Genomic DNA, 72,089 nt, shown 5'->3' with positions numbered 1-72,089 from the left:
TAAATAATAAAAACATAGTGAAACAATGCTGGAAATGTCTGATATAAACTTTTGTTCAGATTCAGTTATGTTCTCAGATCCAGCTGGCACAAAAAGGGTAAAGATTGTGCTTACTAAATGTAAAAAATCTCAATTTGGGTGGCAAAATTGTTACAAAATGCTTGAATGTATCCGTTTTATTTCAATTGACTAAAAGTGCAAGGGAAACGTATGAGAAATGTTTCGCAGGGTAAGTTTGATTTCGCCCTTTCCCCTTGACACAGCGTGAAAACGAGCATTTCTGCGCAAACAGATTTCTACAAGCTTTACAAAAAAGGACAGTGCTCACTCAAGTGTAACATTTAGTCAAAAAAATTTACTTTCATTGGATAGATGAGACCCAAACCCAAGATTATAAGTGAAAAAATACCCACATGTTGTATATTTTTTAATTCCCAGGGCTTTTTCAAAGTGTTAACTTTTTTTTGATACGCACTGTATATAAAGATATGCGATAGAAAATGAAATTAGCATGCAATGGGGAAGGTATGCAAGAAAATATAAGCATATGCAGTACATGAATAGGGTATAAAATATCATTAGACAAAATAGCAAGCGGATATAAAAGCGTATACCGAATGAAACAAGCAATAAATAAATAAATAAATAAATGAATAAATGAAAAAAATTAAAATAAAGAACGTAGGTTTGGGAAAAACATGCAAATTATTTAATGAATCAAGCATTAAAAGAAATCACGTGGGAATAACAGTGAAGGTTGAGGTTAATCGGTAGTGAGATAATTAACTGAGCAGGCATGCATAATGTAGAATACAGCAAATGGAAAAAATAAGCATGCATGAATAAACAAGACTCTTATTCACTGTTAAACAACTAACACAACACCTTACCTCGAGGTCTTGTTAAGGAATCCCTGTCAAGAAGTACAAAATAATCTATTCATTCCCATATATAAGTTATAAGCTATAAATTACAACAACTTTCCGCTTTTTAATTTATTCAAAATTCTTGCGAATATAAGATATTCTAAATAATAAATAACCTAAAAAGCTTGACCAGGGGCATTGTACAATAACCAATGCTTGATTTTTTTTTTACTTTTTTCTCTCTTGTTTTCTTTTCTTTTTCCATTGAAAATGAGAATCAGGCCAAAGAATGGTTTGCCACTGCAGATGAACAGTAAAGAAATGAAAGTGCTTATACTTAATGCATCAACAAAGCAGTATTTTAAACCAAGTCAACATACAAATAATGTGCGTAATTACTATGGAAGCAAAGCAGAATGTTGCATGTATCAAAGATCTATAATAGTTTTGCGTGGAGCAGATGTCATTGATCTCTTATAATAATCACGCCACAAGCTTGTCATTATGACAGATGATCAGTTACTGTATAAAACAAGGCATATGATTAAATATAAATACAATTGATAGGCTTAAATATAAATACATTCAGTTTGGCCTGTAAAGTTTAATTAAGAGATCAATGACACCATTACACAACAAGTAAATCAGGAAACTTGTCCTATGAATAGAAAATATATACAATAGTGACTATAGTGACTAAGAACATTTAAAGCAATTTGGTAAACAAATAAACGTATAAAATCATTTACCTTTAGTAAGAGAATGTCGACCAGAAAGCTAAATTTTCGCTGTCTTTATCTTCTACCTTTTCCTTCAGCTTCGCTTTCTTTATTATTCATTTTCTTCTTATTTAAATTACATTTAATTTTCGTTATGACTTCAATTCTTGTTTGTTTGTTTGTTTGTATTTATTTCCATAAAAAGATAAAATATATACATGCTCAATTTAACATAACATACAGATCATATGGAGGATGGCCCATTTCAGCGGTATTAATAAAATACCGCTATTCTTCCATGGGGTCCTTTAAAACATAAATACATGCATATAAAGCAAATATACAAAAATATACACAAAACTTCAAAACTTAATTTAATGCATGAAAAGAAAGAAACTTCACTACAAAGAAAGCAACAACAGGCAAAATGATTATGGAAAACTGAGATACAATTGAAGATTTGATTTAAAGGACTGAATCGTTGAACTAGACGATAAATTAATTGGTAATTTGTTAGAAAGTGTAGCCCCCCTATACAAAAATGTCCGTTTACAGCTGTATGAATTTGGTTTTGGGAGACTGAGATGATTTTCAGTACGCAGAGAGTAAGGGTATGTTTTACGAGAAAATTGTGTTTTCATATAATCAGGTGCAAAATTATTCAAAACTTTAAACATCATTACGTACATATGTTCCTTTTGCCGGGTATTTAAAGTCTTCCATTTCAAGATATCATGGATGTATGAGGATGAAGTATGCAAATATGGATCGATTTTTAGAATAATTCTTCCTGCACGATTTTGTAGCTTTTGCAATAAATCCAAATACTTTTTCGATGCAGATTGCCAAACAATATCAGCATAATCAAAGTGTGGAAGGATAACCGAAGAATATATTAAATTTAAACTAGATTCATTAACAAATCGCCTAAGTCTGCCAAGGAAACCAATAATTTTACCGATTTTTGAACACATGTGATCAAAATGAACATTCCATTTAAGTTCCCTATCTATAAAAACTCCAAGATATTTAACACTTTCTACCATTTGAATATCTGTTTCGCGAATGCGTAAGTGAAGATTTTTATGTTTTGCCAACATATGCCGAGTACCTAAAAACATACTTACGGTTTTATTACAGTTAAGTTTTAATCGATTTTGCTCATCCAATTTGCAACATTTTTCAGTTCATTATTAAGTGTTCTTTCAACTACAAGTGGATTTTTATCCGAGAAATATAAAACAGAGTCATCGGCATATAAATGAAAAGAACATTTATGAAGAGAGCATGACAAATCATTTATGAATATGACAAAAAGAAGTGGACCCAATATAGACCCCTGGGGTACACCATTTGCAATTACATATTCATAAGAAAAGACATTATTCAAACAAGTTTTAATTTTGCGATCGGAAAGATAGCTTAAGAACCAATCGAGTGATTTACCAGTAACTCCAAGAAGAGAGAGTTTAGATAAAAGAATTTGGTGATTGACTAGGTCAAAGGCTTTTTGTAAGTCTAAAAAGACGGCTCCCGTATAATCCCCATTATCCATGGCAAGAAGCCATTCATCAGTAACCTTTGATAGAGCTGTCGTGGTTGAGTGTTTAGGTCTAAATCCTGATTGTTCAGAAATGAGGATTTGGTTTTTTATTCAGATAATGCAATAGCTGTTTTTGAATGACCCTTTCAAGTAACTTAGAAACACATGGGAGTAATGAAATTGGTCTAAAATTATCAGGATTCGATTTGTCCCCCTTTTTGTGTAAAGGTATTATCTTGGCAACTTTCCATTTACCTGGTACTTTTCCTTCTACAATAGATTTATTTATTAAATAGGTTATTGAGGGGACTAATTCATTTGCACAAGTCTTTAGAATAAATGTAGATATACCATCAACTCCAACAGACTTTTTGTTTTTAAGTGTATTGATTTCTTTCAAAATATAACTTTCTTGTATCTTGTTTAAAGTAAATATATCATCAATATCAAGTACTTGAGGAAAATCTGTTAAACCTTGCGTTTCATCAATAGATACGTTGTTAGCAACACTTGCAAAATGTAGATTAAATTTGTTAGCAGTATCGAAAGCGTCACCAGTGCATGAATGGTTAGCAGATGATACATTACGATTTGATATAAATGATTTTAATACTTTCCAAGACTCATTTCAAGTTTGATTTTGACATAATTTTTCATAATAATATTTCTTTTTTTCTTTTTTAATTTCATAGGTGACTTTATTTCTTAAGCGCCTATACTCTACCCATAACCTTTCCTCTTGTTTAGATTTAGCTTTACGTTTAATTCGATCTCTCTGTTTCATTAAGTTGAAGAGATGTTCATTAAGCCAGGGAGAGTGTTTATTCTTTACACGTTTAGTTTTAAATGGCATATGTTTATCCACAACCTCTAGCAAAAGTTCTTCCCACCTTTTTACTCATTCCAATTTTGGTTTTTAACATCAGACTTAAAACGATTGATATCAATATTTCTACACTTCCTGAAAGTAATATCTTTTTCATGGGTACCTATTGAATGGGATTTCCAAATGAGAAAACTCATAGCATGATCACTAAGCCCATTATCGATTACACCAAAAGACCTCACTTTATTTATAGAATTTGTAAGCATATGATCAATTAGTGTTGCGGAACCGCCCACTATTCGTGTATATTTAGAAGTATTAATTTGTTCTAGCGAATAAATACTATTGATTTGATTGTATTTCAAAGTCTGTGAATTACTCGGGCGTTTTAGATCAAAATTTGCATCTCCCATTATTATTATTGAATAGTTAAATCCACTAACAAAAGATAACATTTGTTCATAGTAATCGAGAACCGCACTATGGGAATTAGGAGGTCTGTACCAATTAACAAATATAATAGGTTGAGTGTTTTTTTAAATGAGTAACAATCGCTATTGCTTCTATCGAGGACAAAGAATCATGCTCTAATAGCGTAAATTTCAAAGTTTCGTGGATGTAAATTGCAACTCCACCTCCTACTCTATTTCTATCTTTACGGATTATTTCATAATTTGGTATAAGTACCTCACCATCATTGATGCTATCATCTAATCTCGTTTCATTAAGTGCAAATATGTGAATTTGATTGTCAATGAGAATTGAACGTATTTCATCAATATTCCTCAATAAGCTTACAACATTTAACTGCGCAAAACGTAATCCCTTTAATGATAACTCCTGATATTTACAATTTCTTTCGTCATGTCCAACAAATGGTTCACTATAAATCGGTAGGTTTAAAGTATCAGAAGTATCATTATAAAAAGGTAATTCTTTCATTATACATTTTGGACATTTCCAATCTCAGAAAAGTTCTGAATCATCATTATAAATCCTCAAAGCAATGTTGACACAAGAAATATGAACCCATAAATTGCAAGATGTACAAAGTAGCCCCTTTTGGTTATTTTTCACGCTGCTGTTACATATAGCACAAGGAAAACGCCTATTCATTTACAATGATATAGAAGAAAACAAAGAAAAGAAAAAAAAAAGAAAAAAAAAACACTAAAAGAAACCTCAAGAAACCCCAGACTACAATTACATAAAATACAATAGTAATAATAATAAATGGATTGAATGAAAGTTAAAATAAAAGTATCTTGGTAAGCGAAATGTCGTTTTTTCCCCCAACCCTTGCCAAGTGTAGTATAAAAATATTTCTTATTAAAAGTTGTTATCATTGTCCAATGAGAGTAAAAGACAAAAGTCCTCCATAAGACTGTATCTCAATAGATACTCTTTGCCATTACAGAATAAGACTGAATAGAACAAAGATATCGTCATGCATGTTGAACATCATGAGATAATAGGATGACCTATAAGCATGTTCAAAACGTTTACGAAGAGGTAATGAACTCTATCTAAGTAGGTCAAGTAACAAATACCCATTATGAACATCATATAGATGGTTAAACAATCTGATTTGGAAACTAGATGGACGGTATTATCATTGTCCAATGAGAGTAAAAGACAAAAGTCCTCCATACGACTGTACCTCAATAGATTATAACTACGTGGAACATAATAATAAATACCGCCATGCATGTTAAAATAATCAATATGCATACCACATCATGACTGATGTGTGTACAATAAATAAATAAGTTTTACACATGGCGACATAGAGGTTGAATTGTAAGTCATTTTGTACTGTTTAAATGTTATAACTAATATCAAGATAAATTTTGTTTCATCTAAAATCAAATTCATGACGAGATTATGAGGATTTATACAGACTTGCCTCTTTAGTGTCTATGCGCTACGCTGTCCAGGTGGTCCAGGCAGTACTCGGATATCCGTCTCGACCGCGTTTCCGCGTTTGCAGGGTAATTTTGGATCCGATCAGCTTTATCCTCGTTGAAACATTTTCCTCGCGGCGAAACTTGTATGCAATAGTAGCGAGTCGTCCCCTTTCCCGCTTCAGTTTCTGCGGTAGATCGGTACGAATAGATACGCGTGCGTACTCCGGATTCCAGGTCGTTCTGGCTGCTGGATCTGTCTGCCGCTGACGCGGCTGAAACTCATACGCACGTAGAAGGCGGCCCCGGTCTAGTCTGCTGGGCAAACCCTTCACTCGAGTTAAGGGTCTGAATGTGCAGCCTACTCATGCCTTGTGTACTGAAGGCTCTGGAACAGCAAGTTTTGTATGTGCTAGTCTTTGCGTGGAGGCACACTTATTGATCAAATTTCCAATCAGGGTCTGTGCCTGCAGACTAGTCCCGGTCCGCGCGTTTCCGTTTTACACCCTGGCGAAGGCATTTTCCGCAAAAATAGCCACAAAGCGACTAGTGAAGAGTCTACACACGTCGCTGGTTGCAGCGTGCGACACAGCCGAGTCCCACACCACCGCATGCAATCTACACAGTTACTGATTAGAGCATGGAGCTATTAATAGCTCTATGATTAGAGCATAGAGTTCCTCGGCACTTCATGTACAGAGAGCAGATGAGTGGAATCCGAACATGCTTTTGCAGTTGCGTTTTTTTCTAAAAATAAATTATTAACTAAATGAATAGGATGACAGACAAAATAAAAATAAACAGATACATATAATAGAAAGAAAATTACGTAATAGCATTTTACACACATTAAAAAAGAAATGATAACCTCAATTTGATAAGATGTATTATGTGAACATACACCGGTAAAGTACTTTATACAAAAGATTGGTAACAATCTTATAACCCTTTTTCTTTTTGATTGATTGATTGATTGCATTTATTCTTTTTCGTTCCAAAATTTAATAAAAGTTACAATGTATAGCAAAACACAAAAATATAATATACAGAAATGAAAAAAGGGAACCCACTGGAAAGCAAAGCTTGTTAGTATGGGTTCCCTGCAATAAATAGTTAATTAAAGTATATCTTTGATCAATGAAATTCAAATCGTAAATTAAAAAGGTTTGTACAATGAAAAAGGTTACTAGTGGGGTCAAAATTTTTATGCCTACTATGTTACAATTAACAAAAAAATATTATATCATACCCCTGCTGTATTAAAAAAACAAGAGTTTGAGTGAAATCCGAACATGCTTTTGCAGTTGCGTTTTTTTAATGAAAAGTTATGAAAAAGTTTTTTTTCTTAAAATAAATTATTAACTAAATGAATAGAATGACAGACAAAATAAAAATAAACAGATACATATAATAGAAAGAAAATTGAATTTTGATGGATTGATACACTTAGATGCTGAACGATAGATATAGAAGACTGATAAATAGATAGAGACATAGATAGATAGATATAAATAGAGAGAAAGACAGAGAGATGGATAGATAGATAGATATATGGGGGGAGAGAACATGAGAGATAGAGAGATGTTATAGATAGATAAATAGATAGATATATGGACGGATAAAGATAAATAGAGAAAGAGAGAAAAAAGACAGACAGATGGATAGATAGAGAGAGAGAGAGAGAGAATCTGAGAGATAGATAGATGTTAGATAGATAGATAAAGAATTATAGAGACAGAGAAGATAGACAAATTAACAGATAGATAGATACTGTAGTTACATATAGATAGATAAATAGATAGAAGATAGATAGATAGATAGATAGATAGATAGATAGATAGATAGATAGATAGATGGGGGGAGAGAACCTGAGAGATGGAGAGATGTTATAGATAGATAGATATATATATATGGACGGAAAAAGAGAAAGAGAGAAAAACAGACAGACAAAAGGATAGATAGATAGAGGGAAAGAGAGATAGAGAATTTGAAAGATAGATAGATGTTAGATAGATATATAGATACACTGTAAAAACTGTGGTGTTAAAACTGACACCAATTGGTGTTAATAGAGGACCACACCCTGAGGTGTTAAAATAACACCCTAGAGATTGAACATTACACCAAAGATGGTTGTAATAACACCTATAGGTGTAAAACTAACACCACCAATTTAACACCGGTGTAAAATAACTTGTGTGGTCCTCTATGTACACCGGTTAACACCACAGTTTTTGCTGTGTAGATAGTTAGATAAAGAATGAGAGAGACAGAGAAGAGCGACAAATTAACAGATAGATAGATACTGTAGTTACATAGATAGATAAATAGATAGATAGATAGATAGATAGATAGATAGATAGATAGATAGATAGATAGATAGATAGATAGATAGATAGATATAGAGAGAGAAAGACAGACAGATGGATAGATAGATATAGATAAAGAATGAGAGAGACAGAGAAGAGCGACAAATTAACAGATAGATACTGCAGTTACATATAGGCTGCGTTTATGCGACCTCAAGCCAGAATCATGATTTGAATCATGATTTGAATCATGATTCAAAACACAAACATGAATCACGATATCACAGAATCAGCGTTTAGACGACCGTCATTCCAATGCTGTTTCTCCTCAGATTCGGGCCAATCCAGTGCGCATCACTAGTGCGCAGTTTGACAGAGGAAGTTTTTCGCACGTGTTTCGGCTCTCGAAAAATCTTTTGCTTCCAGAATTCAACCTAATTTTGTTTACTTCTATCATATAAGGTCCATATGCTTCTATTCATCTTGTTAGTTAATCCAAAATGGTGTTCGGAAGTGAATTTCAGCGTAGATCCAATTTAATATTGACACTCTATACTCATCATTGTCTCCAGTTAATTCATTTACTAGAACTTGAAGTTGAAGACATGACCAAAACGATGCGAAGACCAACACAGAACTTGAACATGACAAGAAATGCATGCAGAGTAATCATGTACATACAATGAGCATAAGCTTGGCAAGAGTCAAACCGAAAGCCGTAGCCCGACGACACAGTGAGGTCATATAATCATGATTCAAATCACGATATCGTTTATTCGAACATTTTCGTACGTGATTCTGCAGAAACGTCTTTCCAAACGCCCCTTTTTTCGTGTTTCATGTTTGTGATTCTAATCATGATTATAAACGCAATCGTGATTCTGCAGAATCATGATTTGAATCATGATTCAGATCATGATTCTAGGGTGAAAAAGTGGCGGATAAACGCACCCATAGATATATAGATAGATAGATAGATAGATTCATAGAGAGAGAGAGAGAACTAGAGAAAGACAGATGGGTAGATAGATAGAGAGATAGATAATTTGAGAGATAGATAGATGTTAGATATAGATAAAGAATGAGACAGAGAAGATTAACAGATAGATAGTAGATAGATAGATAGATATATAGTTAGATAGAGAGAGATAGAATTTGAGAGATAGATATATAGACGGATAGACAGAAAAAGACAGACATATGGATAGATAGATAGAGAGAGAGAGAGAATTTGAGAGACAGACAGACAGATGGATAGAGAGAATTCGAGAGATAGATAGACGGATAGAGAGAAATAGGGAGAGAGAAAAAGACAGACAGATGGATAGAGAGAATTTAAGACATATATATATATATATATATATATTGGATTTATTGCAATAAAAACTATCAAAATACAATCACAAGCAGTCAAAGACTGAAATAAGTGAATGTTTACATACAAATAAAATCATAACAAAATATAAAGTAAACATTATAAATAAATATCAAATACAATACAAAAGAAATGTATCATAAATAAATACAAAAGGCCAAAAGTACTACAGAGTGTCACCTAAGAAGAAAAATGCGGAATGAAAGATTAAGAAGAAAGAGGAGAGAGAAGAGGAAAGAGGTGAGAGAAGGGAAAGAAATTGGGATAAGACAAAGAGAAGGGAAAGCAAGAGGTGGACTTTGAAAGAGAATAGGATGCACCGAGGAGGCAACCTTCAGAAAAAAAAACTCATTATGCAATACAAGACATTTAACAATGGTAACAAGTAAATAAAGTAGTAATTGAATCGAATCGAGCACAAAAAAGGGAAAAGTAGAGCTGAGGAAATAGGGGGAAATAGACTCCCGAAGGAAGTCGAAGCAGTGTTGATATTGCACATGAATAGATTAATAGATGGATAGAGAGAAATAAAAGAGAGACAGATGGATAGATAGAGAATTTGAGAGATAGATGTTAGATGGATAGATAGATAGATAGATAGATAGATAGATAGATAGGTAGATAGAGAATGAGAGAGACAGAGTAGATAGACAAATTGACAGATAGATATATCATGTAGTTCCATAGATTGATTTATAAGATAGATAGTGGATAGACAGATATGATAGATATAAGGATAGATATAATATGAAGAAAAAGAGGTAATTATGTGTTTTATTTTTCAATATTTTAGCTATTATTCGTTTTCATTCATATAAACGATCATGTGCGAAAAAGTAAAAAAAAATAATAATAATGGAGCCAACGAAGTTCAGCGGAACAACCAAAATACAGAGACTGCAAAGCGTTTGGTCTATAAGCTCAGCTGCATTTGCACGTATGTTTCTGCGGATATCTTCGGTGCGGACTTTTGGATCGAGCGCCCAGCTGATTATGTAAACAAACGTAGACGTAGACTCTTCACTAGTCGCTTTGTGGCTATTTTTCCGGAAAATGCCTTCGCCAGGGTGTAAAACGGAAACGCGCTCCCGGTCCAGCATCGAAGCGAAGCGAATTATTATGGGGCACGGTTCGCTATTTCGTTGACCCTCGGGATGCTTGCTGCGCTGAGTCGATCATAGCGGCAGCATCGGGGGTGATTTTCAAGAAGTTAGCCAACAAGTCACGGGTGGTAGCAATAATATCCTCATTTTGTTTGTCTGGCACTCCGTATACTAATAAGTTCTGCTTCCTTTGATGAATTTCCATTTGAATCAGCTTCTCCTCAATTTCGTCTTCGTGATTTTTAATTTCTTTTTTTAGTGATGGAATCTCATTCATCTCAATCGCGGCGATTCTGTTGTTTGTAAAATTAATACTCACTTCCAAATCTGAAACGTCCTTTTTTTGTCTGCGTGAAATCGGTTTTAATTCCGTTCAAATCACCGATGACACAATCTAGTTTTCCATTGATGAGTTGCAAATTGCTGGCAAACATATCCTTTATCTCTGTCCTCAATTCAGCTATGCAGGTAAGGACTCTGTCAGAGCCCCCGTCGACTAGTATGGATTCGCTGGCGCCACTGGCGCCACTCAGGTCGATGGTAGAGGTGGAGTCATTTGCCGCGGCACGCTGTTTCGGGGCCGTATCGCTAGTGGTCGTACTCGCGATCGGTACGTGCTCAGTACATGGTGCGGCGGCCATGTTTTCCGGTTTATGGCTCAGTTTAGATTTCTTTTTTGTGTCCAATTTCTTACTTTCCTGTATACGGCGAAGATTGTATGCAGAATCCCTTGTTGACTTATTCATTGCTCATTAAGATGAAGGTTACATGAGCGTATATGGGCGTAATTCTCACAATAGTTTGATGAAATTCGGGAGCTCGCAATTGAAACGTCCGTTCGCTACGATGTCATGGCGTTTTTATTACCATGGTATGCAGCTATCCATTTTGCCTTAAAATCCAAGTTGGCTTTAAAAAATGGGTTCTAAAGTGACTGCTGTAATATCTGCAATATCTACCTGTTAAAAATAATATTGGTGCCTACACTTTAAATGCATGGGGACAAGTTATCATATTGTTTCATGAGTTGGTAACAGCACCCATTTTGATGAAATTTTAGAATCCATCATGGATTCTTTGACAAAAATGGAATACTAACCATCCTTGTTCCTTGTCCAAATTTATTATTTGACCCTTCATACCACAATTTGGACACCAACATTATATCTTACAGATGAATATTGTAGAACTCTTACCACTATTGACTGATATGAGTCGTTTTAAATGCCTTTTTAAAAAACCCTCTTGTGTTTTAGGCAAACTGGACAACTGCATATCAATGTAACCAGTCCAAACGTATTATTTTCACCATGAAACCATAGTGTGGACACCGAAATCATATCTCCTTGGTAGATTTTAAATGAACTATGTCCATTTTTATAGTAACAGCAGTCATTTTAGACTCCGATTTTTGGAAGCTTTCTTAGATTTTCGACATACTGGACCACCGACTGTCCTAATTGTAACTAATTTTCTGCCTTTTGAAGCCATGTTATAGGCACCAAAATCATATGCCCTTGACGAATATAACATGAACTATGTCCATTTGTAAATACGATTGCGGCTAATTTATACTATTTTGTAAGAATTTGATTTTAACTATGGAAACACCTTAAAAACTTGATGATAATTTTACATTTTTTTCCTTTGTTTAATATTCAGAAAAACGTTGGAGAAGTGTCGTGAGCCATGAAGTCTTTCTTAGTTCCCGTTCTTTTGGTCTCCTTGGTGGCAGGTAAGAAGAGATCTCTTGCCATTTCTGCTTAAGTACCAGTCACTCCTATTCGGAATCAGCAGCAATTAAGTATAATTAGCTGGTATACATATATATACATTGTATATATTGGCGAAGAAGCTCAAAAAGCATTGAAGCTAGAGACGTAGCCTGGATTTCTTCAACTTTTATTAGCACAAGCTTTCGGCCATTTAGTTCGGCCTTCTTCAGGTATCTGAAGATGTAAAAGACATTATGGCTTTACATGTAACATGCATATATTTGGATTAATTTACTAAATATAGAAGATGTTTTATATCGGTAATGTTTAATTAGGATTATCCAATAGCTATTAAAATCAATCAAATTTACGCAGATTTGTATTACAAACAGTTTTTGAAAGTATGTAGACATATTGGGTTATGTATGTTGTATAATACATATATCTCAAAATGTATAATAATACATGTATCTCAAAATAATACATATATCTCAAAATAATACAAATATCTCAAAATAATACATATATCTCAAAACAATACATAAACTGAACCGTCTACCAGACGGTTCTCAAAATCAGGCTAATAAATTGCTTCTTGTATGTATAAAATTAGAGTTTTTCATCCTATATTGTGGTCTGTTTCAGGGTTTTTGAGGACAAAATACACGCACTCATACACATGTTTCATCTGTTTGGGATTTTTTTTTAATCAGCTGCTCAACAAAGTGAAACGATCCCTTTAAAACCATTGAATAGAAACCAAATTAAAGTCACATAAGTAAGTAATAGATGAATTGTGGATTTTTAGCTTACGGCAGCCTTTTGGGCGCCATCTTTGATTTTCCAGGTACCCTGGAGTGCTTATATTCGCTCTAGCCTGTATCAACAAATCATTCTACCCACTAGACCATGGAAAATGAACCGAAATAGGATTCTAGGGTGGATAATAAGTGAATTGTATCCATTTTCAGTGAATGGCAGCCATCTTGGACGCCCTCTTGAAAATAATCACTTTCCCGGATGCGGAATTTGGTAGAAAAAGGGAGCAAAAATATTGAAAGCAAAAAGCAAAATCCCACAAGCGCACATGACCTTGGGCAGCATAGCGCATTTAGCCAGCAGGCTTATACGCGTATTGCACCTTAATTTTTACTGAGCGCAATGAATGAAATCGTATTGTGACGTCATCTCCTAAAGCCGTACATTTTGGATGGTACGTCATGTGTACAACGGTACGAATGATTGACATTCAGCCTCCCATTTGCTCGCGTACAACAAACTAAGGCGTTGTACAATTTTTGAAATTCTTCGTTTTGTGTAAAAATAAGGATACCATTGTCAAGCAATTGTCTTGCTCTTTCCAACCATGTATTTTTCTAGCAATGAATATGTTGTAAGGCTGGAGAACTAAGTGTGACAATTATAGTAAACTTTGAAGTCGATTTTCTCTTAAATGGGTTTTCACCGTCGTATGTGGATACGACGGTTTGGATGACCGCCGACGATTTACCCGTCTAGTAAATAACAATTGTTATATTGTGTTACAACACACAGGAAGTTCGGCCCTTGACTGCTACATATGTTCTGGACAGGAATGTCGTGATCCTCTGGATACAAGTGCAGTAGGGGTAGCAAATACATGTCCAGCTCCAGCAGGCATTGAAATAACTTACACACACTGTATCGTAAGTAATAACGCCTATTTTATTAAAGATAATAACGATATGAAACGTTTTAAGCCCCGCGCACACTATGCGATCTGATGAGCCGCTATTTTTTAATAAATCGCATTTTGCATTCAAATATGAAGGTACCAAGAAGTAATCTTATTCTATTTGAAGTGCGGCATAATCGTAGAAATTATGAAAATATAATTTTGCTTCGCGGTAATATCTGTGGTCGGATTAAAGTCCAAAGCGGCTTCAAGTCGAGCCGACGATGACGTCATAGTGATTTGAAAGGAATTTGCTTTTATCCCCACACGGAGGCTCGAACTAGACGGAATTTCGATATCATTAGTCCTTATCATATTCTGAAATATGATCACTAAGGTTATATCGGTTGGAATGTTTATCTCAAATGTTATTAAAATTTCTCTAAAATTCGGATAGCAACGAATCGTCATAGTATGCACCGGGCTTTGTTTCTTATCGATTTCCTCGACTTTAACACTGCTATTCTTAGAGCACCCTTATGACTTTGTGTAATTATTTGCCCCTTTCCATTGTTAGAGCACCCTTATGTGTACTAATTCGCACATTTCCATTATTAGAGCACCCTTATGTGTACTCATTCGCACCTTTCCATTGTTAGAGCACACTTAAGTGTACTTATTTGCACCTTTCCATTGTTGGAACACCCTTATGTGTACTAATTCGCACCTTTCCATTATAAGAGCACCCTTATGTGTACTCATTCGCACCTTTCCATTGTTAGAGCACCCTTAAGTGTACTTATTTGCACCTTTCCATTGTTAGAGTACCCTTATGTGTACGTATTCGCACCTTTACATTGTTAGAGCACCCTTATGTGTACTTATTCGCACATTTCCATTGTTAGAGCATCCTTAAGTGTACTTATTTGCACCTTTCCATTGTTAGAGCACCCTTATGTGTACGTATTCGCACCTTTCCGTTGTTAGAGCACCACTAAGTGTACTTATTTGCACCTTTCCATTGTTAGGGCACCCTTATGTGTACTTATTTGCACCTTTCCATTGTTAGAGCACCCTTAAGTGTACTTATTTGCACCTTTCCATTGTTGGAACACCCTTATGTGTACTAATTCGCACCTTTCCATTATAAGAGCACCCTTATGTGTACTAATTCGCACCTTTCCATTGTTAGAGCACCCTTAAGTGTACTTATTTGCACCTTTCCATTGTTAGAGTACCCTTATGTGTACGTATTCGCACCTTTACATTGTTAGAGCACCCTTATGTGTACTTATTCGCACCTTTCCATTGTTAGAGCATCCTTAAGTGTACTTATTTGCTCCTTTCCATTGTTAGAGCACCCTTATGCGTACGTATTCGCACCTTTCCATTGTTAGAGCACCCTTATGTGTACTTATTTGCACCTTTCCATTGTTAGAGCACCCTTAAGTGTACTTATTTGCACCTTTCCATTGTTGGAACACCCTTATGTGTACTAATTCGCACCTTTCCATTGTTAGAGCACCACTAAGTGTACTTATTCGCACCTTTCCATTGTTAGAGCACCCTTAAGTGTACTTATTTGCACCTTTCCATTGTTGGAACACCCTTATGTGTACTAATTCGCACCTTTCCATTATAAGAGCACCCTTATGTGTACTAATTCGCACCTTTCCATTGTTAGAGCACCCTTAAGTGTACTTATTTGCACCTTTCCATTGTTAGAGTACCCTTATGTGTACGTATTCGCACCTTTACATTGTTAGAGCACCCTTATGTGTACTTATTCGCACATTTCCATTGTTAGAGCATCCTTAAGTGTACTTATTTGCACCTTTCCATTGTTAGAGCACCCTTATGTGTACGTATTCGCACCTTTCCGTTGTTAGAGCACCACTAAGTGTACTTATTTGCACCTTTCCATTGTTAGGGCACCCTTATGTGTACTTATTTGCACCTTTCCATTGTTAGAGCACCCTTAAGTGTACTTATTTGCACCTTTCCATTGTTGGAACACCCTTATGTGTACTAATTCGCACCTTTCCATTATAAGAGCACCCTTATGTGTACTAATTCGCACCTTTCCATTGTTAGAGCACCCTTAAGTGTACTTATTTGCACCTTTCCATTGTTAGAGTACCCTTATGTGTACGTATTCGCACCTTTACATTATAAGAGCACCCTTATGTGTACTAATTCGCACCTTTCCATTGTTAGAGCACCCTTAAGTGTACTTATTTGCACCTTTCCATTGTTAGAGTACCCTTATGTGTACGTATTCGCACCTTTACATTGTTAGAGCACCCTTATGTGTACTTATTCGCACCTTTCCATTGTTAGAGCATCCTTAAGTGTACTTATTTGCTCCTTTCCATTGTTAGAGCACCCTTATGCGTACGAATTCGCACCTTTCCATTGTTAGAGCACCCTTATGTGTACTTATTTGCACCTTTCCATTGTTGGAACACCCTTATGTGTACTAATTCGCACCTTTCCATTATAAGAGCACCCTTATGTGTACTAATTCGCACCTTTCCATTGTTAGAGCACCCTTAAGTGTACTTATTTGCACCTTTCCATTGTTAGAGTACCCTTATGTGTACGTATTCGCACCTTTACATTGTTAGAGCACCCTTATGTGTACTTATTCGCACATTTCCATTGTTAGAGCATCCTTAAGTGTACTTATTTGCACCTTTCCATTGTTAGAGCACCCTTATGTGTACGTATTCGCACCTTTCCGTTGTTAGAGCACCACTAAGTGTACTTATTTGCACCTTTCCATTGTTAGGGCACCCTTATGTGTACTTATTTGCACCTTTCCATTGTTAGAGCACCCTTAAGTGTACTTATTTGCACCTTTCCATTGTTGGAACACCCTTATGTGTACTAATTCGCACCTTTCCATTATAAGAGCACCCTTATGTGTACTAATTCGCACCTTTCCATTGTTAGAGCACCCTTAAGTGTACTTATTTGCACCTTTCCATTGTTAGAGTACCCTTATGTGTACGTATTCGCACCTTTACATTATAAGAGCACCCTTATGTGTACTAATTCGCACCTTTCCATTGTTAGAGCACCCTTAAGTGTACTTATTTGCACCTTTCCATTGTTAGAGTACCCTTATGTGTACGTATTCGCACCTTTACATTGTTAGAGCACCCTTATGTGTACTTATTCGCACCTTTCCATTGTTAGAGCATCCTTAAGTGTACTTATTTGCTCCTTTCCATTGTTAGAGCACCCTTATGCGTACGAATTCGCACCTTTCCATTGTTAGAGCACCCTTATGTGTACTTATTTGCACCTTTCCATTGTTAGAGCACCCTTAAGTGTACTTATTTGCACCTTTCCATTGTTGGAACACCCTTATGTGTACTAATTCGCACCTTTCCATTGTTAGAGCACCACTAAGTGTACTTATTCGCACCTTTCAATTGTTAGAGCACCCTTATGTGTACTTATTTGCACCTTTCCATTGTTAGAGCACCCTTATGTGTACTTATTCGCACATTTCCATTGTTAGAGCATCCTTAAGTGTACTTATTTGCACCTTTCCATTGTTAGAGCACCCTTATGTGTACGTATTCGCACCTTTCCGTTGTTAGAGCACCACTAAGTGTACTTATTTGCACCTTTCCATTGTTAGGGCACCCTTATGTGTACTTATTTGCACCTTTCCATTGTTAGAGCACCCTTAAGTGTACTTATTTGCACCTTTCCATTGTTGGAACACCCTTATGTGTACTAATTCGCACCTTTCCATTATAAGAGCACCCTTATGTGTACTAATTCGCACCTTTCCATTGTTAGAGCACCCTTAAGTGTACTTATTTGCACCTTTCCATTGTTAGAGTACCCTTATGTGTACGTATTCGCACCTTTACATTGTTAGAGCACCCTTATGTGTACTTATTCGCACCTTTCCATTGTTAGAGCATCCTTAAGTGTACTTATTTGCTCCTTTCCATTGTTAGAGCACCCTTATGCGTACGTATTCGCACCTTTCCATTGTTAGAGCACCCTTATGTGTACTTATTTGCACCTTTCCATTGTTAGAGCACCCTTAAGTGTACTTATTTGCACCTTTCCATTGTTGGAACACCCTTATGTGTACTAATTCGCACCTTTCCATTGTTAGAGCACCACTAAGTGTACTTATTCGCACCTTTCAATTGTTAGAGCACCCTTATGTGTAGTTATTCGCACCTTTCCATTGTTTGAGCACCTTTATGTGATTTTGTTTGCACCTTTCTTTTCTTTAAACACCTTTATGTTTACTTATTCACGCCTTTCTAAACTCTTTACGCATCTTTTACGTAGTAATTTATGCCTTCCAAATCTTTGAGCACCGTATACTTGTTTCAGCCATTCCACTTTTTGAGCACCTCTATGTGTATTTATTTATGCCTTTTCCAGCCTGTGTGCACCTTTCTGTGAACTTATTTGCACTTATCTTTTCTTTAAGCACCTTGATGTTTAGGCCTACTTGTTCACGCATTTTCCCACTCTTTGTGGCGCAGTCATATTTCGGCGGGTCGAAAACAGCCGTTTTTACTTTTTTTGTACCAGCTATACATATAGGTGGTTTGAATAAAAATGTAAAAACGGCTGTTTTCGACTCGCCGTACGACCGCCGTAGTGGAAATGTGACTGCAGCATTGAGCACCTTTAGGTATTCTCTTTTCCACTCTTTGAGCACCTTTGTGCGCACATATTTACACTTTTTTCTTTGTGCACTTTTTGGTTTGCTTGTTCACACCATTCTAAACTCTTTAAGCACATTTACGCGTACTCATTTACGCCTTCCTAGTCTTTTAGCACCATTATGTGTACCTTTTTACACCTTTCCACTCTTTGAGCACCTTAATGTGTACATGATTAACGCCTTTCCAGTCTTTATGTTCACGCCTTTCCAGTTTTGGGGCACGTTTATTTGCTCTTAATTGAGCCTTTCGCAACCTCGAGTACGGCAACATTAGATCTGCGGTTCGTGTGCAAACTTTTTGTAATTACTACATGTATGTTATACAGTGCGTCCCAGAAAAAACGAAACCGAGATTTAGCGATGATTTATCATAACTTAATCATAAATAAAATAGACAAATGACCTACCAATGTAAAGCTTAGAATCTCCTCTTTCATCTGATATTACTTAGATTATTCCTTATTCACGCATGATTGAGCAAAAACAATTCGAAGAAAAGATGCCAAAAACTCATTTGGCGGGGGTATCTGAATTTCAAAAAGAAAATTACATGACTAAAAAGTTCAATATCTTCTCTTTTCTTTGATACCTAAATCACAGAAAATGGTCAAGTAGTAAAAAAGTTATGATCCCTCGAAACAATGCTTGTATTTCCATAATTTCATTAAATAAACGTGTTTTCACCGGTTTCCCACAGAAACTATCGCACGATAACAAAAGACTTAATGCATGGCTGATCGTCAACAAAACGGAGTGTCAAGTGAGTTTGAACGCTAGCCTGTAAAACCTCTTCATTGCATGAAATTATTGAAATTCAAGCCTTATTTCAAATAACCAGAACTTTGTTATTTCTTGACCATTTTCTGTAATAGAGGTATCAAATTAAAGAGCAGATATTGAACTTTTTAAAAATGTGGTTTTCTTTTTAAAACCCAGATACGGCCCGCCAAGTGACTTTTTGGTATCCCCCTTTCAAATTGTTTTTGCTCACTCATGCATGAATGATAAATAATCTAAGTAATTTCAGATGAAAGAGGAGATTCTAAGCTTTAAAATGGTAGGTCATTTGTCTATTTTATTTGCGATTAAGTTATGATAAATCATCGATAAATCTCGGTTTCGTTTTTTGTGGGACGCACTGTATAGCGACATGTCGAGATCAACGCAAGCGACACCAGTCCAGTCAATATAGGATTTGACCCACCACTAATTGCAACACTGGATATTCCACTGAAATGCTTTCCAGGAAGGTCCCCTTAATTACATACTAAAAGTCCCCAAAAATCCAAGTAGTGGAAATTTATGAAATTTGCATATTATGCAAATTAGCCACAAAAAGTTAGAAAAATAAGGAAACTTGTCCGAAGATTACAAATTGAGTGACCAAAACAATTTTATTTGAGCGAAAATTCATGATAAACAACTGAATTGAATGTTTTTAATCAAAAGTGCAATAAATCTACCTCATTTGCATAATATGCAAATAAGCATCGTTATATGGAAAAAATGTCAAGATGTTGTGATTTTTTCACATTGACTGCTTGAAAATTTTATTAATGTTGAAATTTTACAGGCTGCTATCACTAAGGACGTTAAATATATTTATTTTAAGCTTAGTGTGTGTAGTGTAATTTACATATTATGCAAATAAGTATCTAACATTTTATAAATATGCAAGAAAACACACTGGTGATACATTCCTAAAAAATTGCAAGTAGATTATCTCTCGAAATTGGAATATGGCAATGTGTTACAGGAAGTTTTCCTTAACACCATATTAAGAGTCCGAAAATAGACAAGCATAGGAAAATCACAAAATTTGCATTTTATGCAAATTAGCCATAATAAGTTGCAAATGAGGAAAATAATCCAAATATTGGAAATCAAGTGCAGAAAACAATATAAATTGAATGGAAGCTCAGGATAAGTTTTACAAATTTATTTATTCTTTGAATAAAAAAAAATCGTATTAAATCTACCTCATTTGCATATAATTATATGAGCATCCTTATATGGAAAAAAATCCAGATTTTTCTCACACAAACAGTTATAAAAAACATTTCAGTCTAGATCAATATGATGTGATCACTAAGAATGCCTAATGCATTGATAATCAGCTTAATATCTGAAGTGTAATTTACATATTATGCAAATAAGCATCCGGCATGTTATAAATATTCAAGGAAACTGCTTAGTTAGAATTTTTTGCACTTTTGATTAAAAATAAAAAAATCAGTTATTTATCATAAACTTTCATTCAAATTAAATTGTTTTAGACACTTAATTTGTAATCTTTGGACTAGTTCCCTTATTTTTATGGCTTTTTATGGCTAATTTGCATAATATGCAAATTTCATAAATTTCCACTGCTTGGATTTTTGGGGACTTTTAGTATGTTATTTAGGGGACCTTCCTGGAAAGAATTTCAGTGGAATATCTCGTGTTGCAATTAGTGGTGGGTTACCCCCTATTCTGGCTAGATTGACTGGACTAATTCGCAAGATGTGAGATGAGACAATTCCGTACGTACGACTCCTCATCACAACATGTCCGTCTGATCCCGGGACCCCGGCCGCTGGGCTGGAGATAACATGAGAAACGCTAGGCCTACATGGTGCACTATGACATGGATAATAAAGTGGTTCTTCAAACAAATCAAATACATATCAAGTGAGAAAAAACTTACTGAATCAAGACTTTATCAATGAATACAGTCCGTCGAATCGATATTCCATCTTACGTGGATTATTGGTGAATCGCTGGCAATCAAATCCGTTGGTCATAATGCACCTCTCCAGCTAAACCATTTTACCCAGCAAAGTCTATCTGAAAACGAACCGGATTTTTTTCCCCTTTGCTGGATCCTCCTACACAAACGGCAAGCAATCTCGCACACAATGTGAAGGACATATGCCCCGTGAGCATTATGTTTTACTTTCTCCCGAAATGGGGGATTAGATTTCTAATTCCCAGGGGGGGGGGCTCTTCCATTGATGAGTGGATATCAGGCGCGACCATGGGGTTCGTACCCTAAACAAGTATTTTCCATATTCTGAAAATGCACCCCTTAACAGGTATCGGCGTGTGAAACCCTACCCTTAACAAGTATTGGAAACGAAACGGTACCCTTGACAATTATTCCTTGAATTGACCCCCTAAACAAAAGCGATATTGATCATGGACGCGGGCTTTACCTTTATTTACATTGGGTTTGGTACCGCCCCACCTCCCATACCTCGTTCAAATTGGACCTTAAACACGTAGTGTTGGGGCAAAAAGTACATTCCTTTATAAACCATTTTAGTCATTTTTATACCCTCGCAAAAAATGACCGTTAACACATAGCTTCATAGCGAAATACGTTTTTTCAGTATTTTATCATTAATTTTTTACACCCTTATTACGTTACCTACGTAACGTTCCTAATCTTAAGAAATAGATACTTTTACGCGTTTCTTTGGTCGCGCCTAATATACACTCGTCAATGGAAGTGCCCCCCCCCCCCCCCCCCCCCCGGTGGCTACCTCGAGAGCAAGGGGGAACCAAATGTGGCTCTGGAAACTCGTCAAAAATCGGATATGTCGCTGTTACTATAGCATGCACACGAACCGCAGATTGAATGTTTTTGTTGTGGATGCGAAAGGTATAAACAAATTCTCTTGTCACACAAGACACAACTTGCATTGCAGGACAGCTTTTACGACAGGCCCAAAAATATCTTCCAAAATCAACTACCGTCGTCCGTTCCCGCCGTCCTGCGAAAAGTCTATAGTTAACGCCTTTCTAGTCCTTTAAGTACATGTGTATTTATTTTAACCTTTATAATCTTTGAGCAACGCTATGTGTGCTTAATATTTGCGTCTGTCCATTCTTTGCACTTTTCATACCACAATCAAATTGCGATTCTGCGTGGCATTTCTGAAATGTATATCCACTTTTTTAAGTTTAATATGTTGGCTTAGTAGGCTTACTCACTTGATATTCGAGCAAGTCCGACTTCCCTTTTACTTTTCCATGATTATGTTGATCCCTTTATTTTCGGGCAAAGTCCTCCCGTTATCCCCAATTTTTTTTATTCCCTTTCCCATCCCTCCCTTTTCTATATCACAACGACTAGTTTTGTTTTCATTTTTTTTTTTTTTTTAATAGAAAACAACATCAGGAAACAGTGTGACGCGTTTGTGCGCCGCAGCCTGCATTGAAGGCTGTGTGGGTGATTTTTGTTCTTACTGCTGCACAGGCAACTTATGTAATGGAGGTACCGCCGTGTCAGCTAGCTTCGTTGCTATGGGCGTGGCTTTGCTGGGGGCCCTCATCTTTTCTAGACAATAGAATGGATCAGATCGAGGCATCACGTGATCAAGGTCATCGGTTCATCAGTTGAATTTCATCAAAATAATGTAAAAGGAGTGCAGTTGCAGTGTATCAAAATATTGTTATTTGTGAATGAATGTCTTTTAGAATATTTTAGCGAGTTGCCCCCCCCCCCGGGGGGCACTCATGGCAGTATGGGTAACCTATTTGCGACCCTTAACCCCCCTCTCCTTTCATGCCTTATACCAACAGTCCCCAGGCATATCGTTTTTACCCTTTTTAACATTGACCAACCTGCTCACCCTCGTTCTTAGCCCATTATTTTAGGCATATCAAACCTCTGAACATTGATAACCTGGTGAGAGCCTTTTTAAATAAAAATTATAATAAGGAAATTTCAATGACTAAATTTTCATAGATGTCGCATTTTGAATTTCAGTCGGTATATAACGCTTCACTCCATTGGTCAAATCATGCATGTGCACGGAACGCACACTACAGAGTATCCACCAATCAGATAACGCGTAAAATGGGCGTTGCCGTTAGACATGTTCAAGCATGAAGTCCTCCAAATCACGCTTAACTCTTTTTGGGATACCTCATGGAATCGAGTCATCTTCAAATCAATTTTCCTACCTTCTACAAAGTTATATGCTTAGTGTAGACTTGCACTTTGTATCAGTTACTAGTATAGTAATTGAGAGGTTTTTTTGTTTAGACCACCTTTAGCATTATTTCCTTTTTCTTCCGTGCGTGTCGACAGACTTGCTAGATCATGTTGAGAAACACGTGTGATAAAACCTTTGATATAAGCAATAAGTATTTTGTGTATACTTTAGTTAAGTCGATAATGTTACTTGGTATTTAATATCGTATAGTTTGCCATTTTTTGTACATTTAATGCAATACCCTCATTTTCTTATATTTTTCCCATTTTCACGAATCATTTAATTTCGGTACATTGTCTTTTTTGGTCATATGGTTGTGGCGTAATGTTAAGAATCATTTAACTCTGGTCGTAATTTCGGTACGTTGAATGCCACCTGATTTTTCAATTTACGTACCATAAAATCAATAAAAACTCGGCTCTTTACACGTCATAAAAATGATTTCCTTCTACGATTCCCTTTCCCGGGTTAGAGAAATCGGTCTGGTTTGAGTGCTTAAAAATCGGTTAGGTCGCGTGATTTTGATTCCATTCATCTTTCATTCTAAATATTAGAGAAATGGATACACCTTGATGGACTTGTTGATGTTTAAAACTATCGCATGAGTACCAGAGATGTTTATTCAGTTTTCTTAATATTTTTCTGTCTAACTACATGATGCCTTCAATACGTATGGCGGCCGGATGGGAAATGTGACTGAGGTATAAATCATTTTGCTGAGAGATCAAGTACAATTATATGTTTAAAAAAATGCCCCCTGCACTCGATGCCTTTGTTTTAGTCGAATGTTATTATTTTTTGTTCGTTTACCATGTTTAATGTATACATGTATTTACTCAGAGATTGTTCATTTTCTATGAATCCATGTAGCTGTCTTTCAACTCTTTTCTATTAAACTTTTCTAAACTACTAGTATGTTGTTTGATCACTTCTTTATTTACTGTAATTGCATCACTGTGTGGATAGAAAAAAAAAACATGAGATTGTATACAGAAAAGAAAATGGAATGAAATTTCAAAGTATATTGGCAAGTTGCTGCACTACCTCAAGCAAAATGTCTATGAGTTTGATAAATAGATGAATCAAAATTAAATACAATTATGATTCGAACATAATTGCTATACTCTTGTTGCCCTAGTGGCCTTTTCCTAGAGGCGTGGGTCCCGTGTGTGTTTATCGTAAACAGCCGTTTTCTCTATTATTCTTCAAACTGTACCATAGGTTAATGGTAAAAACGACTGGTCTAAGAGAATGTGTGAGATTGGACAGAAAACAAATCAGTGAGCGGTGAGGTCAAACGATTTTGTGCGACGGAGTGGTTGTGGAAAAATGATAGGGAGATTCATCGACATTTTTTTAAGTACGGTCGATCACACACGACTTAAGTCGTAAAGTTCGCCATTTTCGCTGCAAAGTTTGCAGACATCAATAATGCAACAAACATCGTAAAATTCGCAACTTAAAATTGCGAATTTTACGATTAAAATCGCAAAGTTTGCAATGAACAAATTGCGAACATCACGACTGAAGTTGCATGTCATTAATAATGTGATCGACCATACTTCAGTGCCACCATGGCATAGTCTCGGGATTTTTGAAGGGGGGAGGGGGGGGGGGTTCAAGCTGAATGAAATGTTGACAACCAAAAAAAAAGGTCTTTACAAATTTTAGGTCGTAAAACAAGATGAACAGCAATAAAAAAAGGTCTTCAACTAAAATGTTAGGGGGAGGGGCTCAATTCTTACGGGGGAGGGGGAGGTTAGGTATAAGAAAAATTGAAGGGGGAGGGTTGAACATCTGTAACCACCCCCTGCGTACGCTACTGCTGCCGCATGACAATCGTTACTCGTGACAGTGGAGCGGTGTCCTGGAACCCGTTGCGAAAAAAGATACATTCATACGCAAACTCGTCTCTAAAAAACAGTAAAAATGCCGTTTAAAATTTCAATACAACGCTTTTTACCCGTTATACGATTAAAATTGCAAAGTTTGCAACCCAATAAATCGCGAACTTCACAACTGAAGACAAGTTTTGTGTCCCGTATGAAATTTTAAACAGCGTTTTTACTGTGTAAAAATCGAACACAACTTGATTTTTAAACAATCAAAAGCAAAAGCGCGCATTCGTTTAAACGCAACACTTTTCGCAACGGGCCCCAGTCGTGATGTACTAAAACATAAATAAAACATTCAAGATATCTCATCCAATTACAATCATATACAGTACATTTTTATTTCATTTGATTTGACCAAACTGTGACAATCGTTAGAATAACGCATCATACATCATAATCAGTTCATGTTAAACAGCAATTCAACATAATTATGCCATCATAATGATATCATTGGTGTAAAAGCGTTCATATCTAATAAAAACAGATTGATGTTTGAAAGAACTAAGACAAGGAATAAATAAATTATGGCTGATTGAAAATTGAGATCCCTATGATTATGTGAATATCAAATTGGCAATTGACATGCAAGTAGAAAGGACCATTGCAGATTCCTGCTAAGAACCTTCACCGTCGGGGCGGTATATTAATATCAACCATAGATAGCCTATATCTATTTGTTCTCACAAAAAAGTAAAACTCTAGAAAAAGATGACATTTCACGCAATTTGTGTAATGGAGCGAATGACGGTACTAGCAACATAATGACACCATATAAGCTCACATTGGTAAAATTATTCTACACGTTTTTATAATATAAAAACTTGTACATGTAGCTTAAGAATCATATTTTGAAAAATGATTTGATTTGGGGCGAGTTTTCTGGTTGTATTTCCTGTAAAAATAATGTTCTTATTACTTGGATTATATCATATCAATTTTTTTTTCATTCCAATAACAGGGATAATACAAAGCAACGAATGTAGAGGGCGTCAACGCTTAACTCTGGTAACACTGCAAAGTGTTGACGCCCTCTACGTTTGTTGATACAAAGTTACACGACAGACCTTCCTCATGGCCTGTTGAATACCCTTTTTTTTCTTTCTTCTTTCTTTTTTTATTTCAATTCTTGAAAAAAGTAAAAGGGGCGACCGCCTCCATGCCCCCTAGCGCCCACCCTTGGTACTATCAGCGAGAATTTATCACGTAAGAATCAAACATTGGAAAATTTACAGGCTTGTCATACAAATTAAGACAGCTGATGGAAATTATTATTCTACCAAAATTAATCAATAAATTAAAGCCTTCATAAGGCAGCATCAAAATTTCCGAAATTCCGTGTTTAGATAATGCTTGGCAGTTATAAACGCTCACCGGATTAAAAGGACATTTTTTTTAACAAGTGCACACCTAGTTACAAATAATGCGTAAAGCATTTCCATTTAAATGCAAGATAAAGCATAAGTGTCGTGGCCGGGTATCGAACCCCGGACTTTCCCTGTATAGCCAGGCGCCTTAGACCACTCGGTCACGGCAGCTCCACCTGCGCATTTAATATGATAGTCCTACACACCAATAGCAAAAATTGATGGGTTTTTTTTGCTAATGAAAACCACGAATATAAAATATTTGCATAGTGATTGTTGCTTTTTTTTTAAATAACGATGGTCACTTATGTTAAACAAAATTATAAAAGTCATACGGAACAATCGAGTCATATAGCAGATTTTTTTTTTCAACTACGGTTCAGACAGCTGTGAGTGAATGTGGAATATTATATATGGTTATTTTGTAGCCAGGACGATTTCTTATGATTCATGGGTATAGTCTTTAATCGGTTGGGTATGAAGGCGCATTAATTAAAAAAAGAACTAGGGCCCCATTTCATAAAATTGGTTACAATGACAAATTTATAATAACAATTTAAAGCTATAGTAAACTTAATAGATATTTGTTCATTTTTTTTCTTCAAATTATTATTATTATCATTATTGTTATTGTTGCTAATTATTCATAACTGTGCTTTTCCCCATTAGATGCAAAGGATGGTATTCTGATACACATGGTTTAGTTAAATCTGGGTTAACTTAGACTAGACTTTTATTGAGTGCCAGTTGTTAAATCATTCACCAATTAAAATCATTCTTATGCTGCTGCAAATAGTTGTCAAAAATTGACTGAGTTGTGAAATGGGAGGGATAGGAAAATACAAAAAATATTATGACTTTTAATGAATCAATTGATACATTATACTTGCAAAGAACATGGAAGTAATATTGTGAAGCAGCATTCCATGGAAGTGTACTTTAAGATTTTAGTTTAGAGGTTAGACAAGGGTTAAAGGTAAAAGAAAGTATAATTGCAGCAAAAAATTAATGAGAAAGTCTTTAAATGCCACAATATTATCATAGATCTAGTTCTGGAACATTTAAATAATCTTATCTTTGTAAAGTCATGAAATCTTAGCTGAAAACCGATAATTCTTATGATCACTAACACAAAAAGGCACATGTGGGACAGTGTATTAATATTGTTTTGAAAAATACCCGACATTTTATGGAATTCCGTGTTAATTTTTGCTAATTTCTCAGCAATTACACATTTTTCCAGAGCCATGTGGCACATATTTTTTTTTAATTTATACCTACAAACACTTGGGTGGTCATTCTTTTTATTGGATTATGTTCGTACTCATTTTGAGATCGTTAGCACATCTGGGCCCCGTCTTACTAAGAGTTACGATTGATCCGATCAATCGTAACTCTATGGAAATCCATCAGTGTCATGATTTTTTTCTACGAAACATTTGCACTATGTCTTTTTTATGCAACGAGAAGCGCGGTGAATTTTCAAGAAAACAATGAATGCATGAATACATCACAGCTAGAACATATTTTGAACAAACACGCATAACAGATGTTGACGTTGCTGGTCATCCATAGTTGCGACTGATCGGATCAATCGTAACTCTTTGTAATACGGGGCCCTGGTATTTATCTTTAAACCTAGATCCAGGCCTAGAATAGAAACCATGATACAAGACAGATTATACAGTTGTGCTCACGTTAGTGAACCCCGCCACAAACTGCATTCCTTCATGCTGAGTGTTGAACAACACTGCAATGTTTGGCGGGCCCACAGAAGCAAGCTTTATTGAATGTATTATTTCATCATCTGACTTCACAATTAAATATCTAAATACGACAGAGCATGGATCACTTTAAATATGTTCATTTTGGTGGGGTTCACTAACTTTCGAGTACCACTGTATAACACTGATTAAAAATGGAAGAGTAGTTGGTTGCAGCAAGTTTCAAGGTATGGCGAGACATTGATGTATGCTACTGATATCTTATTATTGTCTACACTCTAATAAATAAAAGGATGGAAAGAGGCAAATCAACCTTTAAAGGACCAAGGAGTGACGGCGTTTTAAAAAAAGAGTGGAAAATGCTCTCACCCCTCAGCCCTTTTCCACTCGTTTTGCCTTATATGCTTTTAGAGTGTAGATACTACAGTCGCTACAAGGGCTGATATAAGTTTATTTTTCGTAATTTTATTAATATAATGAATGAAAAAAAAAAGATCACATAAATATTACGACACCCGATTGGTGGTACTCAAAATATTTACAAATGCTTACACATTATGCGTGTAAAAAAGGGCAATATTACTTTTCTTATGCCCTGGAATCCGGGGACCTGTTGGGTGTTTCATAGTGCTGTTCGTAAAGTTACACATGACTTTACGAACGACTGAAACATATTGTTACGTGCCAAGTCAGCTACATAGGGATATATCATACAGTAAAAGAAACGGTCACCAGTCGTGCGTAGTCATTCATTAGTTACAAACAGCTTTATGAAACACCCACCTGGCCGTGGATGAACATCTATTATTACAGGGTGGGAGGGCTGAGTACTCACTACTCAGACCATTCACATTTTAAATAGGAGAAAATTGAACTATTGCACATTTCAGATAATTAAATTTAAAATAAATAGCAAGTGCGTGACGCCATCGCACAGTGGGCCAGAATGAGTTGAAAGTGCGCCAAAATTATATTCCGTGTTAGATTTTTACTTTAACATGTTGCTTATGGGTAATTTGGGCCGTAGAATCGACTGAACATAATTTAAAGCTGATATGACGTCACCTTGATACCAAATTTAGATTGGCTACTTAAAACCTATCTGTGAAAAGACAAATTACGCTAAACAATGTGTAGTACCGGTACATCAACTTTGTGTTATGTGCTACTTTAAGATGGACCAGAGTGAATAGTGGTTTATGCTTCTCACATGCCTAAAAGGTGTGTATGAGATGCCGAAAATAATTTTATGGCATCAAAATGATCATTAATTAGGTTTATAAAAATTAAAATAAAATCTGAAAAATATTAACCGTGCTTTATCAAGCTGTGTGGACTTATGTAAAACGCAGAGTATATATAACACCACGAACGTATCACTATGAGGAGGGTTTTTGGCTGAAATTATTCTACAAGTAAGTTTTATCTCTGGAAGAGTTGTGGGTATAGCCCTTATTTGCGTTAGCAACCTTTATTTTGTTTATATTATGCCCGGAATTCATGTCATTTTCATGGAATGGAAGGGGAATCGTCCTCGCCGTGCAAAAGCGAATGGCAATGTACACCCATACGGTGCGTTACGATGACTGCGCGGTATAAAAATGACCGTTTTTTAACAGGTTTTTGGGGTGTTGTGTCAAGTAAAATCGGCTCTAACATGAAAACGGGCAAAAACGGGCAGCTAAATATGATATCGACTTAAAGCTGAGACATCGGAGAAAATGATGCTTATAGAATTTAGACGGAAATCCACGGAAATCTAAACGTTTCTAATGTAAATGCAAAAAACATGGATTTTCAGCCTATTTCGAGGGAATAATCATCCTATAAACCTCCTGAAAGGTGTCTTTTATCTACTTTGAACCCTTTCACACGAAAAAAGAATATATCAGGATTATGTGGGAGTCATTTCAGATTCCTACATGAAAAACCTCCTGTGAAATGGCCTGTTTTTCAACTAGGTTGTCATATACGCGACATTTCGCAAAATGTCACATTTTACGATTTGAGGTAGGAAATTAACCACCTTTATGCAAATTCCGGAATGAAATATTTTGCTGAAGTATTCTTCAAAGTGTTATCTCTCAGCTGGGCATGACAAAAATTAAAAATCTGAAATTGCCCAAAATGACTTTTGGCGCACTTTTGTTTCGCCCCGGCCCACTGTGCATCGGTTCCATTATATGCATACCGACCAGGATGTGAAAATTAAACGAAACTTTAGAAAATATCACAACTTTCTTATTTTACAGTCGTCCGGTTGGCGCTGAAATCGTACCCCTTCCCACTAATATTTGACTTATCACGCAAGAGAAATTTTATTTGATTCTGACTTGGCACGCAAGAGCAAGCTAGACTCGTTCGTAAAGCCATGTGTATAGCTTTCAGACATATTTATGACCCCCACACCAATTTATGAAGGAGGTCCATGGTATGACGTCACAATCATTCAATGCGCATGGTGGGATGATCATAGGTAGGTGTGTTCGGTGGAATAAACTCGTCGGCTACCTAATGAATCAAGAAGAAAAGGAGAATCAAAGTGTTACTATCAAGTCATTAAGAACTAAGTAGACTACATTCTGGAACCAATAAATTTAATAATTTTGATTTAATAGACTAGAATTGATTGAAATTACACAATAAAAAATAACGACTACGTGAACACGAAAACAGTATGAATAATAATATTCATTTCAATGATAATGATAGCGATAACAGAAAAAGAATTATGTAAATAACAAATATTAATTATTAAACAAATTGTTTTAATTTCAATTTTCTTGTTCTTTTTGTCTCTTCCCCGGCTCCGTACACATCACGTGATGCAAACTTACCACTTCAGTTCGAATGGACACGGTACTGTCTGCAGGAATGTAGTTTGGTGTATGTACAAGGTTCTGACTGTAACCAGAATCTATACTACCAGTCTTTCTGGAGTGTAAAACGACTTCTGGAAGAAAGTAGAAGGAATAACAGTTTGGTTTACAGTACATCGATCATCATCACCCTTTACTTATTGGTACTTCTCCTCTTATTGCTATTTTTCTTTTTTTTTTCTTACAGGAAGACAGATTATAAGCGACCAGCAGCTAGTCTAAGCTCGAGAACGCAGGCACACGCCTTTGCTTTTCGCAATTCGCATAGGGCATAATGCAGAGTCTGAACTAGTGAGACTAGATTAACTATGTACTGTGGGGACCTCTTACTTGACACAGACGGAGAGTTTGGAGTCTAGTCTTCACTCTAGACCTCTTATTGGCTGAAATGTCAAATATGAGTCTGTGATTGCAGACTACTCTCACCTCTAGTGCTGTAAGGTGAATCGCTACGATCCATGAGCTCGATTTTGTCGATGGGCGTGTTCCTTGCTGCCGTGGTCGATGACCTCCGTCTTTTGATTTTATCAATTAGCTTCGAAGCAAACGTGGTTGATGTATCATTAGACTGCAATATTCAAAAGAAAGAAAAAACATTTTCACTCATACGACCCATTGACCATAATACTCCCTGGGTATTTCAAAGCTTGTTATTAGCGGGGAGGGGCCATTATGAGTTCCATGACATGTGTGGCAACTGTTCACAAGTGACGTCACATTTTTTGGGGGAAAAATTGTGTCTCTAGGATTCTTTGATGCATCTCTGTCAAATCTTCAATAACGTGCTTCACTACTTTCCTGCTTTTAGCAAACTCAACCTGTCATACTTTATCTCAGTGTTGACCCGTTGAACATCTAGGGGGAGGGGGCCTGGCTCCCCTGCACCCATTATTTTGCGCGTGTCAAGCCAAAAACATGTATGGGAAATGTTCCCGTTAGTAACTTTTTTTTCTCTCATCGAATATATTCTTTTGAGAAAACGTTACCCCCATCCACTTTGGTCAATTTAGGATCCACCCCTGATGTTGACCACCGCCCCCACCCTTCAAAAAGCCTGTATCTGTACCCCCTCTCTACCTGTGTCGAGTTGCCCGATGAGGGCGTAGGCACCGAACTCAACCCGTCACCTCTCCGCAATTTTCTTTTCTCGTCTTTTCTCCTCAGGGCAGCGCGTACCTGGATACAAAAACAACATCAAAACCAAAAACATTGAAATTCTCACAAATCAATTTAATATTGTTGATAGGTGACTTGGGGATGGGGGAGGGGGGGTCTGGAATGACTGTGTTATGAATTCGTCCAAGGAGGTGCACAGTAACTTCGATTTTCATTTTTGTTTTATAAGTTGGTTTCGATTTTTGTATCATTAGACCTATTACAATATCGATATCTGGTCTTATGAGTTATACATAAAACAGTCCTCTTAAAAACGCCTGTTCCGAGCACCTAACAAAATGGTATGCAGTATTACCATGCACTATCCTTCCATGGTTTTACTATTGTATATTATAAGAATATTTAAAAGTTACTAAAAGGCAAAATGTATCATCGACATTACAACATCATGCTTGTAAGTTACAAAAACATTTCTAATAAAAAGTTTTACTTATTCATAAATAAACTACCAATATTAGAACATAACATTCATCAATCATAGATACATATGTTTAAATTTTACCACCTGCTTGCACCATTTCGTAAACTTTTTTTATAAGCATTTAATGAGGAAACGACACCAATAATTGAATGAACCAAAATACGAATAAATAGATCACATTTCAACTGTAAACTATAATTTCGTGAATAAAACAGCCCAGGTAAAATCCATTTTTAAATTATTGTGACGTTTCGTTCAATTGCACTGGTCGACTTTGTAGTTCATTGACTTACCTCTGAGTTGAATGCACAATAGAGTAGAAAGATGAGAACACCCTTTAGAAGATAAGAATGAAAATATACTTTAACTCATAATTTTTACTGACGTTAAGGTCGACCTAATCAATAATCATGACAATGAACAAAAATTGATTAATTATATTTTCTACTAGTATGATTGATGTGTAACGTCATCATCATCATCACCAACCTCACTATAAAAATCAGTAATCACCACTCCTTTCACTTTTATCATCAAAATAATAATTATTATTATCGTCATTATCATCATCACAATCATCACCACCACCACAAACGCTACCCTCATCGTCATCATCATTGCAATCACCAACATTCTTTACCATCACCATCGTTATCATCATCATCATCATCATCACAACATAATCATTACCATCATCATCATTATCACGACGACCGTCATCATCAACGCCATCACCAACGTCATTATCATCATCATCATCATCATAACATAATCATCATCATCATTATCACCACGACCGCCATCATCATCACCACCATCAGTATCATCATCATCATCATCACCACCACCACCATAATCATCATCACCACCACTATCATCATCATCATCATCATCATCATCATCATCATCACCACCACCACCAGCACCATCATCACCACCATCATCTATATTATCTTTATCATCATCGTCGTAATCATCACCACCACCACCATCATAATCGTCATCACCATTAACGTCATTTACCTGAAGAGCAACTATAATAACGAAGAGGTAGGTGAAGATGAGGGTAGCCCTGCCGAGTGAGAGGAAACCAAATACCCATCCTAGACCAAGTATTGGGACCAAGATAAGAGCTCCTTTTACCCCAGCTCTGAAAGAAAAATCATTTGAAATTTTAAATTTTATTCTTTTCCGTTCACATAATACAACAAAATGCAATCATAGTATCATCACCATCGTCACACGTTTCTATTATAACATCATTAATGCGATCTTTCATTCCAACAGCGCTTGATAAATTCTTCTTCTTTTATTTATATTTTTTTTCTTCTTGTTCCTCGGTTTCAAAGAGCGCAGAAGATGGTTTCAAATCTATTGAGAAAAGAAGTTTAAATGATACTTTAGAAAACGTAAACACAATCATAGTAAAAAGTATTTCATAAAAAAAATATTTACAAATGAAGAAAAATAATTAAAAATATTAACAAATAATAAACAAATATTAGATATATACCGTAATTTTGGTTATAGTAAAAAAAAATTAGTTAAATCAATTTTCAGTTTCCAGAACATAAGATTTGCTCCCCAAAACATACGTAAAGATTATTTCCCCAAACTTATACTTACTTTATGTGATCATAATTATCTTTCTTGTGTACCGAAGCAGACTTAACGATGACCCGAACTACCATGATGAGAACAATCAAATTGACCTGTTTTTAGAAAAAAAGTCATTAAAAGACGCCTTGCTTTAAGATAACTTTCATTAAATATATTGCTTGGAGCATGGCTACCATTTATGCATAGGCCCCTAATGTTAAAGGCCCTTTTTTGTGAGTAAATTTGTTTGTATTTTACCCCCCCCCCCCTTATGTTACATCCTGGATCCGCCGGAGTTGAAGTCATTCTTATAATGATGTTCTTGGCTTTTATCAGCCGCATTAACTCTTTCATTGGGGACCATGAGTAACCAAAATACATAAAGACATTTTTATATATTTATATGTATATATAATCATTATGGTTCTAGAGTAAGTTAGGCGCATAAACGATCCAACCGTTACATCGGCGTTAAAACCGGTTGCTCTCAGAAAATGAGTGCAGCACATTAAAAAAAAATACTTTCCTTCATTGACTGAATAGTCGCATGCAATGTCACCAACAATAAAAAAGAAGACAGACAAATACCAAATACTGCGAGACTCGAACTCATCTTACATGGTAGTCCATGTCGCTACAAGCTTCTGATAAGAGTCCTACGGTTTTTAGACATTAATAACTATTGATCAGTAGCGCTGGGCTCGATCTCCAGTCGCTCCCAGTCGAGTTTTGTTGTTTTTGTTTTTATGTTGGGGAGGGGGGGGGGTGGGTAAAGCACCATCTTGGGTCTGTGGCACAACCACTGATAAAAAATATCTGCTCCTGATTAGGTCTAATATGTTTTATACTCACACTTATAACCACGATAACGGGGGCAGCAAAGGACCATATGAGACCGTCCTGAATAGTTAGCCAGCACCTACAAATTCATTTAAAGATAAATTCAATTCAATTCAAATAAACATTTATTTTCTTCCATTTTACAAATTCATACAAGAATCAGTTTGTCATTAAGAATATAAATATGTAGGGCCTACATGTTAGGTTTATAGAAGAAGGCGTATACCATAAAAAAGACATAAATACAATATACAGTAAACATAAATACAACACAGTCAAATGCAAGTATTGGTAACAATCTCAAAAGGAGTTCAAACAGAATCCAATAAAATGATCACCAATTAAGTCTTTGTATGCATAAGTCATTTGAATAATATAATTTGTGCCAAATGGTTCGAGTAGAAAATGTGGAATTGCTGAAAAATACGAAATATAAGCATGGAATTCTAGTCAGGTGTCGGCCCTTGTTTTAAACAGTATATACAATGTCCCCCATCAGTGTTGGAAATCGTCAGTGTAAATTTTTCTTTTTAGATTTCATGATTTCACAAGGTTTGGCCTGTGTTAATGTAAGCCAACAGATTTATATCTATGATATGTTGACAATTAACCATGGTTTTAAAGCTTGTTTATATGATAGTAAACATAAAGATTAAATGTTCTTACTGTCCTTCGACACCGTATATTTTCCACTTTGTCCAGGCACTGATAACAACGATAGGTATAGGGGTACCTTCACAGAGAAATAATGATAATAAAAATATGTTATTGACTTCTAAAAATAGAATGATAAGTCTCAAAGCAATCAGTCAATTTTTTATTGTTGTTTTCAAGTGATTCAAAAGTGATTAAGAATCTTGATTATGCTATCAAAAGGATCAAATGAAAGCAATTAAACAGAGAATGAAATACGAGCTTTAAAGTGACAAAAAGAATACCAAATAAAAGTTGAATTGTTACTACTATTTTTTAAACTTGTCACCACTCACTCGCTCTGTCCGCAATTCTTCCGAATCACCCTTTTCTATCTCATCTCTACCACCACTCAATTTCTCGTCAGCGTACCCCCCCCCCCTCCCACGGAAAAGAAAATAAACATTTGGGAAAAGCTACAGGTATTAACAATTTGAGTCCTCCCGTCCCCACCCCTATTTTCTCTAGCGTTATAAAGATTGATTGAAGTGATGACATTTATTTTGTTTATTCCAGAATTTTGGTGAAAAGTGGGCTCTCCTATCACCCCCTCCTACTGGGTATTCTTGAATCCACCACTGGTTTCGACAATCATGACAAAAATTAAAGGCTAGTTCTTACCCCATCCTAGGAGAAGATAGTGCCTATATTTCAGAGACTTTCCCGTGGAGAACACCTGCACAATTTGAATGTAGAGGTTTACGCCTTCCAAAAGACTCCAGCAAAAGACACTTAGGTAGAAATAATGAAGACAGATCGCAATGGCCTTGCAGCTTATCTGTGGTAAGGTATGGTGAAAACAATATGCACAGACGGTAAAAAGGTAAATCGCAATTCAAATAACATATTAAAAAAATAAGTTATTGTGAATGGAAAAATAGAAGATATTAAATGATACAGCAAGAGTGAACATTAGGAGCTAGTGAGCTACAGTATATCAATTTTTACACTCTGGTAAAGCATCTGGCCCGTATTCTGAACTCTGGTTTAAATTAAACCCTGGTTTAAAGTTGTGGTTCCTAACAGTACACAGTCAAACATTAACTCATATGACACCCAAATTGTTCATAATTGTCTGGGAATGATAACTTGAAGGGGTGAGTGAAGTATGTGTGGTCTCTCATTATTGTGTTGTAAATACATAGTCTTAAAATATACGTTTTCAGATATCTATTAATACTAAAGAGAATAAATTGACCTATGATTGTATTTGTATAGAGATACTAAAATGTTTTGAGAGGAAAAGTAATTGTTTTGCTACTTGGTAACATAATTATTGCTGAATGAATGTATCAGCATGTTATCATTCAAGTGGGTCTATATTACTAGACTACACTAGCATTATGGGTCAGGAAACTGGCCAGGAATGAGTAGTTGTCTAATCGATATGGCGCTATTGGTTTGTATCCGTTTTAAGTATTTTTCTTCATTATGAAAGCAAAAGTAAACAAAATAGTAAACATAAGAAATATACAATATAAACAGAATTTTTTAACTTTTAGCTCCCCATAATTTTAGCACAGAGTTAGACCATGGTCTAAGTTAAACCTGACTTCAGAATACGGGCCGATGTATCTGTTTTTAAAAGAATGAACAAATATTATTGTCATCTTAATAGCGCGCTCTCTTTACTGCTCTTTATTAAGTTTAGAATCTAAGTGTTCCATTTTCAATTGGAATAAGGGTAAAGATATTAGTAAAGTGAACGATAATAAGAAATAAAGATAAGGATATGAATAGGTAAAGGGATGAGAATAGAAAATAAGGATAAAGACGAGGCTAAGGATAGGAATAAAGATAAGGATAAGAATAAATACGATGTTAAAGATAAGGGCAGAAAGAGGATGGGTATAAGAATAAAGATATGAAAGAAAATAAGGATAGCGATAAGGAGAATAATGCTAAGAAAAAAATACGAAAATAATTAGAATGAAGACGAGTATAATAATACATGGGAGTATACTCTTTACATTTGTCAGGAAATAAAATTCACATCAAGGACAAGAATGAGTATAAGGATAAGTATAAAATGATAAGGATAAAGATGAGGGTATAAGGATTCGTATAAGGAGGAGGAAAAGGATTAGGATAAACACAAATATAAGGACGCATATATGTATGGCAACTCAAGGTAAGTCCTTTTCATTTCTCTGGATAGACAAATTAAATATAAGGCATTGATATAATTTTCTTGCTCTTGATTTACGTGAAGATTTACCTTATGTCTGCTGGCAGCATCTAGAGACAGGAACAAACCTTGAGCAATGGTGAGGGCAGTGACTAGATTCTTATGAATTTTCACTCGATCAGACTTCAGCGAGCTTCAGAGAAATCAAACCAAATTGAAAAAAAGTGGCATTAGAGGATCATTCAAATAAGGGAGATAATTGGCAAAACTTATTTCAGTTAATCATATGCTTAAACGCATTAGTGAACCCTTGTAATTTTCTTTTGCTATATATGTTAAGAAAAGTATCATCATTTGATTTTTATGCACGACTAAAGTATAGTTTCACTCTGTAAGAAGTTTAGCTGTATCAGATTGGAAGCATTTGTTAAAGAAGCAATTTGGCACCTTTCTAAAGGTACAACGTTGTCCATAATTAAAGGCCTACAGGTGTGTTTCAAGAACGGAGAGGTGCAAAGGTGCACCCTTGGAAGTCGCTCCCAGTTTAAGGTTTTGGCTTGCATCTTCTTATGGTGCAAAGTTGTCGATTTTATAGAAAGTTAGCGCTTCCATAAATATACATAACAAGTTCATTTTATCTTATTATTTTGGGGACTTAATTAAGCTAGCATAAAAAAGTATTTAAAAAATAATTAGCGACGTTATTCACTTAAGTTGCTTACCATTTATTGACTTAATCTTTGACTTATCATTTTTATTAAAACTATCGTCAGAGTTAATCTTTATCTCACTAACTTAAACTAACTTACGTGAGCATATTGAGTATGAGAATGGTTAGAAGAAGACACGCAATTGAGATTCCAGAACCTATATACGTAATAAGGTTAAGTGCAAGCTCATCCTTCGCAGAGGTCTGTACAGAAAAGAAAGAATTTTTAACAAATAATTCGTAATTGCTTTACCAAGCCACGTTTTTATCATGATCGCTGTCTACATGTAATCTCAAAATGTCTACAATGATAAGTCCGTATGTGTTTTATAATCTATAATTTTTATTTTCTTGAAACTTTATTTTTCCTTTTATCATAATCATCTTACGTAGTATTTTCTTATCTTTAATAATGAATTTACCTCAAGTGGTTTCAAATACTCTTTTCATTTTTCCACATTTCCTTAACCCTTCTTCCCCTTGTTTCGTGTAGGCCCATTTATCTAATTTCATTATATTTATGAAAATTTATCATATAGGCCTATGTTATACATTGGTGGAATACACTTTTATTATTGAAAGATTATTAATATGTATCTTGATTCTGGTAGGCCTTGTTGTCTTAATTTGTTTAGTTTGATCTTGTTCACGTTATTTTAGATCTTTTTTTTTATCGTCTGGTATCGTAATAATCTCACCAAGATATCTCGCCAAGTCTACATATAAAATGTTGCTTGTCAACATAGCGAGACAAGTTATCTCGCCGAGTCGACATATAAAATGTTGTATCTCAACATAGCGAGATAAGTTATGTCGCCAAGTCGCCATACAACGCTTTATATGTTGACATGGCAAGATAAATTATCGAATCAGGTTGACATACAACGTTTTGTATGTCGACATAGGAAGATAAATCATTTCGCCATCTCGACAATTCGATGGCAATTTAAAGATTCCGTATGTTACCTCCACAGGCCAGACTTGCAGCAGCACTCCAAAATGTGTGGTATGGTTGCAGGCGCATTGCGTGAATCCCCTCGTTGCGTTCACAACCTCACATCCGTAGTCGTTCCATTCTCCTTCCCCTTCGCTGCAAGTTTCATTTTAAAAAGATAACAATTTAACATCATCTCCCCTTCTAAAAACATCTTAAAGCATTTCTCTTTTTACAGTTTTTTCCCCATTTATTGATCAAATGATCGTCAAAATATCCTGCCAAACAAACGTAGTAGGTGTCAACAGTGACGCCCTCTACGCTCGTAGTTGTCCTGTATTTTTTGTATACAGTACTGTATTGCAGTTACACATGTGTTCATCGCCCCTTGAAGATCGCCTGTCTAATTAAAAAAAAAACAGATTTCTCCATGCTACCTCGTGTTTCGAGCTCTGCTTTCTTGTGGATTTCCCTTACCCTTCACCAAAGTTATTTTAAACATTGTGTCAATAATACATCTGTAATTGTTCTAATGTTCATGAATGTGTTGTGACAACAACATCAGCACTAACACCGGACTTGATATATCAAATATTCGAATCAGTATAATTTTATTTTGACTTACACCGTTGAATCCCAGAAGTTACAGGAGACATTTCCCAATTCATAATCTGACTGATCAGCTGGCAGAAGATGAGACTAAAGTAGAAAATATGAGATAAACCAAAAAAGTTCACTTTCATTTAGTCATTTAGTAATATTTGAAAAGGAAGCAACCAAGAGGCTTAACTCTTCTTCATTAACATCTTTATATGAGTCTGGGAGCACGATTCTGTTAAATCCCTCCTCCCCCGAACGCAGGTTTGGTTCCCCTTAAAGTCGCTACAGTCGCATACCTTATTGCTGACGGAATAAACCATTGTTCTCCCGGGTGTTCCCCTACGTCGATTTCCCCTACACAGCTGAGTGAAAAGGTGTAATTTTGCGCCGCTCAAATGCAAGTCTTGGAGCACCTCTAGGGTGCAACTTTTCACCCTAAAATGCTCTTTGCCTCTTCAAGAGCGCATTTGCTACATTTTGCACAATTCTGCACCCCTATTTGGTGCAGAGTTGTACACGTTGGGAAAGGTGCAAAATTGCAGCTTCTGAATGCAACAGTCTATGCGCCCTAAAAGATGCAAAGTTATACCTTTAGGGTACGAATACGAACAAAGAGGTGCATTTTTGTACAAAATCTTACTAAGGGTGCAAGATTGTACCCCAAGAGGTGCCGGTAGTGTTGCATTTAGGATGCAAACTTGATTTTGGGGGGGCTTTTGAGCAGGTTATGACAATAATGATGACGATGATGACATAGATAACAATGCCAATATTATTAATGATAATTGTAATAATAATTAAATTCAATGAAATGTTCTCTTTCTTCGCATAAAAACATGCACAATAATAATATACAAATAAAAAACAAGTTTGCAGTTTACATTCAACAAAACAAGAATAAAAGTAAAATAATAACTATAGTAATAATAATAATGATAATAATTACAATAATAATAATATCGCATTTATCACGTTTGTAAGTGAAAGGAAGGATGGTGTAATTAGGAACTTACAATATGATTCTCGAGAATGAATTCGACAGGGACTGATGTCACATTATCATTAACTGCAACTGTTATTGAGACTACAGGTCCAGCTGGCCGATGTGACGTGTCAGTTGACTGATTGTGATGGCTATAGAGAATGCATAATAGAATTACGAAATACAGAACTCAAAATATTCAATATATATTTATAATGCCTTTTTTTATTAAGAAAACACAATCAAATGATAAACTGAAACTGACATCACTTATTTTCAATCCGCATTTTTAGATTTTTCATAATTCATGATAAGTTGAGAAATATACAATAAAAGTAAGTAATCGAAATAAAAACAAGAAATGTGTCATTTGATAAAATTTTGTTTTCAATTTCAAGTAGAGCTTTCGTTTCTCACTCCTGACGCAAATTCTTCTGATGAGGGGTAATCAGCTTACTGCGCATGAACAAATTGGAGAGCGCGGCGTTCAGGAAGAGCAGATTCCATGTTCTGGCTAGTACTGATTGTGAGATCGAAAAGTCCCTATTCATATCAGAGTGCACAGTATAATGAAAGAAGGGAAAATAAGACTTACTCTACAATGAAGTGTCCTCGTTTATATACCACCACTGAGACTCCTATGGTATCTTCCTCTACAAATAAAAATTGAAATATTTTTTTTCATAAGATTTAAAAGAATAACGAATCACACAACAGGAGAGTATGGAATGACATATTTTCGAATAGACATCGGATCTAATTCTATCTTTATTTTCAAAATCGTATTTTATGTATCGCCGAAGGTTCATTATAATAATAATAATAATAATATAGGGTATTTATATTGCGCACATATCCACCTTGTTAGGTGCTCAAGGCGCTCCTATATTACCCGGCTAAGCTAGGCGTTCATAGCGCACACAGCTTTTTAAGGAATTACTTCCTACCGGTACCCATTTACCTCACCTGGGTTGAGTGCAGCACATTGTGGATCAGTTTCTTGCCGAAGGAAATTACGCCATGGCTGGGATTCGAACCCACGACCCTCTGTTTCAAAGTCCGAAGACTAATCCACTGGGCCACAACGCTCCACGTTGTTTTCAGAAAATAATCAGAAATTTCAGAAAATAATCATTTTCTGAAATACACATTTATTTCGATCAAACTTGAGGGGTTTAACAATTTTTTCAATATGAACTATACTAAAAAGTAAGTCATCATACAGAATAACAATGAATATATGCAAAGATTATCGTATGATCTTAAAAAACAGTTGTATTCTTTGCCTGCTACATCTTTAGACAGACATCTATTGCTTTTTACACAGTATGGTGTCGGCAAATAATAATCTACTTTCAATCGAATCTGTACACCGTTCGAACCTATTACGTTATGTCCTATGAGATATCATCGGTCAATTTGGGATTGACCTTATGTAAAGTCACTTCATAATCTTATGGCGCCCTCACTCAGAGGATAAAGGAATACTCGTAATGGAGTTGTCAGAAATGTGCCAGCTGCAGATCACCAATTAACACACACAGGGCCAAGGCTCTTGTATCTAAGGTGGCGTCAATGCATAAGGTCTACTGGTTTCTTTTGTGCCAGAGCGGAATAAATGTTTCTTCACGAACCTGTAAGATGAAGGCCACTGACGCCATCGGGAGGGATGATGACCACCTGGACGGCATCGGACTCATCGTCGCTGTCATTGACATCGTCGTTGTCTTCAATCACCTGCACGTAGCCAGTGAAATTACTGCCTTTTTGTACCGAGGCATACACATCTGTAGTTTAAAGACAGTGCATGGGATGATTTCGTAAAAATGTATGATTAAACATGGAGACACACAAATACCCATTTCAAACTCCTCCCACCTTTCACAAAGTACAAGACTATTGATTGTTGATGTCGACTACGTGATGATCTTGCCTGTGAAAGTTGGTCCCTATATCAATGTGTTTTAATATTGTCATTTCTGTTCCCCCTCCATTATCTTTAATTATTTTTTCTTGTGTAAATAGGAAACAACTTAACTTTTTTAATATTATCCCTTTATGAACCTTAATCTTTGTTAATTGTGATTGGCTGCTGAGCCCGGTTACCATGGCAGTTTTCATCATTGCAAAGTTACAATAGTTGTAAGTCTTTTATGAAACAGACTCCTTACCGACATGAGCCGTAGAGATGTTCACTGATTCACCGATGTTCAGGTCAGAGGTCAAATCTTGAGCTAGATGACTGCAGGCGTCTGCAAAGATAGATGCTGCATCCGTCTCTCCTAGAGCTAACAGATCAACCTCAAACACGTTGTTACAGACATCGAAGAACTCCTTCAAACACAAAATAAGATAAATATGATTACAAGATGTTATTTTCCATTCTTAACAAGATTTCAGAAAAAAAAACGCTACTTGACAAAAAAAAGATTGAACCCCTAAAAGTAAGGAATAAATAAATGAATAAATATATAAATCAGTAAATAGAAGAAATTATGAATGAATGAATAAATATATGAGATTTCTAAAAATACAGCTAATTAATAAATGAAAGAAAACCCATAAAAAGAACAAAAGCTATAATATATGCTACGAAGATTAAGTGGAGAGGGGAGGAATAGGGCGTGGGGGTGGGGGAAGGGAGGGAGAGACACACACACACATACACCCTCACACACACACCCTCACACACACACACGTAGAGACAGGGAGAGGGATAGGGTGAAGAGAATTTAGAATAAAGATCACACCTTAGCATATTCCAACTTCTGTTCTTCGTTTAGATCATCCGGTATCTCGTCATTCGATGCGAGCCATTTCTCCAGACCGGTCACAAACACCGGTGATTTGAAGTATGAAGTATCCAGAGTCAGGTCTACTACATGGGACACGTTGCCTTCTACTTCAGGTGGTGAGTCCGTTACGACTGGGACCGAAGTGCTTCTAGGAGAGACATCAGATAGGCGATCTGTCGTAGCAGGTACCTATACCAAAGGGATAAACACCATCCGTCAGTGTTTTTGTTTCTTTCTGTGTGTACACTGGCAACCGAGGACTTATATATGAAACCTTACATTTAAAACGAGGACACACCTTAAATCGAAGACGATCTCGATTCGAGGACTATTGCAAATGGCCGCAAATTATAAAGAGGTTTACCTTCAGTTAAAACGTCCTCGTTTTGTAATGGTATAAGACGTCCACGGATATTAACATTTCATTTTTTATCTTTAGTTGGCCAGATTCCAATTGACGCAAAAGTTACCTACTCCCGAAATTGGTATAATTCTTATTTTTATCGTTAGCATAATGAAAGTATTTCCTTTTTTTTTTTACAATATTATATTTATCGAAAATATTGATGGCCATGGAGATCGTTGATATTGTTATGTTTATCATGGTAACAAAATGATGATGATCGCGATGATAACGATGATTAGTATGATTATGTTATCATTAGTGTCAATATTTCATCATTTATAATATATTGATTAACCTTACTATTATTATTTCATTATCATATTTACTAGGTCCCCGTTTATCCTCTATTTATGAAAATTGTTTCGTAAACATAAAAATTTGACTTGATTAGGCTAGTATAATTAAAAATTCTAAAAATGTTACCTGTGGGTTCTCACACTGTCCGCTGCATGGTGTACTAACTGAAATGAAATTAGAATAAAAATTTTAAATAATTTCAAGTCAATTTAACGCAGTCTCTCTGCAAAAAATCTATATAATATACCACATTACATGATTAATAATAGCTATAATAATTGATACTATTTACCACGGTGATTTATGTTATTAAAGTGACGATATATCAAAATTTGGCAGAAGTGAGATGATTTGTTTATTTACATATTTTGTCAGATTTTCGTGCGAATTAAGGAAGCATTAATGTGCCATCTTATCTACATGCATCATTCAATTTATTCATTTGGCTGCAAGGTGTATGTCGTAAAGAGCCTGTGCTGAGATCGTATGGGAATCGTATCACTGCCTTGCGGCCCCGTCAGCCTCTGCGCATAAATCGAACGATATCGTACATACATTGCATCAATTTTGTGTAGAGGCTGTGCGTTGATCCATCATTGGCACTGCGATTTACGTACGTTTTGTGTGCATGCCTCTGTGTCCTAGGCAAATCGTACGATCACTGTACGATCATCGCGGTTTACCTACAGTACCCATGCGATGATTGTACTATGCATGCCGGCTACAGGCATAGGATTTTGGAAAATTTATCAAACTCAAAACTTAACATAGTCGTAAAGGTTGCGATGGTCAATGCACATTTGCCTCTTAAAAAAATAATAAAACAAAGAAGTCACAAGGCATGTTCGATATTACATAAAATATATTTTAAATCAACAATTTCTACATGCAAATAAATTAATATACAATAGAGAAAATAAATAATTGAATACATAAAGGTTAAAAAATAAATCGATCGATCAATCAGGGAGTAATTATAAAATTACGAAACGAATTTTACAAGAAATGCAAATGAAATAATTATAAAAAAAATCATAAATGAATGCATAAACGTACCGATCAATAAAATAAATTATTAAATGCTTCGATAAAAAATGAAAATGAAAAGAAATCAATTAACCAGTGAATGAATGTGTAAGTATACTAAATGAATTGTAAAAGAGAAATATAAATGAATGAATAGATATATAAAAAAGGAATCGTTGGATATATAAACATACCAATCAATCGATAAACGAATCAGTCAATAGGTTGATAAAGAATTATTATTAGAATGAATTTATTAAAGAAATTAAAATGATTGAAGACACTCATCATCATCCCTGGTTGTTGAATGACTGAATTGCCTGAATTAATTTTGCACAGTCTGAAAATTGACGATGAAGGCTATGGAATATCCAAAATGCATAGAACATGAAAAGTGTAGAAGAACCAAGATTGCTGCTTTCTTGCAGGCAGACACGTACGCTTGTCCCGCTTGTGCTGGATTTGGCAATTTTCCTTTGAATTTATTTTGTGCAGACCTCAGCAAGATGGCGCACAGCGGCACAACTCGGCACATCGTGTATGCCTTCTATACGTATTTCAATTTCTATAGTAAACGTGCACAACGCCGCTTTAGCGACAGTTAGTGATCGTTGTTTCTTTATGGTGAGTGTCATAGTAATACAAATCATTAAGTTGAAATATAAAAGGAAAATGAAATGCAAAAGCATATAAAAATATCTAATTCAAGCAGTGCAATTGCAATTTTAAAGATAACGAATGCAATATAGTTATTTGGATTGCCAGCATAACTTTAATATTTCATGCCCCCTCTGTAATGATTTACCAGGTTCAGATTGAACTGTGAAGTGCTTTTGTTGACACTTTTGAATTGCAATTGCTGCGACCTTGTCTCTTGCAATCCGCATTAAAGAATTGGCTTTAGTGAATGAAAAAGAGAAAGAAGAGAAGATGACAGACACCACCAACGATGGAAAGGGCTGGGATATCATGAGTCGGAAATAGAGGTCCCCGTGCATCATCGGAGAACATTTTTTTTTGCCAAGGATCGTTTCAACAGAAGTGTCAAACATGTATTAAAAGGATGTTCCAGGCTGGGAATAATATATGATTCAAACGGATGAAACAAAATCAGATAAACCAAACATTGAAAATTTGATCAAAATCGGGCCAGGAATAACAAAGTTATGGCATTTTAAAGATTTGCTTCATTCAGGTGAAACAGTTCTCGGCATGTCTCGTGAATATTTATAGAGCATACTGATGATGTCATATTCCCAGTTATTCTTTTGTATTTTATTATATGAAATTAGGCTTATTTAAATTTTTACCTTCCGAGAGCTAAAAGAGTGGATTGACAGTCATTGACTACTGATTTAGTAAATTAGATATTCACCGACGAAAATTAATTCATTATAAGGGAGGCGTATCATTCACACATGTATGAAATTATAAAACAATTATGATTTCACGTAATGAAATAAGAAAAACCGAAAGTGGGGATGTGACATCATCAGCCAACGTAATGAATATTCATGATGACGTACATGCATATATAACTCTTTTCACAATATATTGCTAAAGTTTTAAGTTCAATAACTTCGCTATTTGTTATCAGATTTTGATGAAATTTTCAGCATTTTGCTCTGTGAATTTTACTCGATTTTGATATAGATATTATCAGCCCGGAGTACCCCTTTAACTGAGCAGGTCAGGCTATTAAAATATATTGGTTGTTCTCCGATACTGCACGCGGATTTGCCATTTCCGACTCGACCTTTGAACCCAAATAATCATTCAAACCAACAATAACAAGGTCCTCATTGCCAAGACTGACAAGCTACAAGGTGATGACAAACGGCTGTCAGTGTGGATAAATTAAAGGACAAGTCCATCCCAACAAAAAGTTGATTTCAATAAAAAGAGAAAAATCCAACAAGCACAACACTGAAGATTTCATCAAAATCGAATGTAAAATAAGAAAGCTATAACATTTTAAAGTTTCGCTTAATTAAAAAAAATAGTTAAATGCACATCCCAGTCGGTATGCAAATGAGGGAAGTGATGGCATCACTCACTCACTATTTCTTTTGTATCTTATCATATGAAATATGAAGTATTCTAATTTTCTCCTCATTGTCCTGTGAAACAAAGTTTACTTTGCCCTGAACGTTTGAAACTACTATTGTTTAACATTTTATGGTTCAGTCAATTTGGTCCTCATGGTCAAATCTGAAAAAATTGAAATATTTTATAATTCAAACAATTAAAAAAACAAAAGAAATAGTGAGTGAGGGACATCATCGATTATTTCATTTGCATGTGACTAAATTGTGAAAAAATGAGCGAAACTTTAAAATGTCGTAACTTTCTTACTTTTCATCCAATTTTGATGAAATTTTCAGCATTATGCTTCTTTGATTTTTCTCTATTGATTCAAATCAACATTTTTCTGAGGTAGACTTGACATTTAAGGAAAATGAAAGACGATCCATGTATAAGAACCGGAAATGACGTCAGACAAAGACACCACCTACATTTATTGTCTATTCCATCCAAAACGACTGATGAAACCCAATGGCTGGATGGCCCCATGAAATACGTGGAATATACCGAAAGAAATCTTTAATTATCTGTGTACCGTCAGGCTCAACAGTTCGATGGAGTTCTGTTGTTACTTCTAGACTCGAAGTAGGCTCCAAAGTGGGTGGGAAAGTTGTATCATTCCTGATATTTTCAAATCGAGGATTAAATGATCCGCCATTACCCTGCTCTGTCGAATTTTCGTTACAAAAACCATCCTCCTCCGCGTCCCCCTCGTCCCCCTGTTCATCTCGTTTCTTTCTTCTCAAATAACAATTGAGGCGTCTGAATGGAAAGGCTTGACAAAATAATATTCACCAATTAGATCGTGACTAAGTTTATGTATAATACGGGGACAGGGTGCTGTGTTGATTAGTGTACGTATAGACCACTCCGGTCATTTTACTGCTGCGTTAAAAGTTTGCCTGGTTCGACACCTATTTGATATATTACAAAACCTTTGGTTGTTACGTTAACACTCTGTGGTGTAATGTTCAACCTCTAAGGTGTTATTTTAACAACTCAAGGCATACAAGGCGTGGTTCTCCAGGAACACCAATTGGTGTCGGGTTTAACATTTCACAATCTTTTAACAGTGCATCATGTTGTAATAAAAACACAATTGAATATAGATGGCGTCAACTCTTTGCAGATGTTGCTGCCCTCTACGTTCCGTGTAAAAAAAAACTCACTGGAGACTGATAAAGTTCTTTATTCATCTATCTAGTTTTGATGAACTTTGTTTTTATTGCTCAACTGGTCTTTTGCAATTTTATCACTGTTGAGTAGCCACCATATTCACCTAATAGAGCAAATTGGGAAGCACTTTGTAACCGGAAAGAAAAGGTGCTTTACTAAATTAATAATTGATAATTATTTCTATCTGATGATGATAGTTGCGTCTCAAGTATAGTTTACACGATGAATTTAGAAATATGAACATGCAAGCACTTAATTTCAGTGATAAAACGCAGTGCTTTTTGCTAAAGCTAAAAGTAAACAGAAGAAATATGAGAGCAAATCAAAGTAATTACTAGTGTTTAGCGTTTAAGTAAAAGTATTTCAGCAGACATGTATTTTTTAAAATAGAAATCGATATAATATGTGTCGACTTTTGTTTTGTGTATGGGCGAAAATTGAACTCAAAAGTATATATAGTCGAACATAATTATCAGGCAAGCACTTAATTTCAGAAGTAAAACGCAGTATTTTGTGCAATGTTAGCTGAAATAAAACAAAACGAACGATGATGATGAAAAGCAATAACATATTTTTTAGTGTAATATAGAGTGGTTTCAGCAGCCATGAGTTTCATTAAACGAGAAATTGATACATACTACCAATCGATTTTCTTGTAGGATTTGTGAAGAAGGTCGGTACAGTTGTAGACCTTTTCAATGGTCCATGTACTGTTTTTCGTCGCATTCGATGAAGATATCTGAGCAGCCTAGATTTACCTGTCCAATAATTAATCCACTCGGTATTAATAAATTAATTTCAATTGTTATTAACGAACAAAATTGGGAAATGAGTACTTCCTCACTGAGGAAATTATAAATCTACCGAATGAACTTAATTAAGAACACGCGTAAAAAGGAGCTATGTCTTAAAGGGAAAGATCAACCTGGGTTTTGATAAAAACTGAAAAAATTGAGAAAATTATGAATGAAAGTCGGACAAAAAGCATCTCATAATAACAGGGATACGAATTTTCTAGGTTTTAATTTCGTGACGTCGCATGCATAAAGCCGTCTCATATTAAGTTTTTTTTAATGGCATTAAACATCAAGCATCGTCAAAATAAAAGAAAGAATGTCGCATAAAACAGACATGCACTACACATGTACCACTAGCGAGTCATTCTTCTTATAATACAAAATACATCCCCGTTTCTTGAAAGATATCCGTTCCATAGTATATTTTAAAAAAAATACGATGCTTACTAGCCAATATATATATATATATTATAATCGTTACCATTGGAACAACCTGAGGAACTCCCTTCATAGCGAACACTGTGGAGTTGATTGGTGCACATAGAGTATTACACCAGTCATTTAACTCCGGTGTTAAGTTTTAGTGTTGGTTCATCACCTATGCGTGTTATTTCAACACCTTTGGTTGTTATTTTTACACACTTTGGTGTTACGTTCAACCTCTATATACTGACATATAGGGTGTAATTTTAACTTATCAGGATGTGTTCATTTAGTGACACCAACCACTGTCAGTTTTAACATCCAAGTTTTTATGGTATTAATAAACGGGATCCCAATTTGAATGTTAAACACGAACTGTATTGGATTACTATTATCTGTACTATTAACAATTGTTTCCATGTTTTTTCTTTAATTCAAGATTTCCATATTGCACCATTGATACTGATTACTATTATTTAGATGTTATCCAAGAACTATTGCCTTTATTAGCTTATCTAATTTGAAGGTAGGGGAGAAAACTAATGAATACAATTGTTGAATTTAATTGTACGAATGTGCAAGGTTGCAACATCAGCGCGCAAAGGGTTAAGGGCAGGATTTATTGATGGAGTGACTAAACTTACCCGTGACGTCAGTGCCTGGCGCTGAACTGGTTACGTCTGCAGATGATATAAGGGTTATCATGATAAATTCGAGATAGTAAAACGTTTTATCTTTGCTTCAATCAAAACAAATCAATGAAATACTGTAGTGTTATGTAAATGTATAGTTCAAATTTATAGAGACATGTGTTTTTGGTTAATGATGATGTTGGTGATAATGGCGAAGATTATGATGATGATCATCATGATCATCATCATTATGATAGGTCGAATGATGACCATGATGATGGAAGATGGTGGTGATGACGATGATGATGGTGGTGATGACGATGATGATGATGGTGGTGGTGGTGATGGTGATAAGAAGGAGCAGGGGGAGGATTTTGGCGATGATGGTGATAATGTTGATAATGATGATCATAGATTATGATGGCAAGATTAGATGGTAAAATGATGCCAGTGAATGATAATAATACTTCTACTACACCTCCTACTGTTATTAGAACATTTTCCGCTTCTACTTCTACTAGCTATTACTGCTTAAATCGCATCACCTTGGTTTTCCATAGTGAAAGCTATATCATGAATTGAATTGAATGAACAAAAATATTATTTGGCGAGCACGTAAAAAGAGGCAAAGAAAAAATGGTAAAGATAGACATTTCGATGAAAAAGATGAAAAATGTATAGTAATAGAATCATGATAAAATTAATACAAGTACATAACATAAGAATTAACACTTCTGTCTTTACCACTTTTTCCTTGCCTCTTTTTTACGTGCTCGCCAAATACTAAATTTGTTCATTCAATTCTGTTGTGAGGCAGAGAAATGCTTTGGCAGACAAGGGATGATACCAACTTTTAATTAAACCTTACAAAAGCACATACACGTTATTGAAAACTAGAAGAACAATCTGCTACACTTAACAAACTGGTGGGCAATTCCATAAAATAATCAACCTTTTTTGTACGACCGACCCCCATTTTTTCAAGTCTTACTTCACTTCATAAACTAACCAAGTCATGGTCCTTTGAGAACATTACAGACTGTCAAAAGAACAAGAAATCAGAGACAGAAACATTCATGAAGGTCCCACATATAGGGGGTCGGACGTACATATCTTATGGAATTGCACTGGTGATTCTTTTAACACAGATCGAACTGATTCATTTACACACATCGTGAAACGATTACGAAATCTTTCTTGAAAGCGAATCAAGCGCATGCACAATATTTAAGACTAAAATGCGATGACATTTTGAAGATAAAAGTAGATAACTGCATAGTGAAGCCCTTTGTGTCAAAAGAGGCCTGTCTCTAGTCAATAGAGGACCATGTATTTTTTTAAATTTTACTATACAACCGAGGACATATCATATCATTCTGAATTGAGGAGATGTTGACAGTACAGTTGTGCAAAAGCACGTCCTCTACAAAAAATATTTTCCCAATATTGGGTAAAAGGGGAATAAGCATGTTGTTGGCTAAGAGTTTGTCCTGTATTGGGCAATATGCATATTTCATGTGCAGATTTCAATGCACCGCTGGGTAAAATATACCCAGTAAAAGTATCATTTTACCTGAAAAACGTGCATTTTGGCACAAAAATGAATAAGGGTAAAGTTTTTGTGGTTTGGGGGCATTTGAAGTGGTCCGGAAACCGAGGACGTCCTATATTCTTTGTGTATCCTCAGTCTTAAATTTGAAGTTTGTGTGCCAGTAAATCCTCGGTTGTGATTGTAAGTACATACACATACGTAAAAAGAAAATACCAATAAAAAGTGATACAAAGAAAACAATAACAAACAACAACAGGAACATAACAAGTATTTGTTTTAATTACAGAGTCAAAGTCAGCATAACGTAAGGGAAGGTGAACTGCTTCACATACATGACATATAAGTTGATTTCAAGTACAACATCCAATAAAATCCATGAGCGATCGCTTACTTTCACATTAATAGATAAACAAAATCATACATCCTACTTGCAGCTTCGAAGAGATTTCGTATCGATATACGGTGTATCAGTATATATGTATCGATAATTCGATATTTGACGGATTTTACGACTTCAAAATGCTCATTTCTTGATACATTGTCAAATATAACCGGGATTTTCAGTTTCGAGAGAGATCTCGTCAGGATATACCACGCATCGTATACGACGTGTCTATATACGAAGGTTTGCCGCTTCTAAGCTATATTGATACAGTGTAACACATAAAAGTAACTTTTCGATTTACACGTCCACTCGTAGACGTGACCTGTGCTCGTGGACTTGCAAAGCGGAGAGACCATTGCGTCTTATTTATCCCAAATGGTGGTATATATTCACTTATAGTATATCCATACGACGTATACGTATACTACAAATTGGTGTGTCTGAAAGCAGGGTTAATGGAATTGTACGAAAACTACGAAATATAATAAATGACTGGTCATCCCGTCTGCGGAATAAAACTCAATATCACTTCAAAGATGATAATCATTCTATAGTTATTATAATACCTCACGAGGAACAAAAGAACTATCTGAATATTTTTTGTTGTTAATTATCTGTAAAGTGACACACATACTTACATAATAATAATAATAATAGCTGGATTTATAAAGCGCTTTTTGCCAGAGGATACAAAGCGCTGCTATTATTACCCCGGCTTTAGCTCGAGCTACCACCACTGGCGCTCAGTGCATTCAAGGAATGATTTATGATTTACATACTAGTATACACAAAACATTTTATTAAATCCACCTCAAGTTCATAATATATAAAATAAATGAAAGACGAGAAAGGGTAATGTTCAGCGGAGATTTGCGGCATTAGAAAAAAAAAGGGGGAAAAGGTGACAGGGGACATCCCGATAGACCGCGGGTCCGATAGACCGCGGGTCCGTTAGACCGCGGGTCCGATAGACCGCGGGTCCGATAGTCCGCGGGTCCGATAGACCGCGGGTCCGATAGTCCGCAGTGTGTGTAAAATTATGATCAGATATATCAAATGTCATCGAGAGGTCAAAAGGTCAAATGATACGAGGCCATGGGGTTTTATCAGGTGCGGATCCATGGGGGGCCGAGTGGGAACTGCCTCACCCCTCCAGCTCAAAAAAGAGGGGGGAAGAGGGGAAAAGGGAGAGAATAAAAAAAGAAAGAGGAGGATGGGAAAAGAAGAGAATAGAAAAGAGAGTAAGGAGAAAGGAAGAGAAGAAAAAAAAGAGAAGAAAAAGGGGAAAGGAAAGACAAAGAAAAAAAGGAGAAGAAAAGGGGAAAGAAGAGGGAAAAAAGAGGAGGGAAAAGGAAGAGAAGAAAAGAAAGGAGAAAGGAAAAGGAGGAAAAAGAAAAAAAAAAGAGGAAGGAAGAGAAGAATATTTAAATAGAGAGGAATATGGGAAGAAAGATAAGAAAAAAGAGAGAGAGAGGAAGAGGGGAAAAGAAGAGAAGAAAGAGAGAGAGGGAGGAAGGGAGGGAGGGAGAAAAGAAAAAAAAGATTAAAAGAGAAAAAAGGGGGAAAGGAAATAAAAAGAAAAAGGGCGAAGTGAAGGGGGAAAGAGAAAAAAGTGGAAGAGGGAAAAGAAAGAAAAGAAAAGAACAGAGTAAGGAAAAGGGGGAAAATAAGAAAAAAGAGGAAGGAAGAGAATAATATTGAAAGAGAGAGAAAGATAAGAAAAGAGAGAGAGAGAGGAAGAGAGGAAAATAGAAGAAAAAAGATAGAGTAATGGGGGAAGAGAGGAAAAACGAGAAAAGAGAGAGGAAAAGAGGGAACGAAAAGATAAAGAGAAGAAAAGGGGGAAAGAAAAGATGGGGGAAAGAAAGAAAGAGAGAAAGAAAGATAAAAGGAAGGAAGGAAGGGGAATGAGGATAAGAGAAAGAAAAAAGAAAGAAAAGGAGATGGGAAACGGATGAGGGAGATGTTGACCTGATTTGATGGCGCCAAAATGACGTTCGAACTATGGGGCGCCGAATTGATGTTCGATCCAGCGGGGCATTAAATTAATGTTCGAACTAGGGGAGCGCTAATTTGAATTTTGACCATAATGCGACAAATACATGTTTCTGAGAGTGGGAGGGAAGGCAAAGTTATGTTTCACATGGGGACGCCAAGTTTATGTTCAACCGAGGGCGCCAAATTGACCTTGAACTTAGAGGGCTTCATGCAAATTCATTTTCGACCGGGGCGTAACATTGCTCGTATTGCCTGTTTATAGTAAAATTTATGTCCTGCCCCAAAAACTTTAATTAATGCGGCTGAATTAAAATATCCCGTTTTTACGATAACAGAAAAAACAATGTTTTCGAGTTTTAAGTCTGTTTAGCGAGATAGATACCCTGTTCAGGGTCACAAAAAAGGGTTATTATCAAATTCAGCTCGCGCTAGGCGCTCGCAATATTTGATTAATGAGGTATGCATCCTCTGCTTCAATCCCACATGTAAGTGTTAGTGTTTTTCAAGTCAACATACATAGGCCGATCCAGGGGGCAAAGATTTTGCCCCCCCCCCCCCCATGGTGGCGCAAAAAGGGGTAGGAAACAGAAAAAAGAAAGAGAAAAAGGACAAGCAATTAGAATAGGAATTATACCTTAGTCCTTCTTAAGTCAGTATATAAAAAAATTGAGCTCGCGCTTCGCGCTGGCATGTTCAATAAATTGTTTAGTTATATACGCATCCCGACCTTACAGTTTTTTATGCGAACGAGAAGCACAAGCTGAAAATATTTGATATTCTAACCTGACAACTGAAAATGTATTTTTCATTTCATCATTATAAAAGTTTTCAGCTAGCCCTTCGCGGTCGCATTCATTTCTTAATAGATATGCATCGAGTTCATCATTACAACTACTAACATTGGCGGATCGAGGCGGCCCGAGGGCAACCTTCCCCCTATTGACAGAGCAAATAAATTGTGAAAAACGGGGAAAGAAAGGAGAAAAAAGAAGACGAAACATAAAAGGAGGAAGACGAGTGAATAAAATAAGGTCAGGAGAAGACTTGGAAAACAATTTTTAAAAATATTTAATGTCACTATATTAAAGTTTCGCTCGCGCATCGCGCTCGCATTGCCTGTTCGATGAGATACATATCTTGCTCAATAGGCTGATATGTAGTTTAAAATATCAAGTTTTGATATCAATATATAAAAAATAATTCAGCTCGGACATCGATCTTTCATTATTTTGTTTTATTTACCAATTTATGTTTTAAAGTGCTCTGGAAAATGTCCGTTTTATGGTGTGAATCAACATTTGCAACATTTTGTGCGCTCGCATTATTTGCTATGTAGGCCTACCTATTGCCTTTTTGTATGTCATATAAGATTATCTAAATATTCCTTCTCAGGTGTCTCGATTCTAAAAAAAATGAGGGCCTGCGCTAACACTTTGCTCTCGCATTTTGGTGAGTTATGTACACCTATATATTAATTCTATAAAAAACTACTTAAATTCCCCCCAAAAGCGATCTTTCATTTTTTTTTTTTTGCCAATTTAATTTTTGTAAGTGCTCTGGAAAATGTCCGTTTTATGGTTTGAATCAACATTTGCAACATTTTGTGCGCTCGCACTATTTGCCAAGTAGGCCTACCTATTGTCTTTTTATATTTCACATAAGATTCTGTAAATATACTTTTTCAGGTGTCTCGATTGTAAAAAAAATAATAAAGGCCTATGAGCTAGCGCTGTGCGCTCGCATTTTGATTGGTGAGTTATGTATACCTATTAATTCTATAACAAACTACTTAAATCCCCCCATTAAAAAATTCCGGATCGCAATTTGCGCTTGCATTATTTGCTAAAAATATATCAACCAATGAATCCTATTCATGATTACAAAAATACTTAAAATATCCAGTTTTCAGGCCTCATGCACTGTCAACAAATTTCACACACTCATTAGGCTTAACATATTAATAAATATGAAATAAAATTTTAATGAATTCATAATAACTTAATTGTCCCTTTTTCAGAAATAAATATCAACAAATTTTATGAAAAGAAATAGAAGATAGTCATCATTCTTATATGATGACAAAATGTCCTTAGGCCTAAAATGTCTCGATCTAGGTCAAATAAATAATAAAATATCAGCTCGCGCTTCGCGCTCGCATTATTTATATAGTGCTATCAAATTTCCCTATATACACAGTGCTGTAAACAGTGCTTAAATTGACCCTTTTCATATCGGAATTTAAAATATTATTTTCAGCTCGGGATCTGCGCTCGCATTATTGATTTTTACGATGAAAAATGAAATGTATTCAGATTGCCAGGATTCTGTCTAACTCTAAAACACACGAACGCATGTCTTTTAGATACAAGGCTTGATCTTATTCAAAACGTGCTAAAATTATCCAGTTTCGAAGCAGAATATCAAAAAATTTCTGCTCGCGCTTTGCGCGCGCATTATTATTATTGTAGGAAGATACCAAAAATTACCCATCCTTTTTCATGATTGACAAACATGAATCGAATGTCCCATTGGGGGATTTGAAATCTCATCTTTTTAGGTTGGAATATCATAAATGTTCAGCTCGCGATTCGCGCTCGCATTATTTAATCGTTGAAATATGTATCGTCTTAATGGCTAACTGCAAAACATCCTTAACAGGTCCCTTTTCGACCAGGCCAGAACGAATATTTAACATTTCTGCTCGCGCTTCGCGCTCGTGGTAATTATCTGTGCGCTGTGAACGCCTAGCTTAGCCAGGTAATATAGGAGCGCCTTGAGCACCTAACAAGGTTGATATGTGCGCAGTATAAATACCCTATATTATTATTATTATTATCTAGTTACATACGCGTCCTGTTCAGGTTCACAATTATTGCCCAAAATGTTCAATTTTCAGGACAAAATACACGAAATTTCATTTTTAGAAAGCATAAGGCTTGAGAGATTATTACACATTTATGTTGCTTATAAAATAAAGCTAGGAAATGACTGTTAGGACATGGGCATTTTGTCCCCCCCCCCCCAAAAAAAAAAAAAAAAAAAAAAAAGAGAGAATCAAGACTAAGAAAATATAGAGAGAAAAGGAAAGGGATTAGGATGAAATATAATATTATTTTCCAAATATTATGTCAAAATCTATCACAACCTTATTTTTTGTAATAAAAATGTCAGCATATTTGCTTGCTCGCTTCGCTCACTGGCAACTTCTTATTAATTTTATGCGATACACCATATCGAGCCCCCTCGAAATTGTTGGCTCATTACGGCAATGGTACAACCCCTTCAAAGAAACAAAACAAAAAAATCAACTTTGAGCGGCCGATCGGGGAAAATATGGGTAAAAAAATGGCCCCTCACCCTATTGGCGGAAGCTCAGTCCGTCCCTGACTTATGCTTTCAGGATATAATACATGAACAATCTATTTAAAAAACAGATCGCGCTTCGCGTTCTTATTATTTATTTAGGCCTTGTGAGATACCTCAATTTGTTTTTAAAAATGAAATCTCAGATTTTCTTTGACGTCTACCCCCCCCCATTTCATTTTTTTTTACTTGGTGCCCTCGCCACCCCCCCCCCCCCCGTGCACCCATGCTGAATAAATACGCCACTGATGAGGAGAATTATTCGATTGCTTCGAGATTGCATTATTCCCAAGAGGTTATCATTAATATTATTGAAGGGTATTCTAACAAAACAGTACAGAAACTACAGCTCCCATTCACACAATATTCTAGTAGGGCCTACTCTGGTTAGAAGTTAAACCAAATTGAACCCCCCCCCCCCCAAGAACACATGAAAAAGTGGTCTTTTTTTTTTAATGTGATTATAAGATAATTCAAAATCCATTTAAGGCACTTAAGTTAGCCTGGCCGGGGGGGGGGGAGTGGGCGTCATTTTTCGAAAAGTACACATATGGGCGCCAAAAATCAGGTCAAATTTGGCCACCCTCCCTCCCCACGAGATCCTGGATCCGCGCCTGGGTTCTATAACAATAACCCAATTAGGGCAATCACCCCCTGACAACTACTTCAAGGAAAATATTATCCCCATATTTTTACCGCCGGGGACTGATACCCCCCCCCCCCCCCGGAAATTTACCCTCCAGACAATTACCCCGGATAATTACCCCTAGTACGGAGCCTTGAAAATGCCATCAACGTGACGACATGGCGTGGTACTTTATCTTGCCATGTCTTAATTAATCATTGGCGGCGGAAGGCAAACAAATTTAGGGGGGTCCACCTGAAATTTTGGGATGGACACAGGTAAAAAAATTGACAAGCAAATCAACCAAAATTTATAGGAAGGACCACCAACATTTTTTGACAAGAAAAAAAAAAGGTTATCAACCAAAATTAGGGGGGGGAACAACAAGATTTTAGGGGGAGTCCACCTAAATTTAAAGGGGGAAGTAGAAAACAAATTGACAAGCAAAAAAAGGTTTTCAACTAAAAATCTAGGGGGACCGTCCCCCACCTCAAATTTAGGGGGGAAGGTCCCCCCCCCCCCCCGCTTCCGCCGCCTAAGTAATTAATACGCTTATCATTTCGACATAGCGATATATTCTATCTTGTCAAGTCGATATGTCCACATAATAATAATAATAATAATCCGTTTTTTATATAGCGCTTAATACATCGGAACGACGTGTCTAAGCGCTTTACAGATATATCATTACCCCGGTCATCGGATTCAATCAGTTATTCCCGCACACAATGTGTGCACATCCTCCACTCCCTGGGGAGTATTCCAGTCAGTCGCCGGTGAGGCGCACACAGTACTGGACAAGCTACAATGACTTTCACATCCTACCGGGTACCCATTTAGCACCTGGGTCGAGAGTGGCAAAGTGTGGATTAACGCCTTGCCAAAGGACGCCAGACCGCAGTGGGATTCGAACACACGACCCTCTGTTTACAAGGCGAGAGTCAGAACCACTACACCACGGCTCCTCCTCACATGGCGAGATATGAAGTGTACAAGTCCCGGCGAGAATCCCGATATATCGCAATGTTGACATGTAACTTCTTTAAGTCGACTTGGCAAGATAAAATATCTCGCCCGTGTTGATATATATATAACTTTTTATAAGTGGACTGACTTGGCAGGGTAACGTATCGCGCCTTGCAGACATAATAAGCTTATTTAGTCGACATGGCAAGATAAAGTACCTCGCCATGTCGTCAAGTCGATGGCATTTTAGAGGCTCCGTATGGCGTCTAGAGGGTAAATTTCCGGGGGGGGGGTAACAGTCCCTGACGATAAAAATATGGGGATAATATATTCCTTGAAGTAGATGTCAGGGGGCGATTCAGTGTCCTTTGGGTCATCGTTATAGAATCCCATGGACTCGTATCATTGGCCTTTTGACCTCTTGATGGCATTGGATCTCACTATATCCTGATCATAATTTTATTAACTATCGGACCTGCGGTCTATCGGACCCGCGGACTATCGGACCCGCTGCGGTCTATCGGACCCGCGGACTATCGGACCCGCGGTCTATCGGACCCGCGGACTATCGGACCCGCGGTCTATCGGACCCGCGGTCTATCGGACCCGCGGTCTATCGGACCCGCGGTCTATCGGACCCGCGGACTATCGGACCCGCGGTCTATCGGACCCGCGGTCTATCGGGCTGTAACCAGGTGACAACAGGATAGCTTTGAGACGTCTGTAGAACTCTGCGAAGAAAAAGAATTAAGAGCATTATAGCATTTGGTTCTCAATGAAGCCCAATTGTTGCAAAGCAAAGGGCGACAACAGCTAATTTTGTAGATACGCTGGCTAAAAACTCACCCATCGCCTGCTGCAGAGTTGTTGAGGGTTGAAATCTCACTTCTGGAGTGTTTGTTAAAGGCACTGACGTCAGGGACGCAAGATGGAGAGTTTGAGGTAGGGTTGGTGATACAACTGGTGGGTTTGTAGAATGAGGAGTTTGCCCAGGAAGAGAGGGCGTTGTTGCGGGTGTTGTATATGTTTCAGCAATAGCTGTTGAATCAAAAGTGGTCGGCAGCGTTGTTGAAGATACAGTACTTGCTTCAGTTGTGGTTGTCGAGTCGGTTTCAGATGTTGCAACTACAGGAATAGGTGTTGTTGTTGATACTGTAGTTACTTGGTTCGTTGTTGTGTAATCTAGAGTGGTAGGCGTTGTTTGAATCGTGGTATTGATGTCGAGTTCAGTTGTTGCAACTGCAGTGGTAGGCGTTGTCGAAGAGACCGTAGTTTCCCGAGTCGTGGTTCTGGAATCCAGTTCGGATGTTGCAGCTGCAGTGGTAGGCGTTGTCCAAGATACCGTAGTTTCCCGAGTCGTGGTTCTAGAATCCAGTTCGGATGTTGCAGCTGCAGTGGTAGGCGTTGTTGTAGATACTGTTGTTACTTGAACGGTGGTGGTAGAATCGATTTCGGACGTTTGAACTAGAGTGCTGGGCTTTGTTGGAGATACCGCAATTTCCTGAGTTGTGGTTGCGGACATAAGTCCCGACGTTGATTCCATAGTAGCAGTTACTTGATTTGTGGTAGTGGATAACATTTCAGACGTTGGAACCGTAGTTGTAGGTATTGCAGCTGTAGTAGTATCTCCAGTTGTCTCAGCTGAATCTGTATCAATTATTACGGTATTGATGGCATTGACATTGAAAAAAAATAGTAAGATGGGTTTTTTTTTTTGTCGGACCGTCCATCCTCTATATGAGTCGACAGTCAGTGCCAAAGATTATTTTTGTTACCCCCCCCCCCCATCCCCGGATCAAAATTTACACGATACAAAATATAGCAAATGGGTTCAATGCTCTAACATGTCTCATGGTAAAAAAATAATGATTATGAAATGAAAATGTTTTTAAAAAATCCAGATTGAAATTAAATTACTCACTGTCAGGTCTTGAGCAGATTGCTCCGTATTTGTCGGTGCATCGGGCGGCCTTCCACTGTCCCGAGTTCCTGTAGTATACACAATCTTTACCTGGTATAAAAATATAAATATTCTTCAATAATGATATAGCAGTCATAGAATTATATCATCGACTTGTTTAAATCAGAAAACAACATTATATGCAGGTGTTACATAAAAGATCCATGACATTTGCTCTGGTGACGATGGCCCCGATCGAAAATCTGCACATTAGGCAAAACATAAAACATAACCTTCAAAACTAAATAAATTATAATCGTTATCTGTACAATATTCTAAACCAAACACTTTATTGCAATCCTAATTCTAACCCTAGGTCCTCTGAGATATTAAGGCCGGAGCAAATGTCGTGTCACCGCATACATGCAATACTATGGTATTGCAATTATTATCTTGGGCAAAATCAAGTCAAAAGTAATAGCTGTTTTGGAATATAAACAGCAGAAACTGAAATGTTTCTGTTCTGTTTCTGTTTATGGTAACTCCCGCAGGAACTCGGCAGGACAGCATTTTGCTGGTAAACGCCAAGCTGGTATATAACCAATTACCTAGGAAACATTTTACGTCTAGGTTAATCAGTCATAGTTGCTGACATTATAGACGACAGATATCACTCTCGGGCCTTTTTATCAAAGTGGAGACAATGGCAGAGTTGGGATTCGAACTCACAACCTTGCGATTATGAGTCCAATGCTCTACCACTGGACGACACGATTCTCATTGGCTTGGTGTATGTGTAAGTATGTTTGTAAGGGTGGGGTGGGGTGGGTGTGTTGGAGTATGCGTGTGTGCGTGCGTGAATTGCCTTTCCAGGCATGTCACAAAAGTGGAATTGCTTATTTATTACATCATAATTTTCATTGTATTGTCATTAGCAATCTGGTAGATTGGACACGCCAGACTAATTAGAACATTAAAATGAATTTAGGAATGATCAGCTTTGGGCTTGCTCATTTTGCGTGTTTTTATAACCGGTGATGAGCGGCCATAATGACCAGTCATATAGGTTTGAAATAAGGATAATTAACTCAAGGGTGGCGCCGAGGTATTTTGAAACAGGCCAAGACTACCTAAATTGTCATTTTTTCTCAGTTGAGTATATTCCAGAGTTACACGACGCAGTCCTCCCTTTTGACACCCCCTACTTCTTACTTTTGTATTCCCCCTCTCTTTTCCTCATTTTCACAACTTGAAACATGTAAATACCTTCTTCATATAATAATAATAATAATAATCCGCATTTATATAGCGCTTTACACATCGGAACGACGTCTCTAAGCGCTTTACAGATATATTATTACCCCGGTCATCGGATCCTTGCATGCCCGCATACAATGTATGCACCTTCTCCACTCCCTGGGGAGCATTCCAACAAGAGTTCCAAGACTCATTTGCTAGGCATACTACATAGAGTTTCGCATTCTACCGGATACCCATTTCATACCTGGGTGGAGAGTGGCAAATTGTGGATTGACGCCTTGCCAAAGGACGCTAGGCCATGGTGGGATTCGAACACACGACCATCTGATTACAAGGCGAGAGCCAGAACCGCTTCACCACGGCGCGCGTTTCCACAATAAATGCATATAATGCTTACTAATACCATTATGTGTATTAGTCATTATATAATATTCTAGAACTACATAGTCTTAAAGGGTAGTCAGGAATGATATTCACTATTCACTTACCATTTCCACCGCCTATAACACTTGAATCGGGTGTATCGGTAAATGAATGGATCCATGTAAATGTATTAGACAGCTGAAAAGAAAGACATGATAAGAGAAATAAACTGGGGTAAACAAATTCAAGAGACATAAAAAAAGGTTTGCAATGCATATTCACGCATTTATGTTCATATTTTGTTGTATAAACAAGTATTTTGTTTTCCTCAGTCGTTAAGTGGCATCCTTTAATAATGTCTTTACCACTGCTCATTCGTCTAAGCACTTCATAAGAAGAGGGGATGCTTCTGATAATACTCGGAAGTAGGAAACTAATGTAATATTTCACCCTTTTTCGTTCCATGTGTATTCTCTTCTTTTTTTCTTCGTGACTGTGACACTTTTGGGGACAAGTACCCACCAGCACCCCTCCCAACTATACTCCAGTGGCCACATGAAATAATATACTTCTAATCGACCGATGGTATATCATTGTTGAGAACGAAATAGCTTGGTCTCAAGTCACGACCCTGCCCCGCGATAGATTTTTTTTGTCAGTACTTGTGCACCCGACGCGAGAGGGCAGTGTGAACGACGATATAATAGGGTTTATTTAGTCAAACTACGCCTCATGAATATTAAAAACGTTAGGCTATCTAAGAATTTCCGACCCATCGATCAGCTCGATTGGTGTCACTCATTCACGAATGCCAATCCTGCAATTGATTTCATGGACGCACATTCGAGTCTCGCCTAGAAGAACATTTCGACGAAACATTTTTTTTAAGTGAGGCAAGACTAAAAATACAAGTCCAAGATTTGTAATCTTCTTCTTCTTGTTGGGTCACTACACAAGACCTGACCAGTGGAGGGTACAGGATCTGTCTTTGAGGTTAAAGGACTCCAGATCTTCAGCAGTGCGAGGCTCTGGTAGGAGGGGGCAGACCAGAAGGTGTTGCATCGTCTGATCCTCCCCACACTCGTAAGCAGCGTCCCCAATCTGAATCAAGGCCTCCAAACAGTCTATCATTTCGCCATGACCAACGCCCTCAGCATCGGGTGAACAAGTATTGACGAAAAATAGCACCCCGCTAATAAAAAATAATCGCTCTTTAAAGCGATTAAACGGTTATATAGAAACACAAAACAATTATGTTTACCCTTTTAGACCCAATCCACATATTATGGCTGCCAGTTATCAGGTTAATTACGAATGTTTTGATATCTGCAGTAGAAAGCTCCGCTAATCCACCATTGGTATAACTTTGGCAGTGTGTCTGTGCATCGTCGAAATTCCAATTCTCAAGCGTGTAATAGTAATAAATATTGCCTCCATGTGCGCCTTCGCCATCTTGAGCTGTAACGATAATTTAAATTCATATAAATCAATGTATAAAATTCAATTGACTATTATTTCAATACAAATTAACAAAATATATTCGTGTTGCTTTATATTATGTTCCATGCAATACACATGGAAATAAACATATACATATACAAAACATTACAACATTGTGTAGTGCAATGAAACTCATTTAACATGAACATGAGGATGCAGATTAGGGAGGTGGTCGGTTTTTTAAACCTATTTTTTTTTTGGAAAAAATGTTGGCTTGTCAGATTTTTTCTCCAATTGAAAGGATTTCCAACGGTAGTGACATTTGACTTTTTTGCTCGTAAGATTCCCCCTCCGGTAAATCCTTGATCCGTCTTTAATCAAAATGATGCATGATGTCATAGCGGATATTTTTTCCTTCTTCTTTTGTTTTCATTGTTGTTTTTCTACTTCTTATCATCCTCCTCCTTCCTCTTCTTCTTCTTTTCCTTACCCTTCAATATCCCCTTATCCTCCATTTTCTTTAGTTATTTCCTTGTCATCTATTTTCAACTTCACTTCATTTTGTCTGTATCCTGTATTTATTCAGGTCCACCGATTTAGAAAAAAAAACTTTCCTACCCCTCAATCTATACTCAAATTATACTGACTTACCGCATCCTGTTTCCAAACGACTACAAACCAGTAAAAATGTAGCGACCTGTAAAATAACAAAAAAAGAAACAATGACAAATTCATACACTCTAAAAAAAAAAGGTAGAATTAAAGTAAAAATTACCCTAATCAGCTAATGTTCGATATAAGGGGTTATGCATTTTTGTTAGGTAAAAATATTTGTCTAAACAACATATTCGAAGCCAGTTTTCAACATTCATCTTGAACAGTACCAGCCATGAAATTAAAAAAACAGTTCCTGGATCCTTTCCCATAATGCATCATTCTGATCATGCAGTCTTATGATAAATTATATAACTATTGAAATAATTAATCATACTGTCGCGATACTTTTCACATCATTCATACCATAATATAAATTTTCACGCTTCTGCGACGCAGAATGAATTAAAAAACACAGTAAATGTATTGAAAATGCCCGTCAAATGACAATGAACAGTTGAGAGGTCTTTGTCGAGAATTGGTGAACCGGAACAGCAGTTTCATCCTATGTTTCGAAGCTTACGAAAAATTTCAAATGTGTCGTTTGTCCAGAGTCCAACACGAAATTTAACTGCTGTATTTAATCACCAATATTCGACAAACACTTCTTGGTTGCTCTTTTCCATCAAGGGGGTTTGACAGTACATTTTCTCTGTTCGTAAAAACGTTCTGCGACGCGGTGTGAACACTCCTTGGTTGCCAAGGAACAAAACATGTGCAATTGCTTCTACATGAAAGGAAGCCATGTCCAGACTAGTATATGTAAAGGTACATGAGTTTATTTCCACGAGAACAGCCTCTCATCAATTGCACACTTCTCAAATCCTCTGGGTAAATGTCCTCATAACAAGAGAGTACCGAAGCGATGACGTCAGTTGCCATGGTATCGTGGCGGCCTGGTTCTAAACAAATGAACCCGGAGCATGTTTCTCCTAGGAGAAAATGGCTGCTAACGGAATTTCATCGCTTGCAACCTCAGAATGGTGGTAATTGTTTGCCAATAAGCCTGCGCACGAGCAGAAAAAGGTAATTTGAGATCAACCATGAAGGTGGCTTTCAAATTCACTGACATAGGCATTTGTGATTTGATGATTATTCATGTATTCCTTTCAAAATATTTATCACATCCAAGCTGAAGAGCAATAAATAGAGCCTTCATAATCACTGGTATTTTACAGTAGCCTAAACAATAGTCAAATGTGCCAAAGGCAGACAATAAAACAGATTTCTTAACTTTATCCCTGATATTTTATTCTAAATCAACTGACCAATCAAGATCAAGTTTACACGCAAATTTGGCACAAAATACTGACCAGGAACCAATCAGAAGTGTTCTTTCATATTTGCAATTCATCGCAAACATTTGTGTTACGGAGCCCTGGTCTATACAATGCCTTTTGTTCTTAGAATTTGAATACTCTACCGGTAAAGCTTATGCAACATCTACATTTGAAAATGATAGTGCTTATCCTAATAAAAATAACAAAGGTCATTTGAGAAAAGTTGATCATGATAACCGTGAACTGGCTTATATAAAATGTGTATAGACGATCGTCAGCTGCGACTCTGTTTAGAACCAGCCGGTTCGTTGTCATGACAGTGACGTCGCACTTCGGTACGCTATCAAACTCCTCTACTATGACCATTGCATACAGTTGGGTTGTTGACAAGACGCTGGGGCGACAACCCGCTTCTTCAACACTACAATTCCTTCACAGATCACCCAACTTTCCCGCTAAATCCATGCCCTAGCTGTGCTTGAAAAAAAGCCTCCTATGGGGTAGTCCACGTCCTGGACGATTTTTATTGATTGGGCAGACCCTTGGCATTAATCTAGACCCGCGAGCACACAATCATTACCAACCACACATGTAACCAACATACATGACGCACTCCAATGATTCACTTACCACCCCCCCCCACCCCCCCCCCCCAGTGATTCACCTAACCCATGTTACATGTGACTATTCAGGGTGTGTGTGTATGTGTGTTATAGGATAGGTAGTGTGTTATGTGTTTGGTAGTCGTGTGGACAAAATAAAAACAGTCCAGGAGTTGGACTATGGGGTACGTTATTGTTACCCCCAATTGACTCTTGATTGGTCAAGTTCACTGGTCAGTCCAAACAAATATGTCCAGGGATGCTTGAAAGCATCCATGAATTCATTTTGAACAAAAGCCATATTTTTACTAGTCTGTGTGCAAGCCCATTATAGGTTGTCAATTCAACATGACAATATAAATGTTACAGTTTTATCAATGAAGATCTGATGGTCATCATGTGTTTAAATGTCAAATTAACAATATGAATTATTTTTCATTGTTTTATATTAAAGAGTTTGATTGAAGGGTTTGATCACGTTTCTCATTTACAGCATGAAGCGCATGCGTAGCCTTACTGGTATGGGGGGCAGCCTTAGCCCCCCATACCATACCAGTAATACCTTGGTCACATTTGTTCTACGGCGGCCGTACGGCGAGTCGAAAACAGCCGTTTTAACATTTTTTTTGTACCAACTGAATAGGTGGTTTGAATAAAAATGAATAAAACGGCTGTTTTAAAGGACAAGTCCACCCCAACAAAAAGTTGATTTGAATAAAAAGAGAAAAATCCAACAAGCATAAGACTGAAAATTTCATCAAAATCGGATGTAAAATAAGAAAGTTATGATATTTTAAAGTTTCGCTTAATTTAACAAAACAGTTATATTCACATCCTTGTCTGTATGCAAATGAGGAGACTGATGACATCACTCACTATTTCGTTTGTATTTTATTATATGAAACATGAAATATTCAAATTTTTTCCCTATTGTCGTGTGAAACAACGATTAATTCCTCCCTGAACATGTGCACATAGCATTATGTAATACTATATGGTTCAATCAAGTTGGACCTTATTGTCAAATCTGTAAAAAATGAAATATTGTATAATTCAAACAATAAAAAACAAAAGAAATAGTGAGTGAGGGACATCATCGACTGTCTAATTTGCATGTCACTGAGTTTTGCATATCACTGTTTTGTAAAAAATAAGCAAAAATTTACAATGTCATAACTTTCTTATCTTACATCCGATTTTGATGAAACTTTCAGCATAATGCTTCCTTGATTTTTCTCTATTTATTCAAATCAACATTTTTCTGGGGTGGACTTGACCTTTAATTTGACTCGCCGTACGGCCGCCGTAGAGCAAATGTGATCGAGGTATAAGGCTGTGTGATGTCTGTTGGCAAATCTTCATCCGAGTTTCGAAATATGTTGTAAGCATACATTACTAGTCTAATTATAATTATCCAAATCATGATGGTACAGTAAATTTGTCTAACATTTTATAAACAACATGAACAATAAATCAAGTTAAGATGTAATCAATGCCTTTCAGCGGAAGAGGCCAACATGGCTTCTACTCAGACGAAAATTAAGAGCTTCTTCCCAATCGATAATATCGATATTATTTCGTCTCATTATTTATAGTCAGTAGAGACCGGTTACGTTTTGTAATTAACTCTTTCCGATATACCCCGATATAACATCATAAATCACAATAACTGTGAGGTACATACCATTATAAAGCCTAAGTCCACCCAGAAATTTGTTGATTGAAAATGATAGAGAAAATCAAACGAGCGTAACGCTGAAATTTTATTAAAATCGAATGTAAAAAGGTTAGCTTATTTTTCACAGTTATATGCACAACTCAGTGATATGAAAATGAGAGTCGATGATGTCCCTCATTCACTATCTATTTTGTTGTTGTTTTTTGTTTCAATTTTTACAGATTTGACAACAAGGACCAACTTGACTTAATCATAAACTGTTAAATAGTGGTAATTCCACATGTTCAAGGAAAAATAAAACTTGTTTCACATACTAAAATGAGGAGGGAATTTTCCATATTTCATATAATAAAATACAAAAGAAATAGTGAGTGGGTGACGTCATCAGTCTGTTCATTTGCATACCGACCCGCAGGATATAACTGTTTTGCAAAATTAAGCAAAACTTTAAAATGTCATAAATTTCTTAATTTACATCCGATTTTGATGAAATTTTCAATGTTATGCTTGTTGGATTTTTCTCCTTTTATTCAAATAAACTTTTCATTGGGGTGGACTTTTCATTTTTCTCTTCACCCCTCTTTGTTTTCATATTTCGGTTGTTGGCGATGATGAATTATTCTACTGAGCAATTTACAATTTATACAGTGTTTTGTTCAAAATGAGGGAGGAAATGCAGTTGAGAGAAACCTCAATAGTCAAAGCAAAATATTAATCGCTGATAACGAATTTGAAATTTTAGCGTAAGATATATAGGGCCTTCTCCGATTAAATGGATATATTCATTTCTTTATAAAAGGACAAGTCAACCCCAACAAAAAGTTGATTTCAATAAAAAGAGAAAAATAAGAAAGTTATGACATTTTTAGGTTTCGCTTGATTTCAGAAAATAGTTATATGCACATCCCGGTCGGTATGCAAATGAGAGAACTGATGACATCACTCACTCACTATTCCTTTTGTATTTAATTATATGAAATATGAAATATTCTTACTTTCTCCCCATTTTTCTGTGAAACAAAGTTTTTCTTTCTCCCTGAACATGTGGAATTACCCTTTTCCAACATTTTATGGTTCAGTCAAGTTGGCCCTTTTTGTGAAATTTGTAAAGATTGAAATATTGTGTAATTCAAACAATAAAAAGCATAAGAAATAGTGAGTGAGAGACATCATCGATTCTCTCCTTTGCATGTGACTAAATTGTGCATATAATTATTTTTTTGAAAAATAAGCGAAAATGTAAAATGTTATAACTTTCTTATTTTACATCCGATTTTGATGAAATTTTCAGCATTATGTTCGTCTGATTTTTCTCTATTGATTCAAATCAACATTTTTTTGGGGTAGACTTGACCTTTAATGGTCTAACATGCACCATCTATAGTGTCGTATACTTGGAAAACTTGGTCAGGAGGTGCAAAATGTTTTGACAAGCAAAAAAGAGAGATTATCAGGACTTAAACGGTGCTCTTTTTTTCAGTGTTAAAATCCTGTCGGAGAATGAGGGGGGGGGGGGGGGTTCGGGGGTGATGGTGCTCAATTTGCCTCCTCACTGGCACTGCTTCCCTGTACACTATGGGCCGTAACTCCAAGAAGTTATCTTTTCAGTCAATTTCGTTTACAAAGAAATAAGGAAAGAAAGACTTTCCCATCTTTGTTAGACTTCCATGAACATTAAATAGATAAATGAATGAATAAATATATATTTAAATAACTAGATAAATAAATAAAAAAAGTTGTAACAAGAAAAAATGTCTCTTTACCTCAAACTGCGCATCTCCTCCCATCCCCCCCCCCCCCCTCTCCCCGGGACTGTCGTTTTCTAATCGGTTCGGGTCGGTTCAAGGAGGAGCCGTGGCCGAGTGGTCTAAGGCGCCCGGCTATACATGGAAAGTCCGGGGTTCGATCTCCGGCCGCGGCACCTATGCCCGTGAGCAAGGCATTAAAAAAACATACAAGACAGTCTTTCCTATATCTTTAAAACATCAAATATCCGGTCGATTATCGATATCACCTTGACCGATATCTCTAACTTTCATGGGTATCTTTTTTCCTCGCTCGTAATTAGCGTTAGCCAGTTTGCACACGATATTTTCCAAACAGGCAGCAGTCGTCCTTATCTGTGCTATAGTTCATTACACGGAGGCCTACCCATCTATTGTTACATAAACGTTCCATGACATAATAACATTTAGTTCATATTAATTTGTGGAAGAAATTGATATTTGTATAAATGCTTCCGCATAGCTTCTATAATACCAGTAGTCTCGTAATGTAGATCACATAACATATCAATATTTTAATACTGCAACTTTTAACACAAAAAATAATTAAATTGATACATTGCGGGGTTTTTTTTGCTCTCGTTCATTACACGTAGGCCTACCCATCGCTAGTTACATAAACGTTCCATGACGTAATAACATTTAATTCATATTCTATTAATTTAAGGAAGAAATTGATATTCGTATAAGAATGCTTCCGCATAGCTTGTATACTAATGCAGAAATCATATTAATTTTTGACACTGCAACCTTTAACACCGACAATAATTAACTTGATACATTGCATTTTTTTTTCAAATTCTTTGTTCTTCTTCATCGAAAGAAATACCCCTCCGGTAAAAGACAAACATGAAATATTGAACCCGATGGTGACGTGATGATTAATTGATAATAATGTTTTGTGACGTAATGATGAATTAATAATTGTGTTTTGTGACGTAATAATGAATT

At 36.3% G+C, this 72,089-nt stretch overlaps 1 protein-coding gene across 1 annotated transcript; it reads right to left on the bottom strand.

Annotated features, from left to right (window-relative positions):
- Positions 1-30,315: 30,315 nt before the first annotated feature.
- Positions 30,316-66,676, bottom strand: LOC129268559 (adhesion G protein-coupled receptor L3-like). The gene is made up of 27 exons (XM_064104414.1): positions 66,653-66,676; positions 65,792-65,837; positions 64,962-65,158; positions 63,826-63,898; positions 62,099-62,188; positions 51,301-51,336; positions 50,075-50,194; positions 45,276-45,313; positions 44,402-44,635; positions 43,823-43,985; positions 43,286-43,438; positions 42,247-42,304; positions 41,683-41,803; positions 40,695-40,768; positions 40,102-40,225; positions 39,236-39,339; positions 38,517-38,619; positions 36,920-37,076; positions 36,272-36,338; positions 35,618-35,684; positions 34,793-34,878; positions 34,190-34,316; positions 33,460-33,501; positions 32,647-32,745; positions 31,996-32,137; positions 31,528-31,643; positions 30,316-31,201 (listed from the first exon to the last, which is right to left on the bottom strand). Exons 1-27 carry the CDS (start codon positions 66,674-66,676, stop codon positions 31,136-31,138), a joined length of 2,727 nt encoding a protein of 908 aa, XP_063960484.1. The 3' UTR covers positions 30,316-31,135.
- Positions 66,677-72,089: the final 5,413 nt, after the last annotated feature.

This window comes from Lytechinus pictus, chromosome 9 (genome assembly GCF_037042905.1).
Source record: "Lytechinus pictus isolate F3 Inbred chromosome 9, Lp3.0, whole genome shotgun sequence".
NCBI lineage: Eukaryota > Metazoa > Echinodermata > Echinoidea > Temnopleuroida > Toxopneustidae > Lytechinus > Lytechinus pictus.
The sequence above is the reverse complement of the archived record's forward strand: the minus strand, read 5'-3'. Positions and strand labels throughout refer to the sequence as shown.

What these genes read in the sequence shown, in the direction of transcription:
- LOC129268559 (XM_064104414.1), bottom strand. Translation starts at nt 66,676, where the DNA reads ATGGCAACTGACGTCATCGCTTCG. An exon ending in CATCGGGCAACTCGACACAG is followed by an intron (nt 32,138 to 32,646) that starts GTAGAGAGGGGG and finishes TGAATATTGCAG; the next exon opens with TCTAATGATACATCAACCAC. An exon ending in TTCACCTTACAGCACTAGAG is followed by an intron (nt 31,644 to 31,995) that starts GTGAGAGTAGTC and finishes ACTTTCTTCCAG; the next exon opens with AAGTCGTTTTACACTCCAGA.